Source organism: Parambassis ranga, unplaced genomic scaffold (assembly GCF_900634625.1).
Source record: "Parambassis ranga unplaced genomic scaffold, fParRan2.1 scaffold_27_arrow_ctg1, whole genome shotgun sequence".
NCBI lineage: Eukaryota > Metazoa > Chordata > Actinopteri > Ambassidae > Parambassis > Parambassis ranga.
The window spans coordinates 175,734-247,118 of NW_021144800.1; the positions used below are offsets into that span (position 1 = coordinate 175,734).

The 71,385-nt window shown below is 42.8% G+C and overlaps 1 protein-coding gene and 7 non-coding genes across 8 annotated transcripts; 3 read left to right on the forward strand and 5 right to left on the reverse strand.

Annotated features, from left to right (window-relative positions):
* Nucleotides 1-9,535: 9,535 nt before the first annotated feature.
* trnag-gcc (transfer RNA glycine (anticodon GCC)) lies at nucleotides 9,536-9,606 on the reverse strand. Its single transcript has one exon. It is a non-coding gene; the product is annotated as a tRNA-Gly (tRNA).
* A 556-nt stretch (nucleotides 9,607-10,162) lies between these two features.
* On the reverse strand, nucleotides 10,163-10,234 carry trnad-guc (transfer RNA aspartic acid (anticodon GUC)). Its single transcript has one exon. It is a non-coding gene; the product is annotated as a tRNA-Asp (tRNA).
* A 17,870-nt stretch (nucleotides 10,235-28,104) lies between these two features.
* On the reverse strand, nucleotides 28,105-35,649 carry LOC114430727 (protein NLRC3-like). The gene is made up of 7 exons (XM_028398692.1): nucleotides 35,603-35,649; nucleotides 34,595-34,919; nucleotides 31,539-33,336; nucleotides 31,275-31,448; nucleotides 30,976-31,155; nucleotides 30,681-30,727; nucleotides 28,105-28,634 (listed from the first exon to the last, which is right to left on the reverse strand). The coding sequence occupies exons 2-7, from the start codon at nucleotides 34,908-34,910 to the stop codon at nucleotides 28,105-28,107; spliced, it is 3,045 nt and encodes a 1,014-aa protein (XP_028254493.1). The 5' UTR covers nucleotides 34,911-34,919; nucleotides 35,603-35,649.
* A 2,659-nt stretch (nucleotides 35,650-38,308) lies between these two features.
* trnag-gcc (transfer RNA glycine (anticodon GCC)) lies at nucleotides 38,309-38,379 on the forward strand. Its single transcript has one exon. It is a non-coding gene; the product is annotated as a tRNA-Gly (tRNA).
* A 9,993-nt stretch (nucleotides 38,380-48,372) lies between these two features.
* trnap-cgg (transfer RNA proline (anticodon CGG)) lies at nucleotides 48,373-48,444 on the reverse strand. The gene has a single exon. It is a non-coding gene; the product is annotated as a tRNA-Pro (tRNA).
* Nucleotides 48,445-54,599: 6,155 nt separating this feature from the next.
* On the forward strand, nucleotides 54,600-54,672 carry trnaa-agc (transfer RNA alanine (anticodon AGC)). Its single transcript has one exon. It is a non-coding gene; the product is annotated as a tRNA-Ala (tRNA).
* Nucleotides 54,673-55,889: 1,217 nt separating this feature from the next.
* Nucleotides 55,890-55,961, reverse strand: trnap-agg (transfer RNA proline (anticodon AGG)). Its single transcript has one exon. It is a non-coding gene; the product is annotated as a tRNA-Pro (tRNA).
* A 621-nt stretch (nucleotides 55,962-56,582) lies between these two features.
* On the forward strand, nucleotides 56,583-56,654 carry trnad-guc (transfer RNA aspartic acid (anticodon GUC)). Its single transcript has one exon. It is a non-coding gene; the product is annotated as a tRNA-Asp (tRNA).
* The last annotated feature ends 14,731 nt before the right edge of the window (nucleotides 56,655-71,385 follow it).

Here is a 71,385-nt window from a genome sequence, read left to right on the forward strand (position 1 = left end):
ATGAAGGATGAAGGCTGACCACACACACACACACACACACACACACACACACACACACACACACACACACACAAGGGTTTTTATGGTTTAGATGGACAATTTCTCGAAACAGGCCTGAAGGTGGTTTAGATGGGCTACCCTTTCCATGGTCCTAGAGCTATGGGAGTTGGCTTAGGTTACTCTAAAAAAGTTGAAAAAAATTTGGGTCACTTCAGAGTTCAGATACACGCAACAGAACTCTATACACATGACCCTGCTCCAACTGTGGTTTGAGCAGACATTTCACTTTTTGATAAAACTGTGGTTTATGAGAACAAGAAAATGCATTATCTGGACTATGACGTCACTTTTAAATTAACATGGATTAACATAAATACACACCTGACAACACAGGATTAAATGGACAGGTTGTTTAATTAGTTTGGTTGCCTAGCAACCAAACTTATTGTTATTCTACGTGCTATTGCACAAATCCAAAACTAAAAATAATAAACATATAAACAAAAAGAGGTGCATAAAAATGAATGCACTTACATGTTCCTTGTTGCTAATATATTTTAACAGGAACATTCTACAAAATAAATATGGGAGGTTTCAATATAAAGATAACTTAACTAACACAACCGTGTGCTCTTCTTTGCACAGAATTTAAATTAAATTTGATTATAAGTGCATTTACATTAATCAAATGTAAAAAAAAGCATGTCACACATGCATACAAAACAAACTTTTTAACTCTAATAACTTTATATTAAATCTGTTACTACAACGTAGTTACCAGTGTTAATTTTGGCAGCAATTTCTGATTTAGTTTATTTTAGTCTTGTGACTAAAATGTCATTTCATTTTAGTCACATTTTAGTCATCAACATTTTTTAACTTTTAGTCTAGTTTTAGTCGACTAAATATCAAAGAATTTTTTGTCGACTAAAATTCTATGATATATATTTTTTATGAAATAATTAAGGTTTGAAGTTCAATAAAACAGGCACAGCTTTAACATTATTTGAAACAAACACCTCTTTATTTAATTGCTATTATCTTTTCACAAAAGAACAGTGAACAGTGAGCTGCTCTCCCTGAATACACTGTTCAGTCATGACCTTCTTCATGAATACTCCATAACTACAGCAAAACACTTCAGTGACAACTTAGAAACAGGTCGCATGCTGTAAAACCATCAGCAGCGGTGTCTTCATTTATAGATTTTGTCACGTGTATGAACGGAAGTTAAGATGACTCGTCTGCTTCTCGTCGCTTCAGGTTTGTTGTGTTTTTACCGCTGATAGTCGCTCCACACGGTTTGCAAACCGTCTTGTTTGTCTTGACATCAAACGTGTCCGTGTGTCTGTTCTTCTCCTGTGTTGTGTTACCATGCATGAGTACGCCTTCTTCCAGCATCGCGGGGTAACGTCCTTACGGAGAGAGATCACTTCTGATTGGCTCTCTGCCGCCGTCTCCTGATTCATTCCTCCCTTCCACAAACAAAATTTGCTCTGATTGGATCTCGTCTCCATCAATAATTTCGTCTCGTTTTTATTCGTTGACGAAAGTGTCAGTACATTTTGTCTTTGTTTTTGGCACTGTGCATTTTATTTAGTTATCGTCTCATTTTTATCAGCAAAAAAGGTCGTTAACGAAAACTATGACGAAAATGATTCGTCAACAAAATTAACACTGGTAGTTACTCTCCCATATTAGTAACTGATTGCTTTTAGAAACTTAGTTTCTATGTGCAAATCTGTGGATTTACATACATTACATTACATTTCCTTCTGTGACTGTCTTTTTGCAGTTACTCCTCGGTTTCTAACAAAGTCCCTGATATTTTGCACTGTTCTCTGTGCTAAAACAGACCCTTCAGCCATCTTGCAGTGAGTGCATTCAGTTTTGGTTGCCAGTTGTCCTTTAGATATGTGATCTTTAAAATGTCGCATTACTGCGTTGACCTCAGCCTTGGACCATGGTTTCTTTGGTGCTCTTCTTACTTCATTATCTGGACAAGCATCTTGTAGAAAAACAGAAGACACAGACAAACAAGTGTGTTAATACATTTACCTATTGCCACAGATTCCTGTTTACTTATTCCTAGGATTAAATCATCAGATGATTGTTGTTGATGTTGTTGTTGTTGTTGTTGTTGTTGCAGCTGTTGTTGTTGCAGCTGTTGATGATCCACCAAGTGGATCATCAACAGCTGAGTCCACTTGGTTCACCAGAAGTGCACATGGGAACCTGCACAGAAAACAAAGAGACACACATAACAGACATACACACACAACAAACGAGTACCAGCACGTAACAATCAGTTAAATTCTGCTTCATGTTCATGTTGAAGATCTGTTGGATTTTCCTTCTTTCTTCTTGAGTTCATGACATGTTTTGTACCTCCAGTCTGTCAGGTTGTCTGATCACACAGGAGGGCTGTGCTTCTCTGGCCTCGGCTCTGACCTCCAACCCCTCCTATCTGAGAGAGCTGGACCTGAGCTACAATCATCCAGGAGACTCAGGAGTGAAGCTGCTGTCTGCTTTACTCAACAGTCCAGATTGTAGTCTGAAGACTCTCAGGTACACAGAGACCACAGAGCATGAGTCCTCCTCAGTCTGTCAGTTTAGCTCATATATCCACAGCTGTTGATGGATGGACTGAAACTGCAGAGAAGAAATAATCACTGATCCCTGATGTTCATCTTCCTCCATCATTAAGTGTCCATCATGTTAACTTCACTTTTCTTTATACACGTTCTTCATGTCAAAATACATACAGACTGATTTTCAGTCACACTTAGTGCAGATCAAATACTAAATGATGCCCTACTTATTAATGTCCTCAGCTGTAAGAACCACTGAATTATTTCCACAAACAAATGTTCCTGAAACAATCCATATGTGAAGCTTCAGAGGAGACAACAACACAATGGTAGAAGGAGGAGTTCCTTCAGTCAGAGACAGAGAGCAGGGAGACACTACAATATTATCACTGTAAAAACTACACACAGACATGAGTGAATGTATTTATTTGAAGTGTGTCAGAAACTCTTCCATCCATGACACATGTGAACCAGGCTTGTGTTTGCATATAGAGTGAAAGGAACAAACAGCCAGAGACAGTGTGGCTTGTTTGCTGCTTTGGATAAATGCACAATGCTGAGATCAAACCTACACTGTTGCTGCATGAAGAGGATTTTACAGTAAAGCACTGACAGAGAGCAATATTTCACAGAATGGAGGACATGAATAAACACAGAGCAGATCAGGAGAGACTCTTCTGGAGTCGACACAGATGAGTTTCAGTCTGTTTGTGTGTCTCTGACAAACTGAGGAACTCTGCTTCATGTTGATCAGCAGTTTGGACTCATGTTGGTTAGAAAATCATTCTGACTGTGTTTCTTCCTGCAGGGTGGAGCATGGTGGAGAGCAGAGGTTAAAACCTGGGCTGAGGAAGTGTAAGTTTGACTCAGTCTTTCCTCATGTTATTGTGCATGAGTCAGTGTTCTATCAGTCCATCAGAGCTGTTGTAGCGCAGCCTCGGCGGTTGGATTTCTTTGGTGTTTACTGGAGTTTATTACTCCCCAGCAGGAGTTTTAGGTTCCAGCTTTGTCATTGGTTTTCCTTTTTTCTCTTGTTAGGGAGCTTTAGTGTGTTGTAGTGTCTCTGTGTTTGTTTGGGCACTGCTCAGCTCTGAGTTCATGAACTGCAGCCTAACACTGAAACCAGCCTGTGTAGCTGCCGATCTGAGAGTGGGGACGAGTGGGGAGGTGCAGACATGCTGTGTGTGGGTTTCCCCTCAGCCTGGGACATAACAGAGACAACCAAAGCAGACAAAAGACAAAATCCAATAAGAGACCACAAAGGGTTGAAAAGGTCCAAACACAGGAAGAAACAGCTCCACAGTCCAAAAGCAGGCAGGACTCAGACACAAAGAATCTCATCCAAAGGGTCAGACTGGACTGATGGACTGAAGAGTGAAGACACTGAGACACTGAGCTGTGAGCAGCATTATTAGGGTTAGGGTTAGGGCGAGAAACGCCACTGTTTAAGAAAACGAGTTACCACCAAAATAAGTTTCACACGGGGTCTCTGTTTAAAGTTTGTAATCAATTAGTAACAAAACACGTTATCCGCCATGTTTTCCTGCACCGCTTCTTCCCTTTTTTCCCAATCTGCTGCAAACGCCCTGATTTTCAGCACAATGCAGCATTTCCATTCAACCAATCACGGGGCAGCTTTCCAACTGTCATGGCGGAGGGTTTATATGAAAACTAGAAGTTTCATATAAACCCTTTTTGGAAAGAAAACACTTTTTTTCTGGATTTATAGCGTTTTGGAAGCAATCTCTTCATTTGTTAGGCGGGACAGCAGAAACCAGTTAAACAAGCTTTTACTGACAGCTCTGAACAGACCACATTAACTTATCATTCATTTTAGTGCAGCCGCCACAACTTTCATTTCACAAACCATTTTTTAATCTTCATTTATTATATTTCCTTTTATGTTGCTTTGTGCTTTGGTTTCATTCTGTAACACTGGACTTATTTTTATGAAGGTTTGAACTCTGACAGTGTTTGAACAGGAGAGAAAGGAGTATAAAGTGTGTAGTGAGGGGTTCACAGCCTTAAAGCATCTAGAATAACTGTAAAAAATAAAGCCCATCACTTCACGGATTTCACCTTTTGCGGGTTATTTTTGGAACGTAACCCCGCGATTAACGAGGGACCTCTGATGAGAAGGAAGAGACTGGGCTCTCAGCTGCAGTAAAGGGGGCAGGTCTGGCTCCAACACAGGTTTCAATGTGCAAGATGTCTTGCCCTCACATTCTTCTTCCATTTCCACTTGTCCTGAAACTTCGGCCTTCGCTGTCAACCTTCCTTTTCTTACTCACACTTGCCATTTTAGAAATGGGCAATAAAAAAACACAGATCACTGGCAAAACAGGGTGGTGAGAGTTTGACCATGTTTGCTGCCATCTTGTGGTGAAATGTTAAATATATATAAATAATAATCATTTTTAAAGGTGTGATTTCATCCTGTGGACAACAGTACTGGTGGCATATTATGACATTATTGATTTTATGACAGAGGCTTCGGCCCAGTGAACATATGAACTGGACTTTTGGTCTGTTCTACAGGAAGAACCCTCAATGATAATGCACCAACAATCCCAACCAAAGAAAGGAACATAAGGACAGAAGAACCAAACAGGAAAGAAAATAGAAATAACTATTGTATATATAACCTAGAAAATTTCACAAGAAATTTTGAGTGGGCCAATGCGCGCTCACCCACACTCTGCTGCCGGTCCGCCCCATTATATACCACCAAACCTCATTCCTGATCACCGGCAGATGTGAAAGATGCCACTGATGACATTTCATGCTTTTACAGTGTTTCTGATTGGTTTTATATAAGGTTTAATAGGCCCCAAGCTTCTCCATTCATTCTGGATGGAGGAATCCTAAAGATGTGGATGTGACTTTGGCTGCTATTTTATGAAGTTTGGTAAAAGACATGAACATGAGGACTCAGTATGATAAAGTCCAACTCCTTATGAGCAGTTTGCAGTTGAAATGAATATTCCGTGTAGAGGCATGCCAGACTGATAGGCTTCCAAAGTTAGCTGGGTTTTGTCAGGGATCTCACCAGTTTCCCATTATTTCCTATGAGGGGGGTTAGGTCATCTTAAGTGGCTTGCCTGTCAAAACAAAAAGTGGCACAGACATGGGGACTCAATATGTCAGAGGTCTAATGTTTATCTACATTTTACATTTTGAATGAAGGTTCTGTGTGAAAGCATGCCCAAACGCCATGCCTTCAAAGTTTGACAGTGATTTGATGCCTGTGGGGAGGGTCCATCGCAGTTTTTCTGGATTTTTTCAAACACCGATTATCCGATCGCTACCAAACCTCAGAGGGTAGTAGTCCTGACCGAGCCGGTCGATTTGATGTATAATTTGTAGGGGTGGCTAGCGCTAGTTAGCTGTGTAATGAATTAGAGGCTTTTATTTTGAAAATCAGTGTGTGTCTGTGTAAGTGTGTGTGTGTGTGTGTGGGGGGGGGGGGTTGGGGACACTCCCTAATGCATGTTAAAACATGTTTAAGTGTTTTATTTTGAAAATCTACACGTCAGCATATCCTGTTATTGTGCAGGGTCTTTTATTTTGAAAATCCATGTTTGTGTGTCTGTGTGTTGTCAGGTGTGTATAGTGTGTGTCTGCATATTTCTGGGTGGCTTGTGTGTAGTTTACCAGGCCTAGTAAGGTCTGTAATGATTTGGAGGCTTTTATTTTGAAAATCAGTGTGTGTGTGTGTGTGTGTGTGTGTGTGTTTGTGTGTCTGTGTGTGTGTGTGTGTGTCTGTGAGTGTAGTTGTGTATGTTCCTGTATGGAGCTTTTGGATGATGCTCTTTATCCAATGATACAGTTGATGCTGCTGTTACGGTTACCATGGAAACAGCTCCCTCAGTTTTCGGCTTCCTGGTTTTGTGACTTTTGCCTTTTTCTCTCTCTCTCCCCATTCACCGTCTATGTCGTTCGCCCACTGGTTTTTTGCGATTTACGTGAAAAAACCGTACGTCGGAACGGAAAGAAAAGTCACAGCACAGGTGTCCCGGTACAGCCGGACGTCCTGTAACAGTTTCAGGTCGCTCACATTAAAGCTGTGGGACTAGTTCCGCTGAAAATGTGTCCAGAAGAAGGAGAATAATACAGAAGCGGAATAAGTATTTACAATAGTAACAGTGGAACAATATCAGGATAGATCAGGAGGTCTGAGTCTGGTCTTTCAGTCCAGATCCTCCTCCAGACTCTGATGAAGGAGCTTTTGGATGATGCTCTTTATCCAATGATACAGTTGATGCTGCTGTTCTTCTCATGTTCTAAATGTGTCGTCTGTCTTTACTCACATTGCTGCAAATATCCAGTTTGTGTTTGAACACAAAGCTGATAGTTGTGTGTTTGTTCATTCAAACATTAGTGACAAAAAGTCTGATGATAAACTTTGTATGAATGAACAACACATCAGTCAGTAAAGACAGAATGAAGCCATCAGATGTGTCAGATGATAAACTGCAGCTGTGTCTTTTTCTCTCCATCAGATTTCTGTCAACTTGAAGTCGACACAAACTCAGTGCACACAAAGCTCAAACTGTCTGACAACAACAGGAAGGTGACACATGTGGAGGAGGAGGAGGAGGAGCAGCCATATCCTGATCATCCAGACAGATTTGAGGTGTGGCCTCAGCTGCTGTGTAGAAATGTTCTGACTGGTCGCTGTTACTGGGAGGTCGAGTGGAGAGGATGGGTTAATATATCAGTGAGTTACAGAAGAATCAGAAGGAAAGGACACAGTGCTGACTGCAGGTTTGGAAGAAACAATCAGTCCTGGAGTCTGATCTGCTCTGATCATGGTTACTCTGTCGGTCACAATAACAGAGGAACATCCATCTCCTCCTCCTCTGGCTCTGACAGAGTAGCAGTGTATGTGGACTGTCCTGCTGGCACTCTGTCCTTCTACAGAGTCTCCTCTGACACACTGATCCACCTCCACACCTTCAGCACCACATTCACTCAGCCTCTACATGCTGGGTTTGGGTTCTGGTTGTTTCCTGGTTCCTCAGTGAGTCTGTGCTGTGTGTAGAAGCAGAGTGTGTGGAAGTGACAGCAGCTTCAACTTTGTGCTTTAAATGTTGATGATGTTTCACTTTCATTTGAATCACTGACTGTGATTTCAGGTCAGAACATGTTTTTGTCTTAGAAGCAGTGAAATGAAGAATGTGAAGCTGAATTTATGATCATGAACTTTGACATGTCCTCACAAATGAAACCCTTACATTAAGAAATGCATGATTCCATGTTGTTATGGCTCTGATATTAAAATGTAGTATTATAATAGGAGTTAATGGACCTAAGTGGAAAACACCATTTAAAACTGCTGCAATACAAACACTAATAACTCCAACTATTCTGATCAATCTTATTTTGATAAGATTGATTTAAACATGTGGTAAAAGCATAAATTATTAGTAAAACACTGCTTCAAACTAAAGCTGTGGAATCCAAACCTGTTCAGGGACATTAGTGACAGATGTAGCCAGGTATAAAAAGACCATAAGACCATAAGTGTTATTGAAACACTGCTCACATGAACAGTAGTGAATGTTTGAGCACTTTAATGCCAAGTTCTCAGAAATGATATACTTAGATGTACTGAATGTTGTACAACTGAAAGTTAGATTTGAGATTTGAATAGAGATTAAGATTAATGTCAGAGTTACATGGAAAGACTTATGTTTCTGACATTTGATGTCCTGAATGATGCATCTGAGAATTAATGGTGTTGAATGTCATTTTCTGACCTGGTCTGTAGGTCAGGGTTTTTTTGAGGACGGATGTTGTCCAGGACCAACATCTGTGCTGAAGATAGTGGTAAAGATCTGTGGTAAAGATATGAACAAAGATTTCTGGTTAGGAATATAAAGCCACTGCATTGAAGTTCATGGCTCATGTTGTGTGTTTGTGTTTTTCAACCCTATAGGAGGGCAGCTTACATGTTCTGAAGACAGGAGCCCAGCGATGTGGGGGTTTCATCCAACTTAATTTGGTATATTGAAATGCAAAGGTTTATGTCCTGGAGGAATGTTATGCACCTTACTGTTTCTATTTCTGCTGCATTTATTGGATGGAAAATTCAATTTAATTGAGTTCATCCAATGAGTATAGGTTAAACAAATGAGTGTTATTTAATCACAATAAATATACAGCAACGCAGTGATTAATGTGACGGCACTAGTTCAAACGTTTGAGTTCAAAGAACAGATGACCTACCAGTGGATGTCATGGTCATGGTTTTCTGCAGAAAGTCTCGTTCGTTTTCTAACATGGCAACCTTCTCCTTTAGAGTTTTCTGTCAACAGGCTCTTGTTCTGACTTTTGCAACCCTCACCTCTCATTAAAGCTGGTTTCCAATGATGTGTGTCTGGGTGCGTACACACTGCCCATAGTTACTGACGGAGCCACTGCGTCACACCCCAGCTGATACATGACCGCACCAGGTGACTGCTGCTATGACCTATGTTGGTTGTCAGCATTCCTTCCATTCCATTACAGCAGCATGAAAACAAGGTCCTGAGCAGCAACAATAGATAAAGTAGAAATAAAGACTATGTACAGAGCAACCATAAGATATGCAGATATACAGATGAGAAATGTACAGAGATGTATTATGTCCTGTTATGATATCATGAAAAACTCTGAGTATTACACTGTAGGTGAGGATGTTATTGTCAACTATGCCTGTTGATATCAGACAAAAACTGAAAGAAAACTAGAAAGTGGTAAGTGCTCTTGTTTCAAATGTGATGTGCACTGTACCACTGAAGCTCGTCTGTGAAGTGTAGAGCCTCTGTGTGTATGTCACAGTGATGTTAACAGAAGTCAGGTAGGTCTGTTAACACATATAAAAACAACTTACTGAACAACAGCATAGATGTGAAGGTGAATATATGTCCCCTCACATGTTCCTCAGTTAAAAGGGTCATTGCATTGGCCGGGAATCGAACCCGGGCCTCCCGCGTGGCAGGCGAGAATTCTACCACTGAACCACCAATGCTGTGAAAAGCTGACATCTAGTGGTGCCATCGCAGGTTGCAGCCTCCTCATTCCAAAATCAATCCCTCCTCCACATAAAGTCAAAAGTTATAAATTCACTTCATTACATGAGCGGTTGTGTGTAATGACGCGGCTCACCAGCAGAGGGCGTGTGACGGAGCAACAAGCAGGAAACTACAGGGGAGAAGAGACACAAGCATCCACAGATCAGAACAGACACTCAGCTCTTCTCTCTGAGACCATGATGATACCGTCACATATCATCACTGCACATGTTTTTGGCTGCACGTCTGGAAATGAGAGGAGACAGAACATTATCATACATGTTGCATAAGTAAAGTCACATGACATGCACCACTGTAAACAAAGGAAACCACATATTTTTAAGACACTTAGAGCACAGAGCCCAAGAAATAATATAATCTAAAGCTCACAAGACACAAGACGAACAGAACAGAACAGAACAAATACTTTATTTATCCCAAACTGGGAAATGTTTTCTATTGCAGCAGCAATGTACAGGGTCAGTATCATCCTATCTGGTGGTAAAAGTCTTTCTCCCCGTCGGGGAATCGAACCCCGGTCTTCCGCGTGACAGGCGGAGATACTATCCACTATACTAACGAGGAATGCTGACAACCACCATCTGTCATAGCAGCAGCCACCTGGTGCGGTCATGTGTCAGCTGGGGTGTGACGGAGTGGCTACGTCAGTAACTGTGGGCAGACTGCAGGTGTGTGTGCACCCAGACACACACAGGTCCCAGCTGAGAGCAGCCGGACCTTCCTGTCCTCCTGTCCATCGCTGTCCAAGGTGAACCGACACCACCAGACCACAGGGCCATTATTTATTTAGCAGGAAAGAAGAAGATGCTCTGCAGCATTCAGGTGTGTTAACACAGTGCAGAGAGAGGAAGACATGAACAATGGTGTCAGAGCAGCAGCTGTTGCTGCATCAACCTGGAAAGCAAACTGTTTATATATATGCACAAACTGTACGTTCATAAGTCACATGACATGCACACTGTAAATAAAAAGGAAAGCACATATTTTTAAGACTCTTAGAACACAGAGCTGAAGGATGGATGTAAGACAGCAGTTTGTTGATATCTGACTTTTCTGCCAACAACAGTGAACATGGTCTGGACCAGGGTCCCTTTAGCCACCAGGCTCTCGATGGCCTCCACATCGTATCCTCCGGCAGCCAGAGCCTTCTGGAGGGCGGCTGCAGACACGCCGCTCCGCTCCTTGGAAGCGGCCACAGCTTTCACGATGAGCTCACTGACGCTGGGGCCGGACTTGTTCGGCTTGGAGACCTTCTTCTTCTGCGCTTCGGCCGGAGCGGCGGCTGGAGCTGGAGCTTCTTGTGCCATGTTCAGTTCGTAGCTGCAACACAAGCACAGTCAGAGTGTAGTTATGATCAGCTGAGAGCGGGAGGCGGTCCTTGAACACACCATGAGAACCGCGGAGACTCAATCCAAGGCAGCTCCTCTGCAGGCTGAATGTTCCGCTCGTGTTTTCTGTGTGTGGATGAAAGAGTCCAGATGAGTGTGGGAGCAGCGCTGCAGGCCGACAGTGAAGGAGCTGCTAGCGGACTGTGTCTCTTCATGTTCAGCTCATGTGGAGCTCTGATGATCTCTGCACTTTGCTGCTGGAGAGAGTCCGCGCGCTGCGCAGCGGCTTCTCCCTCTTCTTCCTCTCAGAGATGAAGTCAGACTATCAGAGCTCCATCAGAAGCTGTTTTCCAGCTGAGCCGCATGTTGCTTCAGAGACTCAGAGGACAACCCGACATCTGCTGACGTCACTTCGTCCCAGAGTCCGGCTGTTGCAGCAGCATCAGACCCTGATGATGGTGCAGACAGACTTCTATCAGAGCTGCTCGCTGCTTCTCTCGCTGAGCAGGTTGAATAAAGTCCATCACTGTTCTGTTTGTGTCACAGCTGTTATCATGTAAACAGACACAGACAGAGCTGCTGTAAAAATCAGCTTCATGTTTCCATTGTGAGGGCGCCCCCTGCTGGAGACACACTGCATCAGAAACATCACTGACTGCAGCTTTATGCTCTTCATAAAGAAGGTGTTCCACAGCAGGTTATTGATCACATCCAGGTTTGATTGGTTAAAACAGACATGGCTGATGTAGCAAATATCTGACTGAGCTCTGTTTATTAATGAGGTCAAATGTGTTCAGCAGTGAACTTCAGCAGAGAGAAAGACATGGATGTATATTGTATGTATGTGATGTGTTTCTGTGTTCACTCAGCTGCTGAAAGGCTCCGTGTGCTTTGTTGTGTCACGTGTCCTGGTTTGAAGGCGTGGCTTCTGTGGACTTACTTTCGTTTTGAGCTCCTGTCAGACAGACTGCAGCAGAACCAGCAGCTCCACACACGAAGGTGGAAACTTCTGGAAGTCAGGACTGATTCAGCAGGTGAGTCTGTCGATATCTGATCAATCATCAGTGTGATCAGCTCATTGATCTTTGCTGCCTGTAACTGATGGATCTTTATTGTAGTAAGTCCCTGAAACGCGGAACCAACAACAAGCGTCTCTGTTGATCGTTCTCTCTGTAAAGTTCAGCAGCTTCATTTGCTCTGAAACTCAGATCGACTCGTTCAATACAGCATCTTTGATCAAAGCTAAAGTTTTTGGTTCATGTCAGCAAACTGGACAGAAAGCTGCACGCTGCAGGAGACAGAAAGGACAGAGCAGCCGGACTGATGGGGGCCAGAGTCCGAGGATGAAGCCAACTGCTGCCTCACGTCGCTCTGCTTCCCTCTGGTGGTCATATGTTGAAATTGCAATAATTCATCACTGATACAGGGTCTGGTATTGCAACACAAACATGTTTAAATGTGACTAAATATCCTGTAGGTGTGAATTTGAGTGTGAATGGTTGTTTGTCATATAATTAGTGCTCTGTGCTCCCCCACACATCATAAGCTGTGATTTATTTGCATGCTTTAAAGAAGAATTTAGTAGTTTCAGAGTTTGTGGAGCCTGAGAGTTTGATGTTATATTTGATCTTATCTGTCTTGTTAGTGTTTATTTCCCATTGAAGCTGCGTGAAACCCACTGTTTGCTATCAGACATCATTCAAATCAGACTATAGAAGACAGAGGGGGACACTTCCAGCGATGCTGCAGGCAGAGTGAGAGTTTGGTGCACATCACATGAGCTCAGAGCAAATGTGTGGATGTGTTCAGTGGCCCTTTGGCATTTGGGCAAACCTTAAACTGAAGATTTCTTCAGCATGGTTACCGAGCAAGACCAACGAGCAAGTCTCCATTTCTAACTGTTCAACACAGTTTCTCAGCTTCACTGGGCTAGGGAGCAAAATACAGACATTTATCAGACACAGCAGCCTCAGAAATCCTCCAACCAAAAGCCTACCAGCATGACAGACTGCAGCACTTGTAAGCATTTCCCTTTCACAAAGTGTTTTGTAGACATGAAGTTACAAGTATCTGTACTACAGACATCTGGCGAAACAGCTTTAAGGCTCACTTTTTGGCATGATCACTTTTTGGCACAACACTGGCAAAGGTTCACAAAACTACATCTGAACAAGCCACAAGACTTGAAACAATGTCCTATACACAGGTCAGACCAAGCTATGTCTGCTAAGAACCAATCAGATATACAAGCATGATTTTATTTTGATCTGCAGAAACACATGACTTTGAATTAGATAAGCATATACAGTTCAACAATCTCTCCTCAGTGGTTTTGGATATGGGGTTTTTGGGGTCTGGCTGCTCAAATTTAATTAAAAAATAATTCTAGCTGTAAAGTATTTTATATGGAAGTCTATCAGGACAGAAACTATTTTGGACCAGCTACCAAGTGGCCATGTAAGGAACTGCAGATTTGCTGTATTATGTTGTTACCTGGTAAAGACTACAGTGTTTATTGATTTTTGTTTGTTTGTTTTTAGCTTTACATAGATACTTTCTACCACTGACAGTTTAACATGACCATGGGACTGAATTTTGGTCATTTGAGGGACGGCAGTTCTTGATTAGCCTGAGAACCATTTGCATGAATAATTATCTATAGACATGAATTTTTGTTTATTTCTGCTGTTGACATTTGAACATAAACACCTGTGGGATTTAATTTTGGTGCCACCCCCAAGTGGCCACAGGATCAACTGCAGTTTTAGGCACTGTCACAGCGTGTGTAGGAAAATGGATCCTAGTGTATGTGTTTCCTTATAAGACACTTATAACAGCGTGTTTTGTGATTTAATCAGTATACATGCTTTCCTATACATTATTGATGGCAGATACATATTGATATGCTACAGTTTTGCCTAGCAGACTTCACTCCCATTCAAATTTTAAAACTCTAACGATGGGCCGTCAACTAGTCCTGCACAGGGCCCAGACACACTTTCTGGGAGATCTTAGTCATGGTAGCTCCTGCAAGATCCACCCACAGAGGTCCTGAACACATAAAACTCAGATTCCAACCAGAGCAGTAGCAGAACTGAAGAAGCCACTCGGGGGAGTGGGAAACATCTTCAAAAACAGTCCTGGAGTCCAGCTGCCTCCATTGAAACTCTTGGAAATGACTCTGACCTGATGAATGAGAGCATCCACAGATATACTTCTGTGATTGATAGATATGCACTCAGAAACCTGACAGTGCCAGAAAAGCTATTTTGTGATAACTGCACGGACACTTATATTAATGATATCTAGAATAAACACCAAGCATTCAAATGGAGCGACGTATCACACATGCCACAAAGATTCAATGTAGAGTTTGTTATTTGAGGTGCTTGCAGTCTGTCCTCAGTTCATTTTGTGCTCTCTGTAATTATTTTGTTCTTTTTAATACAGTGTGATAGTATCACTCAGCTGCCTCTGCACACAATAGGTTCAAATAATACAAGAGGGGGTACATTTTAATGGGGACCTGACACAGTAAGACAAACAGTCAATAATGGAGAATATATTTTTTCAATGAATAAATTAAATTCATACAAATTAAAAATCTATTTTGTAATCATATATTCATAGCTCATTTAGATTCAATTCAGAATTCTGACTTTAAATTCTGACAATTTAGACAATTTCTTTCCCCAAAATCCTTAATCTAAACTCAGATTTCTGATTTTTGAGATTTATCCTGCTCCTGCAAAGTCTGAGGGAGAAATCCAATAAATATGCTGTTTAAAGTTCAACAAATGAGGCACATAAATAGGACTCCTGCTCTACTGAATCACCTCCATCTCTACCACTTCTTCAGCCTGTCTCCTCTGACTGGATGCAGAAAAGAGGAGATAACTGATTTGTGGATTCCTGGCGTTGAAGAAAGGATTGATACACGAGGGAATTCTGATTATCAGAGGCAGCACCATGGAGTTGGTCACGCTGCAGAGGGCTTCTCTCTTCAGCGTCATGGTAAAGATGATATGAAATATGATTGATGACAGCTGGAGCAACAACAGTGAGAGGTAGAGTCCTATGGTGCATCTGGCTCGGTGGTTGCTGGACTTCAACATTGTGTTCACGCTGAGTGCAGCCCGATACACACACACATAGCAGTAGCAGATGGCCAGCATGCAAAGACACATTATTACAGACAGGGGTCCAAACAGCAGCAGGTCCTCCTTTGTGGCGAGTGGGAGGCGGCCTCACACACGAGACCACTGGTTGCTGCTGGGAGTCAAACTTCATCTGGCTGAGCACCAAGCCAGACCATAAGCGCTCATGGTCCCGCTCAGCAGCCAAGTCTCACTGATGCTCATGTAGATGTTGTGAGCGTTGACCAATCTGAGGTAGTGAATGTGTAACGGGTACCGTAGCAACGGCACCGGGCTGCCAGATAAACTCCTGAAATTCAGGAAAGAAATGATGAGGCAGGGCGACAGCGTGTCAGTTCACAGTGCGTTCTCTGCAGTCATTTATTTGGACATTTCCTTCAGAAAATACTTATAACAATAACTCTTATTGTTCAGACTCATTATGTCCAATGTATGTGCAATATTGAATGTCCGTTCAACATGAATCAATCATAAATCAACATCAATACATTTCAGTCCATCCCAAAATAACATACATTTCCAAAAATGTCTTTTCTTACTCTTTATACTCAAAATGTATGGACTATTGTAATATTAAGCTATTCAAAATGTTTTTACAAACTTCTACTAACAGTCTTTAATATAAACTGTCCTTCGATGAGCATAACTCATTCACTGTAATCACCATACTGCAAAGACCCATCAAACCAAGGTTAACAACTCTTTACTTAACTCTGTCTTACTCATATTCAATCCTAAACATTTTATTCACAACTCATTTGGCGAAACAACTCATAACCAAGTGGGAGCAAACTTATACGGAGCTCACTTGCACACACTGCGCGGAGGGATATGTGTGTGCCAAGCTAACAAAGTATCTCAGGCTCAGCCTGCTCGTCACGGAGCACAGCAACTAATTAAACCCATGTTTCTACAGAGCTATTTGGCCAACATAACTCACTCAACTCTTAAACACATTTTCACATCGTGTTATCCTTATTCTGTGTCATTTTACACATCACTAACCTGAAATTCAGGAAAGAAATGATGAGGCAGGGCGACAGCGCGTCAGTTCACAGTGCGCTCTCTGCAGTAATGAGGAAAATCCACCTGTAGCGCAGAGAAACCCAGCCCTCGACGCTGCCCCCTGCTGTTCTGGAGTGGTTATTACAGACCCATTTTTTTAAAGGAAAACCCTTACAAAACACACACTTTACGTTTCTCAAGTATATACCTATTCCAAAAACAAACAATACATTACAAACGTGTTATTCCCAAAACACAAATGTGACACTTTTGTGGCCGTCACAAATGCCATGGCAGATAAAATCACAGTCATTTACTTTTTGTAGGACCGTGTAAGGGCCAGTGTAACAAGCCTGCAGAACTGACCCTGGATACATGCTTGTACATAAAGTCTGCACTATATGCTTGAAAGGGAGTGGAAGGAAGTAGAACAGATCTGACTCCACCCGTCTCCATCATTCATAGAACATAACCTGTAGCTGCTTCCTGTCATACTGTAAGCACATACATAACAACAGCACAGGATGAATCTATGCATAGAAACAGAGAATCACACAATATACTATAATCATCCATAATTTAATATAACTGATTATTAGTATTAACCCTTTGACTCCACATACAGACACACAGACTCTTCCTGGTGCTTCTCACCATCAGGACTTTAAAGTTGCCATAACCTCTCAGACTGTTAGACTTCTCTCTCAGAGTGAAGAGTTTCTGGATGGTACCAGGTAAGAAGTTATTATATGCTTTAAACAGGATCTGTGCTGTGCAGAATGTAGCAAGAAGGACCTAATACTGACCCCTGGTGGACAGCACAAGCAATGCTAAGACACCTAGAAGCAAACTGCCATCTGCACATATTGTACTCTATCAGTTAAACCACTTTGACCCAGTTCCAGGCAGATTTCTTTATTGTGCAGCTCATTTGAGATTTCTTCTGCTGCATCAGTTGTTGCCATTGAGGTTGATCTTTTCAGTCTAAATCCATGTTGGCTTTCATTTAATAACTGATGTTCTTCAATAAATGTTTCTAAGCGATCATTAAACAGTGTTTCAAGGACTTTAGAGAAGTGAGGCAGCAGTGAGGCTGGTCTGTAGTGTGTGAAGTTGTTAGGAATAAAACCCAAAATATCAGCTGTTCATCACTCAAGTGCTTTTATTCCTGCAGGAAGGAGCAGGTCCTGTTTTTATCTGATGTCTTGATGTGTGGCTCACCTGAACATCTGATAAGAGACTAAAACTATCAGGAGGACGCTGCCAAACCACCACAGACAGTCAGTCCTGCAACAACAAGTGTTTGTCCTCACAAGTGTGTGAACTGCAGGAGAAGCACGCTCGTGATAAGCACTGCAAAACATGCCCCATGATCTGCATGAGCCTCTGACTTCTGTGACCGGGCCAGTGGTTTGCACTTTTGTCCACTAGGTGGAGCCACATGCTCAGACAGGCTCAGCTCTGCCTCCTTTCCCATCCACACAGCATGCTTTAAAAACATATGTATGTGTATAAATATGTATGAGTAGTAGTTTATAACACAACATGTGTGGGTGTGTGATGACACAGTTTTCAGTCTGGTTAGTAAAAAGTCATTAATAAGTCCAATTAGTCCAAACCCTCATCTCTCCTGTTCTCCAGCCTTCCTCACCACCACACACACACACACAACAAACTGTGGTGACAGGATGATACCAGATATCATGGCACTATTGAACTCTTCATAAGAATTCTTTTCTTTTCTATTAGCAGTGATCAGTCTCATCTGAAGCTGTGGTTACAAACCACAGCACTCAGCAGTCTTATCTGAGGGCAGCAGGGGCTGATGGGAGTTTTGAGCAGCTCGTCCTCGTTTGGCCTCAGCTGCATCAGAGCGTCACTTCTCTGTGAGTTCACCAGAGGAAACATGCTTCTCCTGCCGGCTGCTGCTCTCTGCTGGCTGTGTTCAGGTGAGTGTTTCCAGCCAATCAGGCGCCGACGAGCCGCACCTGTAACAAACACTGACCTCCACCTGTCTCTGCAGCGCTGGTTTCCATGGCAGCAGATCTGACCCAGGACGATGCCTCGCTGACCAGGAGAGTCGGTGGACATGTGTCCTTCAGCTGTGGAGGGCTTCAACAGTGTAGTGACAGCTTTGTATTCTGGTACCAGAAGAAAGACCAGGACACATTCAGACTGATTCTCTATATTGATAATGATAATGGTGACATCTATGGAGGTTACAGTCATCCTCAGAAAGATGATTTCTCAGCTGTACAAGCACAGAAGGGCTGGAGCTGGAGCTCAAGACAGTTAAAGAGGATCATTCAGCCACCTACTGCTCCTGTTGGTGGAGTGGAAGGTCCCACAGTGAGAGATTATGGGAGCAGCCTGAACAAAAACCAGCAGAGAACAGAAAACCACATCAGCTTCATGTTTCACCTCCATCTCAGACTCAAACACACTCAAAGAGCTCTGAAGCATCGAAAGCTGCACAAATGCATGTTTGATCCCAACAAAGGAAGGAATGAGTCCATGTGACCAGAGGGGGCGCTGACTGGGAGTCTTCCAGTCGGAGCTTCACATGTTAACAGAGGACGTTTAGAACCAGCAGGAAAAAGCTATGATGAGGACGCTGTGGTGCTTTTTACAAACATGGAGATTTTCAGTGTCTCTGTTTTACACAGACGTTCCTGCAACATGGAATTCTGACAGAATCCTGCCTCCTGATTGGATGCTTCACTCAGCAGGTTTTTGTATGAGCCTGTTTCACTGTGTGAGGATCTTTGGTCCTGGAACTAAACTGATAGTAACAGGTAAGAACTAACATTTTTTTTTACTGTTGGAATGTTGAAGCTGTTTAAAGTCACTTTCTTCATGAACTGTTTCTACTGAATCACATTTTTATTATTTTTATACAGTTTAATCTATTGTTTCTGCAGAATTATTTAGTGTTTCATCATTTCAGTATTTTTAATCAGTAATACTTAAATTAATATGTAAAATAAAGAAACCTGATGTGGTGCTACAATAAGAGGAAATAATTTGAACATATAAAAGATAAAAGATGGTAAAACATTCATATGTTTTACATGTTAACACAGGTTTCATATTCATCAAAATTATACAATATATAAAATACATATTTTGGTTTTAAAGTAAATGATGGTAAATAGACATCAATATGTAATAATTATAATATATAATAACTCATCATAATGTGTTAAATGTGATGTGGTAAATATTTTATCTAGCATGTCCATCAATAATATTTCATGAACAGAAATGTATAATATTTGACATATCCACACATACTGCCCGTGTCTGTTAAATCAATATTTTTGTTATCATGACTATTATAGTAAAATATTGAGACATAACTTCAAATATGTAATATGAGGACTTGAATCATATTTCATACATAAATCTGACAAATTAAAACAGATTAAAACAGAAGTGATTAAATAACATGAATTATATGTGACAGATTCATTATAAAGCAGTTTGGTTATTTGTTACATGTGTGTAAACTTTATATATAACCTCATATTATAACAGTGTATTTTTCATAATAACCAGTTGTAGGTCAGCTACAGTTTATAGTTAAATGTCAGAAGCTCTGTCATAAATTGATGTTTTATTTGCTTTTAGCTTCCTTAAAGTTCAGAATGTTTTATGTGCTTGTTCTTATATTTAGTCATCAGATGCGTCATGTGACATGTCCTCCAACATTCCAAGACGTGCATGTTAGGTTCATTGTCTTTGTCTTTCTGTGGCAGCCCTGTGATAGACTGGCCACCCATCAAGGCCTGTCTCCCACTGACAACTACTATAGACTCCAGCCAGAGGTGAGAAACCATTTTGAAACCAAACATGTGGCAAATGTTTTAGTCAAAATAACGATTTAACTGTTCACATCAGAACCCATACAGGTGAGAAGCCTTTATCTAGCACAATATGAGGGAACTGTTTCAGTTATTTTTAAAATTGAATGCTATTTGTCACATGAAGGATGCATAGATAAGAAGCCATGTTTGCCAAAGAGGAAAATGTTCTGAAACATCTGTGTGGAAAAGTTCCTTTGGGGAGTTTTGCTTGAGTCAATGATGTTATATCCAAATGTTTCTGAAACGGGTGAAAGGACAAAGCGACTAAACTGGACAGAGTAGCAAAGTTCAGTCTGCACACAGCTGACAAGAGAAAAACACTCTACAAGCGATCTCAGGAACAGGTGCAGTTTTGTGAGGAGTGTGAAAAGCGATGTCTGCAACCTAAGATGAGGTGGGAGATTGCTATGCATAAACGGGGATCTGCTCGTGCAGTTGATGGCTGTATGCACAGTTTTTGAACAAAATGTACTAATGACGTATTCCCTTAAAGCTTAATGAATTATTTTCAGGGTGTCTTCTATGTAATAAATATATATAAAAAGTTACAATGCTATGCGTATCCATAACGTTTTAATTAGGGATGTCCCGATCAGGTTTTTTGCCTCCGAGTCATTTGAATTTTGAGTATCTGCCGATACAGAGTGAGTGTGTGTGTCCAGAGTGCCACGCTAGGAGATTGCACACACGCAGCAGCTCATCAAGGTCTCGAACCAGGATCTCTCGAGCCAAAAGCAGCTGTCATACCCCTACACTACAGGACACAGAGCCACCCTGCACAGAAGGAATTCACTTTGAGAGTCCTAATAAATATATTCGAGTCCTGATCGGGAGGTAATGTCCGATTCCGATCGAGTCTGAAATCACGTAATCGGTCTCAATTTCCAATCACGTGATCGGATCGGGACATCCCTAGTTTTAATAGATCGCTCACTCTCTGTCCTCCTGTTTAAGGAACACTTAAGCCTCTTAAAAGTCCTCCTCTCTACTCTTAACCTTAGGACCTCTAAGGGCTTGTGAATCACTTTGATCTTAACTAGGAGTTAGGCTTAAATATAAGAGGACATTCTTAGAAACTCTAGAATTATAAGAATGTTCTTAGAATTTCACCACTAAGGGAAACTAATAATCTTTGTGAAGACGGATCCTGTCACACTCTAATCAATGCTGCTTATATATTAGGAATGTATTCTCATGTTTTTCTGTCTAGCAACCACATCTTCTTAAAAAATGTGTCACACTTAGCAACGAGGTCAAACACGCCTCCTCACTAAGATCAAAGTTTTAGTCTGCTCCTTTCTCAGAGTCGCTCTGCAAGTGTTCTTAAATCATGTAAGCTAGGAGTTCATTCTAAGATTTTTTAGGCTAAGATAAGAGGGAATTCTAGGAATCTTTGTGAATACGGCTGAGCCACTCGGGAAAGACCTTGAGTATTCCTTTAGAGACTTCTATCTCTTCCAACCTAAATATGTACTTTCATGTAAGCAGTTTCCCCCTGGGATTCATAAAGTATTTCTGACTCAAAGGCTACAGCCATTAAGACAGATTTGACTAATTTTCACTCCCTCCCTCTGAGGAGGAGACAGGTCCTGAAGTTATAAAACCTGTGGTCCACTCGACCAGCACATGCTGAGGTTGAAGTTGCACAACCTGTAAAAATAACACCTAAAAGTTCATATAAGCTTTTCCAAAGACAATATGCCATAAGGCCAGAAGCAGCTGAGGGCATTAGACCATAAAAGCCGTCCTAGTATCAGCTGTTATAGAGCGTGTGCTTATTCACCTCTATTTCCTGTTAAAACGGCTGCTCCATCTACAGAATGGAGAATGGTTCACAAGGTCCTCAGAGTCAGATATTGTTGTATGTACACTGTGAAGTGTAATAAGTTGACATTACTTAAAAAAGTTTGGTAACCGATTGCCTCAAAATGTCTAGTAAAGTATGTCATTAATTTTCAGTCAGTAAAGCTGAAAAAGCTGCGTTTAGACTACTCATGCCATGACAGTAAACTCAGTATGGTGAAGTCAAAATAATTAGTTTGGTGTACTATAAAATATCAGTTCAGATGACATAAAAAGTATGAGTTATGTTAAGTAAGCACTACTCAAGTCTGAGGAAACTGATGCCTCAGTCCCTGAATGGAGGATTTGCACCATGAGTGAAGGTGGTTGGGGGAGCAGTGAAATGTCTACAGATCAAAAAATAAAAACTATGTTTTAAGGTAGCCGTTATCATCCAAGATATTGTTGTGAAATGTATTTGTGTGTGTGTGTGTGTGTGTAGAATGTAAAACTACAACACAAGGGCCACATCAGGTGAGGATGGGGGTTTACACACGCACCCAGACCGTGCTTTGTTCTGATGTTAACACGTACACATGTGTACCCTAACAGCCCCCTCACTGATGGTACAAATCAATGTTTCAGCTATTCACTGCACTGTAAAATGTAACAGCTGACACTACGTCCCTGAATGGAGGGACCATGAGTGAAGGTGGTTGGGAGAGTAAAGATACGTCTACAGACAAACAAAACTATAAATAACAACAAGACTAAACAAGACTATAATTACCTTTAATTTAATATTGTCTTGAACACACTACACAGATCAATTCAACTTTATGACCACACTTTTATAGTGTCACTCAACAATGCTTAAAGTGTCTTTTTTATTTTTATTTACCAACACCTGTGTGTCAGTAGTAGGCAGTCTTGCATACTACAGCATGCAAGACTCCAAGACTTAGAGCTCCACCTCAGTCTGCATAGCCACATAGGTGGGGAGGGGGCCTTAGATAAACCAGCCAGACCTTCACCTGCCTTACTATTAGCAAATACACATATAAACAACAGCCCTCCTCACTGATGGTGCAAATCATGACGTGTGTCTTGTGGATCGTTCTTCATCACTCACAGTTTTTCAGTTAAGGTTACTCGAGGCTGATGAGTTTAATACTTTCTACATTAGAACGTTTTATTAACTAAATGTATCTTAGTGGAGTCAACAAAGTAAGTACATATGAGTTAAGACCACTTGATATTTTTAAGTACTGTTACAATGACATTTTACAGTGTAGCTGATATTCTTATATATATCAGACCTCATCAGACATGAAGTTTCAAGCTGATGTGTTGATGAAGCATATTAAAGAGAACATGATTTGCATTAGTAATATAATTAACGTGAATCATTGTCATTTTATTGATCGTTGTTTTCATTACTTCATATAACAGGAGGGAGTGTGTGAACAAACCCTATCTGTGTTTTTGAACAGTTGTCCTGGAGACTCCCAAAAATGTGATGTGTTGAGCTTGTGTTCTTAGTTAAAACACGGTCAGTGAAGATGTAGCATGTATCCTCCCCATATGTGTTATATGGGACATGTATCCTCCCCATATGTGTTATATGGGACATGTACCCTCCCCATATGTGTTATATGGGACATGTATCCTCCCCATATGTGTTATATGGGACATGTATCCTCCTTGCAAGAATAAAAGTAGTTGAGTAAATAACAGTTGTTATATTGGGTTTTATTCCTAACACAGAGATACAAAAAGTAGCAGGTGTGTATAATGTTGAGAATGAAATGAGCTACATGGAGGGTGTTATTGATGTGTGACTAAAGTCAGCCTTCCTCCACCTTTCATTGAAAGAGGCTGCTTTGTCTAAATGTTGTCATGATCCCTGGTCTCATGTTTTACTTCCTGGTGTTTTCCCTCCTTTGTGATTGCTCTCCCCGCCCTAATGTTTCTCACCTGGTCTATTTAAGTCCTGTGTGTCCTTTAGTCCTTGTCAGTTTGTCTTTTTGCTCTTTGTTGTGATCATATTAGGAAGCAGAGGACAGAGCTGGGAAGCAGTGAGGGGCAGATACCTCTGTACATGTGTGGCATCCAAGCGGCAACCTTCGGGGCTCAAAGTTGAAGCCCATGCGGAAGTGTTAAAACTTGTAATTCACGCCGCAACTACTGGGGGTTGGCTCCAAAAGCGAGTAATTTCCCATAGACTCCCATGTTAAAATGGCCGACTTCACAGCAGAAAAAAACATATGTTTACAGCCTGGTACAAAAAACCACTCTGGTCTCAGATGATAGGTTCTCTTCTAGTGTCAATTGTAGGGGGGGGGTGAATTTTTTTACAACTCACTCGTTTCAATGATATTCTGACTTAAAATTATACATAATTATGGGCGTTGCCGCTTGAGTGACAGACAGTTGATGTATCACAACGTGAGTTTCCTGCTTCTACGATCGCCCACCCCCCTAAACCCCGCTCGTGCCCCCCCTTTTTGTCCATATTTGGAGTTTTGGCGGACGTGACGCTGCCAACATGGCGGCGGTCATCAACGTCCCGGAACCTCCCACTGAGACTCAAAACGGCTCTTCAGAAACAAACGGGTGACGTCACGGAAGCTCTGTCCATAGTTTTTACTGTCAATGGTTAGAGCACATGAGGAGCATGAGGTCAAAGGTCAAACTGACTCTGACTGTCTGTGGGACCCTTTGTATTTTTCATCAACAGAAAAATGACCCAACCAATTATTGTTTTAAACTGAGACTCACTGGCCCTGGCTCATTTACTGTGATGAACATATATCTGAACACATTTTCATTGACCCACACACACACATTTCTATTATATACAGGATGTTTGGGTCTACTGGACCCATAATGAAAAACATTTTTTTGGCCCTGTAATTATTACTTCAATTATATATTTAATTTTACAAAGAAATAAGAATGTATTGCTTTTACTTTAAAAAAACAGTTTTTGATGTGTTGATTTACTTGTGATTGTTTGTAATTATGTGTTCTCAGTTTTGTATGTAAATTTAATACTTCATTCCAAGTAATATTCACTAAACAAGTTCTTTGGTTTAGTTACTAGATGTTTCTAAGTAAAGTGTAATTGGGTGAACTGAGTGAACCTGGCAACCTTCCCTGCACTTGGAGCATGACGTCAGAGCCCCTCCCCACATTTGAATCTTTCCGTCAAACAGTCCAGAGAAGCTACAGTTGAACGAGGGCGGCGGACTCATTGAATACATTTGAGATATAGAATCATAGAGGTGAGTTTTAAGCAAAGCGAATTTTGTACTTTCCTGTGGCTCATTGTTTCTGCACTGAGAGCAGCGGCGCTAGCTAATAGCATGTATTTTCCTGCTAGCTAACTTTGCCAGCAGAGGCACGTCCTTTTGTCCGGAGAGGCCCCGTTAACATGAGGTTGTGGTTTTTATCAACGCTGGATATGTTCATGAGGCTGCTGGCTAGAAGGAGTGACTTGCATATGGTATATAATGTGACATGATAAGCGTTTTAGAGAACAGCTGTGCGGCTTGCACCGCTGCTGTAGGGTGAAAGAATTGATTCTGCACGGTGTTAACATGCAGTGTGTTCAGATATATAAGTATTCATGTTTATATGTGTTTATCACTTAATAATGTGATTTTCATAAGTGTTTATATGTTAGGAAGTTTTATAGAAAATCAAAGTAATTCGAGGATACTGAATGTATTAAGAAGTAATTTCATAGTATGTCATATAACTTTGTTTTCTGCAGTTCAGGCTGTGGCAGATGAGATCAGTTGTTTTTCTGCTCTCTGGAGCTCCGGTTGGTACGAGATGGTCATAAATTCAGAGTAAGGACAGCAGCACCTTTGACCTGATAAAAGCCAGATTCTAAAGGAATGTGTTTTTCTCCTGGGTGCCCATGTTATGGTCATCCCTACATCAGACTCACAACCTATGAGATTTAAGGAATTGGAGCTTTACCTTATTAGGGAATAAGCACTAATAGTCTATTCGCTGTATGACCCAGGGTCTGCAGGGGGGGCAGTAGATACCCCTGTGGGCCGGCAGGCAGGAACGCCCATGGGGTATATCAATGTGTGAATTCCATGTCCAGTTGTTGTTGCGTTGTTCGTTGTTGCTGTGTGGTTGTTTGTTCTTGTTGGTTGTCCTGTTCTTGTGTTGTTCTTGTTTGGTTCTTTGTGTGCAACAACCCAGAGCTCTGTGACTCAGAATCTGCCTCATTGTTCAATAAATTGTAATCTTGAGACCAGAATTTATCCACTCCTTCCTCATAAACCAACTCGGGAGGTGATCAAAAGAAACAAGGGGAATTTTAACCCTAACACTGCCTCCCCTCCCTTCATGCGCCACACCTGCGGTACAAGTCGCTCTAATGCCGCGTTGCCTCTCACATCGTTAACAATTCCACGTTGAGTCCGCACTTCACATAACATTAGAATACAGTTGTAGGCTTACATTCCCCATATAGCGTTCTGTTTACATGTGTTGTTGTCTGCAATAAATGTTCTTCTTGTGTTTAACAGCGTCCGGTTGAAGGCAGAAGAGAAATAATTATCCGTTGCTTGGTGGAGTATCTTGGAGGGAGTGGAGAGGAGCTGATAAAAAGCTAACAGGTATTTCATGATCTTCTGGCAACTAGTAATTGTCTTGTGCTAATATAAAATAAAAATCTAATTGTGGATTATGTGTTTTCACAGGATGTCAGCCAAGAAGCAGTGACAGAGGACTGCAGGAATCACATCATGAAGATCACTGTCATCCGTCCCATCATGGCACAGAAAACCAACAATACAGGTGTTATTATTGGACAGTTGATTTGGTGTTTTTACTGTTCAGAAATTTAGAATTAAGAAGAAAGCAATAAGATAACCACGTTTTTATGTTTGTGGTTATAATATGTAAATATTCTGTCTTTCAAACATCCCCTTGGCAGCAAATGTTTTGGTAAATATTACATTAAGTAGTGTATTACTTAATAATTACATAGAATATAACAAAGAAAAGATTAGTAAAACAACACAGAAACACCAGCAGTCTTTACTTGGGTTTTGTAATTAGATACAATAGTAATCTGAGTAAAAGTTACAAACTATTGGTGAGTATTGCCAGAGAAATTTACTTGAGTATTTTTTGTAAAAATAATTGGTAATAGTAAGTAAATATTACAAACATTTTTTGAGTGCAATAAACTTGCCACAGTTTTTTTTTTTAGCTTTTTTTTTACTTCATCAGTCATCCTGGAAAAATACACCGTGAACAAACATACCGCTGCAGAACCTGCTCACCGGCTGAGATATGAGCTCATTTAGCGACTTCACCATCAAATTTGATCGGCTTTTTGTCTTTCAATATCTAAAGACAAAAAGTGATAACTTTTGTGAGGCTTAGTCTTAAGATGACCGCTGAAGATTTAGTTTTACTTTAAACAAAAATCCAAAATCTGGTTAGGCAGAAAATGGGTGCGTTGGAATTGGCTTGATCCAAGGATTCCAACAGTACCATTAACACATCTCTCCACTTCTTCCATGTAGAGGTTGGCACCCTCAGTGGGTGGGTCTGGGTAAAACTTGAAAAACAATAGCACTAAATGTTTCCATACTCAGACATCCTCTTTCTACCACATACAATGCAGTGATTCCATCCATTCCCAGGAAGTTTGCACATACTCACAGCAAGAACAAAGGGCTGTCAACCAGTCCCCCTCCGGCAGTTTCATAGTCGTTAGCCAGTCGTTAGACACACCTGGCACAGGCAGCCAGATCATCACAGGTAACTATGGAAACATTTAGTGCTATTGTTTGTAAGTTTTACCCAGACCCACCCTGTCTTTGTTCTCGACTCAGTACAAAGTCCAAGAGTTAGGGCCATGATCTAATGATCACATGAACCAGAAATAGATTCACAACACATAACTTGATTAGCATGTAGCCAAATGAAAGCCCAAAGAAAACTGCACTTCTTGTTCTGGATGATCCTGGACAGATGAAGTCCAGCTTTTCTCTTCTCCTGTTCCTGATTGGTGGAAGCAGCAGAATGAGCGAATTCACACATTCTAAGACAAACTACTTAAGCTGAGGGCGGGTTAACAAGAAGATCCATCAGTGCAGTTTTTACAGGAGTTCAGTGGTTAGGAGCTCATTTCACTGCTTTTAAGACAAAAACATGTTCTGACCTGAAATCACAGTCAGTGATTCAAATGAAAGTGAAACATCATCAACATTTAAAGCACAAAGTTGAAGCTGCTGTCACTTCCACACACTCTGCTTCTACACACAGCACAGACTCACTGAGGAACCAGAACCCAAACAGAACCCAGCATGTAGAGGCTGAGTGAATGTGGTGCTGAAGGTGTGGAGGTGGATCAGTGTGTCAGAGGAGACTCTGTAGAAGGACAGAGTGCCAGCAGGACAGTCCACATACACTGCTGCTCTGTCAGAGACAGAGGAGGAGGAGATGGATGTGTCTCTGTTATTGTGACGGACATAGTAACCGACATCAGAGCAGATCAGACTCCAGGACTGATTGTTTGCTCCAAACACGCAGTCATCACTGACTCCTTTCCCTCTGATTCTTCTGTAACTCACTGATATATAAACCTCTCCTCTCCTCTCGACCTCCCAGTAACAGCGACCAGTCAGAACATTTCTACACAGCAGCTGAGGACACCAGTCAAATCTGTCTGGATGATCAGGATATGGCTGCTCCTCCTCCCACACATGTGTCACCTTCCTGTTGTTGTCAGACAGTTTGAGCTTTGTGTTCACTGAGTTTGTGTCGACTTCAAGTTGACAGAAATCTGATGGAGAGAAAAAGACACAGCTGCAGTTTATCATCTGACACATCTGATGGCTTCATTCTGTCTTTACTGACTGATGTGTTGTTCATTCATACAAAGTTTATCATCAGACTTTTTGTCACTAATGTTTGAATGAACAAACACACAACTATCAGCTTTGTGTTCAAACACAAACTGGATATTTGCAGCAATGTGAGTAAAGACAGACGACACATTTAGAACATGAGAAGAACAGCAGCATCAACTGTATCATTGGATAAAGAGCATCATCCAAAAGCTCCTTCATCAGAGTCTGGAGGAGGATCTGGACTGAAAGAACAGACTCAGACTGCTACATGTGTACACCTTCTGATCTCTGTCCCTTGCTGCTGCCTCCCCCCTCTCCCCCCTGTAAGCCTCAGCTTCTGATAGGGGGTCCACGGGGTCTTAGAAAGTCTTAAAAGTTGATCAATGAATCGTGGGAAAATGAAGGCCCTTAAAAAGTATTGAAAAGTCTTAATCTGCATTTCACAAGGTGTTAAATGTTATTGTTATTCAAGCTGTGACTCCAAAAAGTATCCATGAATATTTATTTTCCTCCTTGCAGCTATTAAAACCATGTGATGGCGGCGTGCTTGTTGCCTCGGGGCCGTGTGTGGATGTTTTGGTGTTTTCTTGCACACTTTGCAAGGAAACAATACGCATGGCATCGATGGGCTTCACTGCAACACTGGCTGACAAACCACGTCTTTTGTTCCAGAGACAAACAGCATTGGGTCAATGTTGAGGAGTCAGATGTGGAGCCAGGTGAAAACCCAGAGCCCGGACACTTACAGAGCACAACTGTTGTATGTATATACAGATATAAATGTATATATGTCATGTGTATAAAGACACAGATCTTTGACATGTAAGCAGCAGTCCTGTCCACCTCACCTTTATATGTCCCTCTGGTTCTTTTCTGACCTTTTCTATCTATTCCTGTTAAGCACACTCAGAGTAATGTGTCACTGTGCTTCATCACACAGTCATCACCTGTGTGTGATGTATTTATGTTTGTGCCTCGCCAGTACCTGTAGCTCATGTGTGATGTATCATGGAAGTTGTTGTGCCTGTACTGAAGTGAACAACATGTTAACGCTGTCTGTTCAGAGCTGTCAAAGCTTGTTTAACAAGCTCGGCTGTCCCGCCTAACAAATATTACGCTGTGTATATATGGCAATATATACATGCTGCTCACAGCTCAGTGTCTCAGTGTCTTCACTCTTCAGTCCATCAGTCCAGTCTGACCCTTTGGATGAGTCCTGCCTGCTTTTTGACTGTGGAGCTGTTTATTCCTGTGTTTGGACCTTTTCAACCATTTGTGGTCTCTTATTGGATTTTGTCTTTTGTCTGCTTTGGTTGTCTCTGTTATGTCCCAGGCTGAGGGGAAACCCACACACAGCATGTCTGCACCTGGTTTAAGTGTTTGGCTGCAGTTCATGGACTCAGAGGGGAGCAGTGCCCCAAACAACAAACACAAAGACACTAAAACACACTAAAGTTTCCTAAAAAAGAAAAACAAATGACAAAGCTGGAACCTAAAACTCCTGCCCCAAAAAGGAGAACATGGAAACAAAGAAAAAGGGCGTCTCCCTCCTACAAGCTGCAGCTACATATGACAATATAAACAGAGCTATTTACAAATGACTGATCCAAAACCAAGATGGACTCCAGCTACACAAACACATCAACACAACAGGTACTCAGACACAGACTAAAGACACACAAATCATCTGGCTCATGTGAGAGTGGAAGTGAGGAGGACATGAGACTAAAAAGACACCTGGGACATGCTAGCAGGTCACAGTCCATATTCACTCCAATGACATCACATCCAGACGTTTGATGGACAAAAGCCTTTTTCTTGTTGCATATGTGGGTCAGAACAATAAGGATCCAGTAAGTGTGCAATGACACTGTGACTGAATACAAGAGACAAATGTCCATTAAAGACAGGACTTCTGATGGACTGATAGAACACTGACTCATGCACAATAACATGAGGAAAGACTGAGTCAAACTTACACTTCCTCAGCCCCGGTTTTAACCTCTGCTCTCCACCATGCTCCACCCTGCAGGAAGAAACACAGTCAGAATGATTTTCTAACCAACATGAGTCCAAACTGCTGATCAACATGAAGCAGAGTTCCTCAGTTTGTCAGAGACACAAAATGAGTGGATCCACCAGGTTCAGTAGGTTTTGTGTCATTTACATGTGTGAAATCTTAATTTTATAGCTTCATGATGGAGGAAGATTAAAGATCAGTGGAGATGATTGATTTTTCCTGTAAACATATTATACACTTGTATTTGTGCATACCTGAGAGTGTTCAGTCTATAGTTTGGACTATCCTGAATGTCACACAGCAGCTTCACTCCTGAGTCTCCTGGACCCATTAGATTGTAGCTCAGGTCCAGCTCTCTCAGGTGGGAGGGGTTGGACTTTAGAGCAGAGGCCAGAGAAGCACAGCCCTCCTGTGTGATCAGACAGCTCGACAACCTAGAGTTACAAACCAAATGTGAAAACAAAAAGCATAAAGGAAGTGTTATAAATGCTGTTTATTTTAAACATGGATCTGGGTCAGAATTTAAGTGTTTAACAACCAGTTGTATCCTGACCTGAGAGTTTCCACTCTACATTGTGGCCGCTCCAACCCAGTAGACAAGTGCTTTACTCCTGAGTCCCACAGATTGTTGTCACTCAGGTCCAGCTCTCTCAGACTAGAGGACTGGGAGGTGAGAACTGAGGACAGAGCTTCACAGCTTCTCTCTGAGAGGTTACAGCTGCTCAGTCTGAGAAAAAACAAGAATGAACACAAAGTCAATGTTTTATTGTTCATATAAAAATCAACCTTGTTTGAAATGGTTCATAAATCCACCTACAGAACTTTGTTGGAGGCTTTGACCACTGGCAGCAGCCTCAGAAGAGCCTCCTCTGAAGCAGAGTATTTCTTCAGGTCAAACACCTCCAGATCTTCTTCTGATGACAGTAAGATGAAGCCCAGAGCTGACCACTGAGCAGGAGACAGTTCATCTGTGGAGAGACGTCCTGATCTCAGGGCCTGTTGGATCTCCTCCACTAGAGAACGATCATTCAGTTCATTCAGACAGTGGAACAGATTGATGCTTCTCTCTGCAGACACATTCTCACTGATCTTCTCCTTGATGTACTGGACTGTTTCCTGATTGGTCTGTGAGCTACTTCCTGTCTGTGTCAGCAGGCCCCGTAGAAGAGTCTGATTGGTCTCCAGTGAAAGGCCCAGGAGGAAGCGGAGGAACAAGTCCAGGTGTCCATTTGGACTCTGTAAGGACTTGTCCACAGCACTCTGGTGGAGATGTCTTAGTTCAGGTTTGTCTCTGAAGCGTTTAGACCACAGAGGTGTTCTTTTTTGTTTTTCAAGCAGGTTGACAGCAGAGCTGCTGAAGGTCAGATGGACATGAAGAGCAGCCAGAAACTCCTGAACACTCAAATGGATGAAGCAGAACACCTTGTCCTGGTACAGGCCGCTCTCCTCTTTAAAGACCTGTGTGAACACTCCTGAGTACACTGAGGCTGCTCTGATATCGATGCCACACTCTGTCAGGTCTGACTCATAGAAGATCAGGTTTCCTTTCTGCAGCTGATCAAAAGCCAGTTTTCCCAGAGACTGGATCATCTCCCTGCTCTCTGGACTCCACTGTGAATCTGCCTCAGCTCCTCCATCATATTTGACCTTCAATTTGGTCTGAACCACCAGGAAGTGGATGTACATCTCAGTCAGGGTCTTGGGCAGCTCTGCTCCCTCTCTGGTTTTCAACACCACCTCCAGAACTGTAGCAGTGATCCAGCAGAAGACTGGGATGTGGCACATGATGCGGAGGCTTCGTGATGTCTTGATGTGGGAGATGATCCTGCTGGCCTGCCCCTCCTCTCTGAACCTCTTCATGAAGTACTTCTCCTTCTGTGGGTCAGTAAACCCTCTGACCTCTGTCACCACGTCCACACAGTCAGGAGGGATCTGATTGGCTGCTGCAGGTCGTGTGGTTATCCAGAGGCGAGCAGAGGGAAGCAGCTTCCCCCTGATGAGGTTTGTCAGCAGCACATCCACTGAGGTGGACTCTGTGACATCAGTCAGGATCTCAGTGTTGTGGAAGTCCAGAGGAAGTCGACACTCATCCAGACCATCAAAGATGAAGACCACCTGGAGGCGCTGAAAGCTGCAGATTCCTGCTTCTTTGGTTTCAGTGAAGAAGTGATGAACAAGCTCCACCAAGCTGAACTTTCTCTCTCTCAGCACATTCAGCTCTCTGAAAGTGAATGGAAATGTGAACTGGATGTCCTGGTTGGCTTTGTCTTCAGCCCAGTCCAGAGTGAACTTCTGTGTTAGGACTGTTTTCCCGATGCCAGCCACTCCCTTTGTCATCACTGTTCTGATTGGTTCCTGTCTTCCAGGTGAGCCTTTAAAGATGCCTTCTGGTCTGATGCTTGTTTCTGGTCTGTGTGCTTTCCTGGATGCTGCTTCAATCTGTCTGACCTCATGTTCCTCATTGACCTCTGCAGTCCCTCCCTCTGTGATGTAGAGCTCTGTGTAGATCTGGTTCAGAAAGGTTTTTTTTCCTGCTTTAGCGATCCCCTCAAACAAACACTGGAACTTCTTCCTCAGGTTAGACTTCATCTTTTGCTGACAGCCAGTGAGGATCTCTGAAGAAACAGCAGACTGTGTTACACACGTGTCACTCTGTGAAGAGACATTCTCATCTATGAACAGTTCTCTGACTTTGAGGTTGTTCACCAGATCATTCTGACCGATCTTCACTAAGATCTTTTTTCTTCTGTAAGTTCTGTAAATTCCTCAAAATGATTTTATGTATTTTAGTTTTTAGCAGGGCTGAAGTTGTTTAAGAGATTTATGCAGAAAAAAACAGTTTTTTAGAAGTGGACATTTTTGTCCCTAATGACACAAACAGATAATACATTATTATGCACCAACACAGACAAAATGGTGGCCAGGTAAAGAAGCACAAAAAAGTCCACCTTAATCACTTACTTATTAATTACTGGTCTAAAATGTGTATTGTTTTAACTTACAGGAAAATATTCAGTATGTGACCTTTTGTGGACAGGAGGACAAAATTCTGATTACTGGTTATGATTCAGATGAATTTTTAACCCTGATTAAAGATGAGGTGCAGGTTATATATTTTTTGTACATTTATCATGAGTAGAGATGTCCCGATCAGATTTTGTATTTTTTTCGCCCCTGAGTCTGATCTGACAAGTCACTGTATTTTTATATTAAAACAAGTCCTGGTATTTGAAAGTGGTTACCCTGACCTATTCCACGGTCATGAGAATTGTAGATACATTGTACATTTTTGTTTCACATCTTTGCACAATGTACAAAGACAAAAAACATTTCCACATTAGTAATATGTGTAGTACAGTAGGGATGGGGGATGTTAATATCAAGTAGTATCATGATTACTTGAGGCTTTTTCCTCAATTACAACTAACGAACTGTCAATAATGGGGGGTGGGGGGGTGCATGTTAAGTTTAGTTTGAATTTGTCCCCATTGCGGGACAAATAAAGGGTTTCTCAATCTTAAGATTGTTTTTGGACCAACCCAAAATATGACAGTTGAATTAATAATACAATTCGCAACACGACAAGCAACACGATCTGTGTTGCTTGTTAATCTCAGATCATGACTGACAGGGAGGAGCAGCCAACAGTATCTGACGGCCCAGTGGGATCCAGAGAGAGTAATAATGTGGCCCTTGATGCTTCACAAGGACCTTGTGGATAAGACCTAACCATTTAACTCTTGGAATTCTGTAGACACTTGCTGTACTGTACTGTGCTATGCTGTATGTACATCATGTAGCCTTATGTGTAGCTTTTATTACTTCTGTTTTGAAGGCACTTTGTAGGGATCTCAGAGAATACAGCAGTCTCACCTTCAGCATGAGGAAGAGGAGAACAAGTCTGAGTTGAAGGTCCAGTGTTAGTGTTCCTGATGCCATCCAGCTTCTGCTGCAGGTCCTTCCTGTAGATCTTCCCTAAAATGTTCCAGGTGACCTGCACTGCATTAGGAATTTCATATGTCTGCTCCATCACAGTCACAGTTTCCAGCCTGTGTTCCTTTTGCAGGCGGCATGTTTTGATGGGTGCGTGGCCCTCTAGGCAGCCGGGCCGCTGCAGAAACCAGTTGAACCTTTTGAACTCTTTATCTGTCAGATCGTCCAGAATGTTCAGAAGGTCCTCTGACGTCATCACAGCTTCCTGGAAAAGTCAGAGAACCTCAGCAGAAGCAGTATGTATAAGATGAAGTGACACCATGTCAGATTAGCTTGCAGTGGGAAAACATTCAACAAGAGGCTGTCATTGCACAAAGAGATCTTCAACATGTCAACACAGTGACAGTGGCATAGATGAAGAGGGGGGGGCAGGGACAGTTCAGGCTGCTCTGGCTTGTCAGTTAGCTAGTTAGCTACTGTCTGCTAGCATAAGTCCATCCATTAATGATGGTCTGATAAACATTAAACCAAAGTAAGAATATGGTGCTGGCTGTCAGTTTTATGTGTTAAAATACACTGAAAGCAGTCACAGCAAATGAAAACAATGAACTTCACAAAATGTAAACAATTCCATACACAACTGACGTTCAATAACAATAAATATCTTTCAGTTACACAGCAGTAAAGATACATGAGGTGATCAAACTGATGATTGATCAGATGTTCTACAGTCTGCTGACTCGAACAGAAAAACACGTCTGCTGACTTGAACAGAAAAACACTACAAGTAACAACTTGTTCTAAAACAGCTGTTCATCTGCTATAAAAGTCATCAAAGACCAAGAGAAAGCAGCCAATCAGCAGCAGAAACATCTGTACTGTACCATCAGTCAGTGATGCAGCACAGTGTGATCAGACATGGAGAGATTTCTCTGGAAGGACTCTCACCTGCTGGATCAGTTCAGATGGACTTACAGACACTTTCCAGCTTCCTGTGTGGAGAAGAAGCTGCTCCTGGTCCTCCTCAGTCCTGCTGTCTGACACAATCTGATCTGAGGACGCCGTCACTTCCTCACAGCCTCACAGTCTGAACACGTCAGTGACGGTGAAACCGGTCCGACAAGTGTCTGAAAGACATTTCCTGATTCACTTCTACTGTCTGTCCACTAGATGGAGCTCAGCAATCAATGAGCTACAGATCAGCACAGCTCTGTGTTACTACTCTGCTGCTCATTAAAGCTGTGTGCACTCTGACGGCCTGTGCACTCCATGGACCTGCTTCTGCACTGATGTGGGCCCTGCACCTGCTGCTGCTACAGTGTGCTGCACACATATCTGTGGTTTTGGCACTAAGCAGCCACTTGTAGGCTTTTGAGCCTTTTCTCTCTGCTTCATCAACATTTTTATACTTTACCTGTGACCTTATGATGTCACCTTTATAATAGAACATGATAACATAAAGCCATTGATTCCTACTCATCTATCCAGCTAATGTCCACATTAAAACTCTGCACTCAACATGTTGGAAGCATTTTCTCATTATTCCTTCACAGTGAGTGAGTCTTACCTGTGCTGTTGGTTTCTGTGACGAAGCAAACACAAACACATGAGCAGCTACTGTCTGAGCTCTGAGGACTGACACACTTCTCCTCATGGCAAATATTAGATTCACATATTTATGAAGCCTTGAAGAGAAAATGTTTCTTCTGATGAGTTTCAATCATCGATATGAATTCATGAAAAATAAAACATGACAAATTGATGCATTTATAAATGTTTTAGTTTTAGTAATAAGAATCATCTGAACTCAATTCAACCAGATGCACCTGAACGCACCATGAACTTTAAACCAACCAAACTTACGTAACGTGGCGCGCGGCTGTTGCGCAGCACAGGCGCGTCAAACCGGAAACAGACTGATCTGATAAAGTCAGAATAAAGCGACCTTTTCTCCGCTTGAAGCTTTGAACGAGTCGATCTGAGTTTCAGAGCAAATGAAGCTGCTGAACTTTACAGAGAGAACGATCAACAGAGACGCTTGTTGTTGGTTCCGCGTTTCAGGGACTTACTACAATAAAGATCCATCAGTTACAGGCAGCAAAGATCAATGAGGTGATCACACTGATGATTGATCAGATATCGACAGACTCACCTGCTGAATCAGTCCTGACTTCCAGAAGTTTCCACCTTCGTGTGTGGAGCTGCTGGTTCTGCTGCAGTCTGTCTGACAGGAGCTCAAAAACGAAAGTAAGTCCACAGAAGCCACGCCTTTAAACCAGGACACGTCTCCAGCAGGGGGCGCCCTCACACTGGAAACATGAAGCTGATTTTTACAGCAGCCTCCCTGTTGTTGCTCTGTCTGTGTCTGTTTACATGATAACAGCTGTGACACAAACAGAACAGTGATGGACTTTATTCAACCTGCTCAGCGAGAGAAGCAGCGAGCAGCTCTGATAGAAGTCTGTCTGCACCATCATCAGGGTCTGATGCTGCTGCAACAGCCGGACTCTGGGACAAAGTGACGTCAGCAGATGTCGGGTTGTCCTCTGAGTCTCTGAAGCAACATGCGGCTCAGCTGGAAAACAGCTTCTGATGGAGCTCTGATAGTCTGACTTCATCTCTGAGAGGAAGAAGAGGGAGAAGCCGCTGCGCAGCGCGCGGACTCTCTCCAGCAGCAAAGTGCAGAGATCATCAGAGCTCCACATGAGCTGAACATGAAGAGACACAGTCCGCTAGCAGCTCCTTCACTGTCGGCCTGCAGCGCTGCTCCCACACTCATCTGGACTCTTTCATCCACACACAGAAAACACGAGCGGAACATTCAGCCTGCAGAGGAGCTGCCTTGGATTGAGTCTCCGCGGTTCTCATGGTGTGTTCAAGGACCGCCTCCCGCTCTCAGCTGATCATAACTACACTCTGACTGTGCTTGTGTTGCAGCTACGAACTGAACATGGCAGAAGAAGCTCCAGCTCCAGCCGCCGCTCCGGCCGAAGCGCAGAAGAAGAAGGTCTCCAAGCCGAACAAGTCCGGCCCCAGCGTCAGTGAGCTCATCGTGAAAGCTGTGGCCGCTTCCAAGGAGCGGAGCGGCGTGTCTGCAGCCGCCCTCCAGAAGGCTCTGGCTGCCGGAGGATATGATGTGGAGGCCATCGAGAGCCTGGTGGCTAAAGGGACCCTGGTCCAGACCATGTTCACTGTTGTTGGCAGAAAAGTCAGATAGCAACAAACTGCTGTCTTACATCCATCCTTCAGATCTGTGTTCTAAGAGTCTGAGAATATGTGGTTTCCTTTATTTACAGTGGTGCATGTCATGTGACTTTACTTATGCAACATGTATGATAATGTTCTGTCTCCTCTCATTTCCAGACGTGCAGCCAAAAACATGTGCAGTGATGATATGTGACGGTATCATCATGGTCTCAGAGAGAAGAGCTGAGTGTGTCTGTTCTGATCTGTGGATGCTTGTGTCTCTTCTCCCCTGTAGTTTCCTGCTTGTTGCTCCGTCACACGCCCTCTGCTGGTGAGCCGCGTCATTACACACAACCGCTCATGTAATGAGGCGAATTTATAACTTTTGACTTTATGTGGAGGAGGGATTGATTTTGGAATGAGGAGGCTGCAACCTGCGATGGCACCACTAGATGTCAGCTTTTCACAGCATTGGTGGTTCAGTGGTAGAATTCTCGCCTGCCACGCGGGAGGCCCGGGTTCGATTCCCGGCCAATGCAATGACACTTTTAACTGAGGAACATGTGAGGGGACATATATTCACCTTCACATCTATGCTGTTGTTCAGTAAGTTGTTTTTATATGTGTTAACAGACCTATCTGACTTCTGTTAACATCACTGTGACACACACACAGAGGCTCTACACTTCACAGACGAGCTTCAGTGGTACAGTGCACATCACATTTGAAACAAGAGCACTTACCACTTTCTAGTTTTCTTTCAGTTTTTGTCTGATGTCAACAGGCATAGTTGACAATAACATCCTCACCTACAGTGTAATACTCAGAGTTTTTCATGATATCATAACAGGACATAATACATCTCTGTACATTTCTCATCTGTATATCTGCATGTCTTATGGTTGCTCTGTACATAGTCTTTATTTCTACTTTATCGATTGTTATGCTGCTCAGGACCTTGTTTTCATGCTGCTGTAATGGAATGGAAGGAACGCTGACAACCAACATGGGTCATAGCAGCAGTCACCTGGTGCGGTCATGTATCAGCTGGGGTGTGACGCAGTGGCTCCGTCAGTAACTATGGGCAGTGTGTACGCACCCAGACACACATCATTGGAAGCCAGCTTTAATGAGAGGTGAGGGTTGCAAAAGTCCGAACAAGAGCCTGTTGACAGAAAACTCTAAAGGAGAAGGTTGCCATGTTAGAAAACGAACGAGACTTTCTGCAGAAAACCATGACCATGACATCCACTGGTAGGTCATCTGTTCTTTGAACTCAAACGTTTGAACTAGTGCCGTCACATGATTACAATTTTAATCACATTAATCACTGTTGCTGTATATTTATTGTGATTAAATATCACTCATTTGTTTAACCTATACTCACTGGATGAACTCAATTAAATTGAGTTTTCCATCCAATAAATGCAGCAGAAATAGAAACAGTAAGGTGCATAACATTCCTCCAGGACATAAACCTTTGCATTTCAATATACCAAATTAAGTTGGATGAAACTCCCACATCGCTGGGCTCCTGTCTTCAGAGTTTGAGCAGAAGCTGTCTGCTCAAACTCTTAGAAGCAATCATTCTAGAACTGCACTGCACTGAGGACCAATGTCCAGGGAGAGCTGAGGAAGAAGTACAGGGAGTGAAAGTAGAGGCTGCACGTAGACATTTTAAGCCAGTGATCCCCTCGGCAATAATAAGGAATGTCAACTCAGCTGGGCCATGAACTTCAATGCAGCGGCTTTGTGGTGATCTGCAAGAAGTCATCATTCACCTTGAAAACAGTAGTAGTACAAAACAGTATTGTTAGTTGTAGTTACTCTCACACCGACTTGAATAGCTATAAAGAAATGTGAGTTTTCATTTTACATTCATTAATTAATTACCAATTAATTAATTACTGTTGACAAGTAAAAATGTGATTTAGTCAGTGGCGTAGGAAGCATTAAAAATGTGGCGGGGGGGACCTTCTGTGGGTGGGTGGTGAAAAAAAGTTCATCAGTATTAGGCTTGTGCAAAATCGTATTGTGTGCTATTAATCATCAGAAAATCGATTAATATTTGCCACTTATCGATTACGGCGATTAGTGCCTCGTCATGATGACGCATTTTTGTGTGCGGCGTAGTCTCACCATCACCCGCGCACATGTGAGTCCACAATAACAATAATGGTGGAAGGCAGTGGTGTTCAGTTAAATAATGCGGAGCAGCACGTTTCTAACATAAGTTCAACGTCTGTCACCATAAGCCCGAGCACGAAGAAAGCCGAAGAAAGCGCAACGAGGACACAACACTACACTACAGCTGTATATAGTGCCGCGACATGCATTAGGTGAAGCGTGGAGCGTTGGTTGTTGCTATAGTAACTGAATTTTTGCTCGTATCAAATGAATAAACTCCGATCTTTATTTACGAACTCCACAGCAAGATAGGAAACATTACAACAGCGAAGTCTCCTCCAGCAGATATTGGAAAGAATTCCACTCAGCCGAGAATCCGCGGTACGTTTAGTCATTGTGCTCCTTACGACCAAACGAAGCGCTGGAAGAACGCAACGTAGGTTGATTTGCACAGACACACATTTAAATGTGAAATTGTCCGGTTTGTTTATTTGTTTGTTTTTTCTGCTGCTGTTCTACAGTCTGAGTGAAAACATGCTCTAGTCTGTGACATATTCCAGTCACAGGTTCATTTGCGCAGACACATGTTTTAACTTGAAATAATCACTGATGTGACTTTTCTGAACTTTGTTTGTCTATTTGTCTGTTTAATTTTAATGTTGACATGCTTTGTGACCTTAAGATAAAAACATTTGAAGGACAAAGTTACTTTAAATGTTTGCTTCATTATTATTTTGAAGCAGTTTGTGCCTCAATATTATCAATACATATTTCCATGGCTGGTTGGTGCCTAATCACCAGCTTAGCCTGTTGTGAATGAAGTAGTTAACTTGACTGATGATTTGTCGGTATCATGCTAGAACACTGTGCCAATTTAGAGTCAAAAACATGTAAGTGCAACTGTCATCAATTAATCGTCAAATTAATCGTTATCGGCTAAATGCCACAATTAATCGTGATTAATTTTTTTGCCAATATCGCCCAACCCTAATCAGTATATATAGTAATAATATGAAGTAGTTGAGATTTCCTGTGGATTTTAACAGGTTGTTAAACTATTTTACCTACAGAAGTAAACACTTCATGACTATTTCAGAGACAGATTCAACAAAAACTCGGTGACAAACTAATTCCAAGTGAAACAACAGTTTTGTCAAACATACTGGTGCTACTACACTAACAGCCTCCATATCTGAGGCCTTCTCTCATTTACAGAGACAAAAAACTGGCAAATCCCATAGAAAAATGAACCAAACTGCTTAATGCAGATAATACTGAAACACTAAAAATACTAACTTACAAAAAGATGCATGTCTTTATCTTTATTTGCTTATAAAACTGCTGAATTCACAACAAACCTTGTGGATGTGTTTATAATGATGCGCTGCCTCATCTGCTGCATCAGTGTGTCCCTGTTCATATAATGCCCCACTGTGTCCTGACGGTCCATCACATGTGTTTTATTCTTGCTGATAAGAATAGGAGCAGGTGGCTGTGTGCACTGGCTCGGCGAGGCTGAAGCTAGCAGGCTAACAGGAGCTAACCTGGCCTTATTACAATATGGGTTAATGCTGAAAACAACTCTAACTCTCCGTGTCTTTGTTGGGAATCTCCTCATGTCCATTGTGTGTGGGGAGGGAGCAGAAAAGGCAACAACATGTCGTCAGACAAATAAAACCGTCTACTGTAACTGAAAGTAAACAGCAGCTTCCTCCCAACTTTTCTAAGTTGATTTAACATCAACCTAACGTCACCTGGGGCCATGTGACAAACAGTCAGGCTTCAGCATGAGCTGGACTTTGTGGGATGACACTGACGTTACCTCCTCCAGCGTCGACCAGCACTGACGGTTCTCTTTACGGTGTTTTACGCTCGCTCGAAGAAACCACTGGCTTTGTTAGGTCCGTTACTATAGTAACGGTATTGCAGCGCTGTGGTAACCAGGAAAACATGGAGTGGATTTCAGCGGTGAGGTTATTCTCTTACGAACTTTTTCACGAGCAATCGAGACAGCATTAGGTGGAGTTTCCTACTCACTAAATGTGGGGGGGGTCCAAACGGGCCGTTTTAAAATGTGGGGGGGACACGTCCCCCTCTGATATAATGGTAGCGACGCCTATGGATTTAGTAGTAGCCTAATCCATGTATTAAAGTACATCTGCATGCAGGTGGTCCCCTTACAATAGAACACGTTTATACCTTTTCCTTTTACTAAACAAAGTCATTTCAGCACGTTTACAGGTCTCCCCTGCTGTCTGTCATGTACGGCGCAGTTCCAGCCCGATGCACACCCAGCAGCACAGACACACACGCAGGGGAGCAGGCACCCACCAGCAGACAAAAAATATATAAAAATAAAATATATTGCGAAAATATGCCGACTGCTTCACTTCAATAAATCCCTGCACAACTGTATTGTTTCACATTAACTACACTTAAGCACTGGCTGTACCCCTGCATACAAGTGCTGCTTAGGCTAACACAGAGCGTTAGCTCTGGGCTAACGTTAGCCTGCCAGCTACACTACAAAAGTAAAGCAAAGCACTTTTGGATTGTGTTAGCTGGTGGCGAGCTGCGCTCTCAGTGTGTTAAGGATGAATTCAACGTGCCTGTGTAGAAACCTCCAAGTACTAACCGTGTTCACCACTTACCTCTGACAGCTATATGACGCGACCATAGACGTTAGCTACAACGAATGCTAACTAATCTTAGCTGCTTGTAGCCTGTCTACCCTACGACGGCGTATTAGGGCCAATGTAAGAAAAAAAAATACTGACCCGGAAGAGGAGGGGGGGGCAATATTCTGAGATTTAAAGTCGTAAATTTACGAGATTTAAAGTCGTAGATTTACGAGAAAAAAAGTCGTAGATTTACGAGATTTAAAGTCGTAAATTTACGAGATTTAAAGTCGTAGATTTACGAGAAACAAAGTCGTAAATTTACGAGAAAAAAAGTCGTAAATTTGCATCGGTTGTTCTTGGTCAACGGCTCACGGCGCGTTTCGATGACGTCATCTTGGTCACACGAATACATTTTATGACTATGAACGTAGAGAGAAGGTGCAGAGGACCCATGGACCATGGCGCCAGGTGAGTTTGGCTACAGGCTGACCTACTAATTTCATTTACAGCCAAATGAAATTACTAAGTCTTAGATAACCTGCTGTCATATCTTGCTCGCTAGATATTCAACTTTGCACAGTCAAAATAACTACTCGGAAAAGCGTAGCCTAAAGTTGCTAGCCTCCTGTCATTTCTTTAGGTTAGTTTGTTTTTAGCAAAGTCTGTAGTAAATGCTAACATTTCTGTTGACTCTCGGCCAAACGAACGCTACATTATGCACAATTGGCCATTGAATCAGGTTTTAATACTATAGTTTGTGCAGCCGAGTTAGCGATTTACATAGCTGTGAGTCACGAGTGAACTTTGCTAGCCTCTGCAGATGTTAAAGAAATGTAAAGGTGCTGGGCCAAAGTAGGCTATTAAAGCAAACCAGAAATGAAAACGCATAAAATCATTGCCAATGCAGATAATAAGAATATTGTGTAGTATTCCTTTAGTCTATTCTCCCAAATCAGCTGGATCCAGCTGGGCCTCTCAACATCATACCAGACAAAGTTTATATGAAATGTAAACTGGATAAAATGCAACTGTTTCAGGGCTTATGTTTTTATCACGGTGTTATCTTCTTCACAGCATTGCCACAAGTCATCACAGTGTCAGATTTCTTACGACAACGCAGAGTTGCTGAAGACGTAATAAGCCGCCTGGAGGAGGATAAGGTACTACTATGGCTAAGATAAAAGCTGCATTCACTTGTGACTTCTACAACCTAAGGTCATTAACAGTAAAAATGCAACATCAGAAAATTGGTGTGTATATTATAACCTAACAATGAAAAGCCATTAAGGGCTGTCATCATTTTATGTCAACATATTTGATTAATATTTGTCTTCATAATAAGTAACTAATATTTGTTTATTTAACAGATTGACAAAGATGTCATCACTCTTATGGAGGATGGGGATCTGGCCAAATACATTTCCTCATATGGGGATCGGCTGGCATTGATGAATTTCTGCAAAAACCAAACACCACTCCATAAACAGAAGATGGGCCTTTTTGAAAAGCTCCGGGCAAAGCTCCAGTTGAGAAAAGAAGCAGAAAAGCGTAAACCTGAAGATGAGACAGACATTACATCCCTACTTACGTCAAAAAAGAGAGCGAGAGCTACTCATCGCAAAATTGAAATAGGGTGGTTGCATGGTGAGAATGAACAAGTAAAGCAAGTGAGAGCAAAACAAGGAGGGGGCACAAGGACAGTACTTCTTGATGTGGAATGTAGTATGGATACTGTCCTAGAAAAAGGAAAGAATTTCTTCTTTCCAAAAGGAACATCAACAAAAGGCCATGCAACACATTTCATGTTATTGATTGCTGGAGGGAGGTGATACAGCCAAATATCACCCTTAACCATCATGAGCTTGCCGAGATGTGTAGCAGCCTTAAACCAACTCCAAAGAAAGTCCAGGGACTCCTGCAGTTCCCTGCGATGATGACGCCACGGCAAAGGGAGGTACAGAACCACCTTAAAAGGTATCTCAGAGAGTTGGATGAAGACAAACTTGGCAAGTTTCTACGCTTTGCCACAGGAAGTGATGTGATGACATGTGACAGAATTGAGATTATGTTTTCAGCAATGTCAAAATTCACAAGAAGGCCTGTTGCACACACATGTGGATGCGTCCTAGAGCTGGCTGACTCTTATGACAACTTCCCAGACTTCCGTTCTGAGTTCAATGCAGTGTTTGACAGCAACATCTGGATTATGGACATAGTGTAGCCCTTGCTTAACTATGTTGTCTTCTGTCATGTACCACAGTGCTACAAGGCTGTGGAAGAGTTGACAATTTTTCTTTCAGCCAAACAAAAAGTTAAATGTTTCACAAAATGAAGTTGGTTTTACTATGGAAACATTTGGCAGAGCTGTTATTTCCAAGGAGTTACCCTCTGAAATATTGTATGCTATACAGTTATGTGCTGTAACATAACATGTAACAAAAACATTTTACCAGAGTTCCATCCCCATCAAGTTAGAGATATTTTAGTCAACTAAAAAAAGCAGTTGGAGCTTTTGAGGTCCAGTGTTTTGGATGTATTGATGGCAAATGCAAGTGTTTTGTGAGTTATGTTCTTTAATGTTTAAAGATGTAAAATTTGCATTGCAAATACTGTATTCAGAAATTAAGAATGTTTTTATTAACAGTTCTGACATTGGTACATACATAAGCTGGCCCTGATGTAATGCTGTGGGCACATGCTTTTTCAAGCTGTGCTATTTATATTTTATATATTTTTTTCATGAGGGCCAAGGGTGATGGTAGAATGCACAGTTAGACGTGTAGCTATATTACCATGTTTTCTATCCATGTTCAAAAATATTTACTCTTATTCCATTATTATAAAATGAATGTGCAACACACAAGTTTTGTTTACACGTTATGTTTAATAAATCTTTGCAGAGACTGTGTTGAAAATTGTATTCTATCAACCAAAAATTTTGAAAAAGTAGTTTATCCACATCTTAATGACATTGTGTAAAATTAGTAAGCGATATCTAACTTTTCAAGAAAAAAATAGGTTGTAGTGGTGGAGGTGGAGTCAGGAGGGGGAAAGGGAAACAAGTATTAGCTATTGATAACTAACCTACATAGTTTATATAGTATTGTATAAGCTACTCACAGCTTGGTGTGACCTTGTTACATACATAACCACAGCACACACTTTCATTAATTATCAGTTATGTACTCCAAAACTAATGTCCCAATGTCTCTGCTATATACAACTATAACATTTTGAGGAGTTAATGTCCATTGTTATTGAATTGCCCCTTTGAATATATTTAGACTTAGAACAAATAATACAATAATAATACAGTAATAATACAATAGTAAATCAGCAACATGACAAGACATGTACAAAGTAGCTTAAAACTGAGGGAGTAATAAGCTATTTTAGATATTTTGAAGTATCTCTGTTCTGAGTGAAGTGTATAGTTCTGCAGCTTCAAAAGCATCGGTAGGAGCATCCCATCCGTTCTCCTGCATAAGTAGTACACAGAGCTCAAACACAGTCTCATCACATGGGAAGGGACCCTTGGGTGTGCACTCATCCTTGCATACGGCCACTTCCTCAGAGTCCACAGTTTTTAGTTTGTCATCGGCACCATACAGCTGTGGGACTGTGTACATGAGAGCTGGACGACCTCCATGCACATCTTGGCCTGGCCTGGGTCGGATCTTGTGAATATTCCATGTTTGCACCACTTCATCCAGTTCTTTCTGCAACAGAAAATACAAATCAGAACCATTATTATATGTGAGATGGTATGAAGTATTGGGTGTTGTATTACAGTGACTCAAGTATGGATGCTGAAGGTGCTGTAGCACCACCTAGCGGTAAAGGGTTATATGCAGGTTACACAATGTGAATTAATAATAATTATTATGTTCTTTCTCACGATGGACGTGTTGTGTTGGATAGTTGTTGTTTATATTGTTTTTCTTGTTTAATAGGTACACTGTTCCTGTAACCTCGAGGTAATGCAGGTGGAGATAAATTGCTATGATTAAATGTGGCATATAGAACTAAAAAAAAACAAATTACAATGCATAAATTCTACCTATTTTATTGCTAGGTATTGAGTAGGTTTTAAACTATTATTATTAAAGGCTTGATATGATAGCGCTGTGTTACCTGAACGAGATCAAGGAAGCAGAACTGCATTAAGGTCTTGTCCAAAAAGTCTCCAGAGAAGTGACCATTGTCTTGGAGGGTTTTGAACAGGTTCATCCAGAATTGAATGCTTTGTTTTCTTAGTATTCCCCACCAGGATTCAATGCGTTGATTCCCCGTACTGCGTCCATAAATAAAACTGTTCTCTCTGGCAAAAGTGTCGGTGTCGTTTCTCCTTAAAAACACCTGCATGTTGGCAACATGTCCATTTTCAGTGCCTTTGTCCGCACGCATCCTTTCCGGACTCCCTCCCAAACGCATTACGCATCGGATGTAGTAGTCTGCCACAACCTTGGGGTCGCTATTTGTAGTGTAAGCTTCCATCCATAAAACGAAACGGCTGAAGCCATCAATGCATCCATTAATCCCTATACCGTAGGGTTTTAATTTGTCGTATGAGTCCATGTGCCAAAGAGCATTTGGTCCTTTGGTGTTGTACTGCCGGCGCCTGAGCCGCTGTGCTTTCCGAAGGTTCACCCCTTGCGGATCAATTAATTTTATAATTTGTCGTATGGTGTCTTGCTGCACCACGTAGCCCATCTGTATTGCCCGCTGATGTAGCCATCGATAGCCCTGCATCTGTCCAGTCTGTTGCAGCTCCTGGTGAACAAATGCTATGACTTCATCCAAACTGGTATGATTTTTTCTCCTGAACAATCCCAGTTTCTTGCAGTGTCTTTTTAAAGTCCGGATGCTGAGGATGACATGATGAATCTGGGCTAAGCTTATAAGTATCTCCTCATTGCTGAACCCAGCTTTAAAATAAAACTTGATGAGGTTTTCCACATCGACCATGACTGCAATAACGTCTAGCCTATATGAGGATTTCTCGTACATTCCTAAATTGTTTTCTAGCAAATCTGTGACTTTTTTTCTCGTAAATTTACGACTTTGTTTCTCGTAAATCTACGACTTTAAATCTCGTAAATTTACGACTTTTTTTCTCGTAAATCTACGACTTTAAATCTCGTAAATTTACGACTTTGTTTCTCGTAAATCTACGACTTTAAATCTCGTAAATTTACGACTTTAAATCTCAGAATATTGCCCCCCCCTCCTCTTCCGGGTCAGTATTTTTTTTTCTTACATTGGCCCTAATACGCCGTCGTACTACCCCAACATGAACAATGACTGACATTTCTTCTTAAGCTCAAGGTCCATTTATCTTAAGGCATGCACATTGTTTCACATAAAGATAATAAACTTATTGAATAGAAGACAGAAAACTTACCAACAGTAGTTTCAAGCAGAGGCAGATGACGGGTAGGACAGAGGCTGATCTCCTGATCTCCTTATTCAGTAGTGAGTTGACATTCCTAATTATTGCAGAGGGGATCGCTGGCTTAAAATGTCTACGTGCAGCCTCTACTTTCACTCCTGCCTTACAGCCCCTGTACTTCTTCCTCAGCTCTCCCTGGACGTTGTGCTGCATTCTGACTTTAGTCCTCAGTGCAAAGACTTCTTCTCTTGAATAAACAATATCAGTTGTAGATTGCTTCTAGGAGTTTGAGCAGACTGCTGTTTACAGGGTCTAAGTTGGAATATGAACTTGTTTGGGTTAAAGATTATTGCTGTAAGACAGACATTCAATCTACTGAAGTTGAAAGAAGAGGGCTCATCCGGGAATTGAACCCGGGACTGCTCGCACCCGAAGCGAGAATCATACCCCTAGACCAACGAGCCACGTGTGACCTCTTTTTTTTCATGTTTCAGTCAGTGCAAGAACAACACAAAGCACATGTTTTTCTTAGTTTGACATTGGTAAAGATATGTACAAAGATTTCTGGTTAGGAATATATAGTGTTGCTCCTGAACAGGGACTTGAATCCTGGGCCCTCAGATTAAAAGTCTGAGTTCCTGCAAGATCCACCCACAGAGATCCTGAACACATAAAACTCAGATTCCCAACCAGAATAGTAGCAGAACTGAAGACACCACTTGGAGGAGTGTCTTCAAAAACCAATCCTTGAGTCCAATGTACCAACCAGCACACAGTAAGTGAAACAGGCATGTCCACGCTTCAACAATGAAAACACAGATTGGCCGTATGGGGATCGAGCTAATCGGTCGAGCCCTATTGATTAAATGACGTTATGATGTTATTCGGGAATTCTGCCTATCATTCCGGAATACTGATGTCTATACTGGAATGCTACCGCTTATTCTGGACTTCTGCATTTCATTCCAAAATTTTGACTTTCATTATGGACTGCTTTTCATTCTGGGATGGTGTCTTTCATCCTGCAAATCTGCTTTTCATTCTGTTATGCTGTCTTTTGTCCTGGAATGTTGCCTTCCATTTTGGAACACACGCTTCCATGACATCACAGGCCACTGTCAGGTTAGGGGTTTAATCCCAGAATTTTGTCTACCATTCCAGGATCCTGCCTATCATTCTGGAGTGGGTGGATGGATGTCTATTCCAGGATGCTCTCATTCTAGATTTCTGCCTTTCATTTGGGAATGCTTTCTTCCATTCTGGGATGCTTTTCATTCCAGAATGATGTCCTGCTGACTTCTGTTCCACTATACAGAGTGTTATTCGGGAATTCTGCCTATCATTCCGGAATACTGATGTCTATTCTGGAATGCTGCCACTTATTCTGGATTTCTGCCTTTCATTCTGGAATTTTGAATTTCATTCTGAAATGCTTTTCATTCTGCAAGTCTGCTTGCCAGATCATCACAGGTAACTACGGAAACATTTAGTGCTATTGTTTGTGAGTTTTACCCAGACCACCCACTGAGGTCCTCCACCACATATAAACCATGTTTCCCACCAACAGTTAGAACTGATGAAGCTGCTTGGAGGAGCAGAGAAATGTCTTCAAGAAAACTCTACAAGTCCAGACGCCTTGCTTCAGTGGTCTCTATGAATATGACCTGGATGACATGTAAACATACAGTGTGCTCTTTGTAATCTGTATTCTGGCTCTAAAACAAGTGCCCCTTGTGAACTGATATGGGACCAGGTCTGAGAGTGACCAATCTAAAGAAGGATAAGCACCCTCTCCCCGTCCCCCACACCCCTTGGTCCCGCCCCCAAACAGTCAAAAGTGTTTTTCTCTGCGCGAGCATAGCTTCACCTCACGAGCAGAGTGAGAGAGAGCAAGAGCGCAGGTGGAGTCCTGCTCTCTGTTGATCATATTGCGTGCGAAAGAGTGTGATTGCACACGCGAAGTTAATATCTACGCTTGCGAGTGTGCAACAGCGCCCCCTGGAGTTATGACTTAAATGTAATGCCATACTGACTCGCCTTTTGTCATCGGCCATGACCGGTAAGGCAAACTTTCCATGAATGTATTTATAGCCTTTGCTCTGTTGTAAACACTGTAAAAGGTTTATGTGTACAGAGCAGAGGTGAAATAATAAATAGGCCTACACAGATAAATTGGTAAGTGTTTAGCTGTTTGTTACCTTTTTATCTGAATTTAGATGAGTATAATAATATCATGCTCATTTGGGCTGCTTTTATACACATCACTGGTGTCACTGCCAAATATCCAAGATTACTGGAGGGAGAATACAGTCACGTCAGTGCCGATACCAGCTACTGTGATGCCTAGGGACAGATTCAGGGCTCTGGTTTTAATTAAAAAATGAATTAAGAAACCTTACTAGTCCCACAATGGGGAAATTGCTCAAGGTAGCCTGGCAAAGAGTGCCATACGCCAGTGAGTACACTGGAGGCTATGCAGGTAAAGTGTCTTGCCCAAGGACACACAACAGTGACCAGGGAGGAGTTGGGATCAAACCACCAACCTTACGGTTATTGGACAACCCTGCTATACCACTGAGCCACTGCTGCCCACGTTTGGAACATCCACCCCAGTGAACCCAGAGGAGGACCAAAAAAAAATGACAAGAAGAAGGAAACACCAGCATATGACAAGTTGCTCAGAATCAAGCCTCTCATGGATCATTATCACCCAAGGAAAGAACTGGCTGTTGATGAGAGAATGGTGGCCACCAAGGCAAAAACTGGCATGACCCAGTATATGATGTTTCTTCCAGAGGTACAAGTTTTAATCACGGTGTTCCACAGGGTTCTGTGCTCGGACCGCTCTTGTTCACCCTCTACATGCTCCCTCTAGGAAACATAGTCCAGAAGCACGGCATAAACTTTTATTGTTATGCTGATGATACCCAGCTGTATTTATCCATGAAGCCTGAAGAAACGGAGCCGCTTGTCAGACTACAGGTGTGTCTAAAGGACATAAAGGACCGGATGTTAGTCAATTCGTAGTAGCACTCGGCCTCGTGATTGGCTGTAGGAGGAGGTGGCTTGCTCGACACACGGGCGCCAACCGGACTTAAAAAACTGGGAAATATGGTCTTCTTTTTTTTTTTTTTTAAACAAAGATCTACAGCTGGGGTCTCAAACTCAACTTACCCGGGGGGGTCGAGGCTGGGTGAGGCTCAAACAGGCTGGTTTGTTTGTATGTGATTTTGTGTTTAAAGACGCAGAGCTAGCTAATTTTAAAAATCTACTTGCTAAATGTAAGATTTGACCAGTCAAGGATTCTAATGACTACATAACACATCCTTTATTACATAAACGTGTTGTAAACACATGTATTGAACAAATGCACTTCAGATAAAAAATCAAATCAGATAAAAATCATTGTGACATATATGTCACATCGGCCCTTTAGCCAAAAAAATCGGTGAAAAAATGATGTGACATTATGATGAAACTCTCGAGGGTTAAAAGTCACTCCTTCTACTTCTCTACGTAAGATTAAAAGCTAAACATTGTTACTAAATAAAAACTGCATGTCATATTCCTTAATGAGTGATTTGCTGTACCATTGGGGATACAGTACAGACAATGACATTTATGTATGCTAGATAAGTATGCTTTTGTTTTCCGATGAAATGACAGGTGTGTTAAACTTTGCCAGGGCTGGTTAGCTCAGTTAGTTAGAATGTGGTGCTAATAACACCAAGGTTCAATCCCTGTACGGGCCATACAGAGAGTTATGCTGAGAAACAGTGTGACTTTAGTACAAACACACCCTACTCACACTGGAAGGGTGTGGCAGAGACAGTGCAGGACAGTGAGAAGCATTCCATTACCATTAGCTTTTGGAAGAGACCAAAGGGAAAGGGGATCATCAGCAACATGTTGAATTTGTGGATCGGCGTTCTCAACAATGAACAATGACAGCACACAGCACAGGGCAGATCCAGCTTTGTGTTGTGTATCCTCCTCCTCACCATGTCATTTGAAAAAGGTACAACTTTCAGTTTATTAGCTGCCTCTGTGCCAAGCAAAAGCTCACACCAGTCACATCTCTGTCCACCTGTACAGTCACAAAACCGGGGGCAGCGACGCTGTTTTCCGAGATGTCTGAGTGCAGTCCTTTTTTCTAGCTCTCAGGACGGGAGCTGCTGCAACAGGTATCCTCCCTGAAGGACGGTGCCACAGGAAGTTAAAAGGCACTTTGACTCTGGTGGGACCCAAACCCACAACCTTTGAATCACTTCTCCTGTGTTTAACTAGAAGTCCAATGCACTATCCATTGTGCCACAGAGCCACAAAGCTGTGAATTTTTTGTCCTACAGTGGAGATGAAACAAAACTACAGGAATGAGGTGCACCTTCTGGCCGAGTGGTGCAGAGACCACAACCTCTCCCTGAATGTGGAGAAGACAAAGGAGATGGTTGTGGACTACAGGAGAGCACACAGTCGGCACACCCCTCTGACCATCGACGGTGCTGCTGTGGAGCAGGTGAGCAGCACCAAGTTCCTGGGTGTGCACATCACTGAGGACCTCTCCTGGACTAACAACACTGCATCACTGACCAAGAAGGCACAGCAGCGCCTCTACTTCCTCCGCAAGCTCAAAAGAGCCAGAGCCCCTCCCTCCATCCTGTGCACCTTCTACAGAGGGGCTGTTGAGAGCATCCTGTCCAGCTGCATCACTGTGGTACGGAGCCTGCACCGCCACCTGCAGGAAGACGCTTCATCGCATAGTGAGAGCAGCTGAGAGGATCATCGGCGTCCCTCTCCCCTCCCTCCAAGACCTCTACGACAGCTGTCTCACCCGAAAGGCCCTCCGCATCACAGGAGACCCCACCCACCCTTTACACCGCTTCTTTAGTCTGCTGCCATCAGGAAAGAGACTGCGCAGCCTCCGGGCCAGGACCAGCAGACTGAGGGACAGCTTCATCCACCAGGCTGTCAGGAAGCTGAACTCTCTCCCTGCTGTGCCCCACTTTCTCCCCCTTTCCTCTACAAAAAAACCCTGACCCTGACACCCAAGCCCTCCCCAAGATAGGAACTCTTTGTACCGGCCACTTTACCAAAAAGGAACTCTGTGCACCAGCCACTTTACCCTGTGCATTCTCTTGCACCCTAGTCATATCATACCAGTCTCATATAAGCTGCTATAACTTAAACCATTCCTGGACTGTTTACATTCTGCCAACTGCACTGTCTTGCACTATACATCTTTGGCACACTCACTGCATTGTGCCTTCATTTTGTGCCTTGTATTTTGTGTGTGCCTTTTTACACTTTATATTTATCTTGAGTTTTTAGTTATATGTTATATGTTGCGGAGTGAAGAGTAACGCAATTTTCGATTCTCTGTATGTCCAGCACATATAGAAATTTGACAATAAAGCTGACTTTGACTTTTGACTTTGATTGCGTGGAATGATCAAAGGCAGAGTGGGTGATGTCATCACTCAGAGTGGAGGGAGGCTAAGAAGATGCCTAAAAAATCTCTCTAACCTGTACTCAGGCCTACACCGTCCATCTAACTGGGATAATTTGTATATCGGCTCGAAGGAACACTCGTTAGCTTTCTGATGGTGTCACTCTTAAAACTGAACACCAAACCGTTTTGCCTGTAGATCCAGTTATTTGGGAAGAGTGCCGGTCATTCTTCCATTAAGACATCATGTAAAACCAAAAACAGAGAAGCAGAGCAGCCATATTGTGTAACTCGCCACCATCTCCACATCTTTGACATCATACACATAAACATTATACTGTGTGTAGAGCAACTTCTTGTGATTCTGACGGTGTTCTTATTTTTGGTATGAAGGCTTCGGTTTGGACAAAAAGAGAAGTTGTTCGGAGGGTGCAACCCCCATTAAAATACATGGGATCTGCCCTGACAGGAGTGAAAGGAGAATCACACAGGTGTCTTAATTAGGGTACTCATTACTCATACTCATAAAATAGCTTTGTTTCTATGGTGACCCCACAGGCTGCAACAAAACACCACTACAGGTGCTGGTCATATAATTAGAATATCATTAGAAGGTTGATTTATTTCAGTAATTCCATTCAAAAGGTGAAAGCTGTATAATGCAAACATTCATTCCACACAGACTGAAATATTTCAAGTGTTTATTTCTTTTAATTTTGATGGTTATAACGGACAACCAATGAAAACCCACATTCAGTATGTCAGGAAATGAGAATATGTGAAAAGGTTCAACATTGAAGACACCTGGAGCCACTCTAACCAGATAATGAACTCAAAACACCTGCTAAGGCCTTTAAATGGTCTCAGTCTAGTTCTGTAGGCTGCACAACCACAGGAAGACTGCTGACTTGACAGTTGCCAAAAGGACGACCATTGACACCTTGCACAAGGAGGGCAAGACACAAAGAGGCTGGCTGTTCACAGAGCTCTTTCCAAGCACATTAACAGAGAGGGAAGGGGAGTACAAGCAAGAGGGAGTACAAAGTGTTCTGCCCAAACAGGGACTTGAACCCTGGACCCTCAGATTAAAAGTCTGATGCTTCCAATACTTCACTAGTACACTTCATGTAGTGCAGTGAGTCCTGATTGACTTGCAATTGACCCTTTGTACAAGGGGGATTAGCTCAAATGGTAGAGCGCTCGCTTAGCATGCGAGAGGTAGCGGGATCGATGCCCGCATCCTCCAGCCTGCATTTTAAGAGGGATGGTGTAGCTGGATGGATGAGGATGGATGGATAATGTAGTGGACTCCCACCCAGCAGATCAAGTCCCAGAGGTTACAGCATCATTTATTAGCTGAGTTCCCCCTCAGGGAAGCTGCTGTTTACAAGCCGTTTACAGAGAGAAGCAAGAAAACAACAGTCAGCATCATCTTCCATAAAAACACATGACAATAACATGTGAGACAGAGAGTTTATGATCAGTGCTCCCTCTGCTGGTTAGGACATATGATGACATTTTTAAATGGACATTCTTCCAAGCAGCCAGCTTTTGCTTTGATGACAGCTTTGCACACTCTTTGCATTCTCTCAATCTGAACTGAGCCACCAATGCTGTGCAATGCTGACATCTAGTGGTGGAATCCCAGGCTGCAGCTTCCTCATTCCAAAATCAATCCCTCCTCCACATAAAGTCAGAAGTTCTAAATGTGAGTCATTAAATGAGAGGTTCCAGCAGAAACGTCCAAACATCTGAAGAGAAGCTGAGAAGCCTGAGATACAGGGGCTGCAAGCTGAGCTTCAACTGTTCCTGTTTAGACAATAAGAACAGATCATCACTGTCTTTTAAAATGTTCTGATCAAATCACATTAGTTTGTATATTTATATTACACACAGAGCTGTTGTTTCAGTCACATTCATTTGTTATGTGTACAGTGGGTGCAGAAAGTATTCAGACCCCCTTAAATGTTTCACTTTGTTATATTGCAGCCATTTGCTAAAATCATTGAAGTTCATTTTTCCTCATTAATGTCCACACAGCTCCCCATACTGACAGAAACACACAGAGCTGTTGACATGTTTGCAGATGTATTAAAAAGACAAAGTGAAATATGACATGGTCCTAAGTATCAGAGCCTTTGCTGTGACTCATATATTGAACTCAGGTGCGTCCATTTCTTCTGATCGTCCTTCAGATGGTTCTACACCTTCATCTGAGTCCAGCTGTCTTTGATGATACTGATTGGACTTGATGAGGACAGACACACACCTGTCTGTATAAGACCTTACAGCTCACAGTGCAGGTCACATACTGGGTGATGACATCCTCCTGCAGGTGTTACTGTGGAACAACTGCTCTGGATTGGGATGAGTCTGAATAGAACTTTGTTAGCTTTGTAAAGCTGTGTGGTAGTTAGAGAGGAACTGAAAAGTGTCAACAACAAGGAATACAGTTAAACATCAGGGCTCGTCCGGGATTTGAACCCGGGACCTCTCGCACCCTAAGCGAGAATCATACCCCTAGACCAACGAGCCATGTGTGCCTGCTTATTTTTCATGTGTCAGTCGGTGGAAGAACAACACAAAGCACATGTTGTTCTTAGTTTGACATTGGTAAAGATATGAACAAAGATTTCTTCTAATTGTGTCAACAAAGACTGGACACTTTGCATATCACTGTCCTCCATGAGGAGACTGTCCTCCATGAGGAGACTGTCCTCCATGTCTAGGTAAGGCTTGCTGTCTAGCAGCTGGAGAAATGTCTTTTTGTGGCTGTGGCATTAGCTCAACATTGAATCATAAAGTTTATTTGTTGCATAACAGGAAGTGGTCTTGTATTAGGGTGTGACCCTCCTGAGAAGCAGAAACTCTCCTTTATAGGGGCTGTCTTGATAACACCTGAATGCTGCAGAGCATCTTCTTCTTTCCTGCTAAATAAATAATGGCCCTGTGGTCTGGTGGTGTCGGTTCACCTTGGACAGCGATGGACAGGAGGACAGGAAGGTCCGGCTGCTCTCAGCTGGGACCTGTGTGTGTCTGGGTGCACACACACCTGCAGTCTGCCCACAGTTACTGACGTAGCCACTCCGTCACACCCCAGCTGACACATGACCGCACCAGGTGGCTGCTGCTATGACAGATGGTGGTTGTCAGCATTCCTCGTTAGTATAGTGGATAGTATCTCCGCCTGTCACGCGGAAGACCGGGGTTCGATTCCCCGACGGGGAGAAAGACTTTTACCACAGATAGGATGATACTGACCCTGTACATTGCTGCTGCAATAGAAAACATTTCCCAGTTTGGGATAAATAAAGTATTTGTTCTGTTCTGTTCTGTTCGTCTTGTGTCTTGTGAGCTTTAGATTATATTATTTCTTGGGCTCTGTGCTCTAAGTGTCTTAAAAATATGTGGTTTCCTTTATTTACAGTGTGCATGTCATGTGACTTTACTTATGCAACATGTATGATAATGTTCTGTCTCCTCTCATTTCCAGACGTGCAGCCAAAAACATGTGCAGTGATGATATGTGACGGTATCATCATGGTCTCAGAGAGAAGAGCTGAGTGTGTCTGTTCTGATCTTTGTTGTGTCTCTTCTCCTCTGTAGTTTCTGCTTGTTGCTCCTTCACACGCCCTCTGCTGGTGAGCTGCGTCATTACACACAACCTCTGCTGCTGTCAGACTGTATAATAACCACTTCTGATAGGTGCAATATTCACACACCACAGTGTACAACACATTATTTATTTATATTTGGATGGGACAATAACTGTTCTGAACTTGTAATCAGAGGTATGTAATGAAAACATTCAGGAACTGTGGCAAGAACCCTTTTTGTCCCTTTTTTCTGCAGCAGGCGGTATAGCCAACAGAAAGCTCCTCTGACTCCACACACTTGACATTGTTCTTAATCACATTGTCCTGTCTGTATGCTGTCCAAACAGATGTGAATGGATCCTCAATCCGGTCCAATACTGCCAACGCTTCCTTTTCAAGTTCACTTCCCTGATGTTGAAATACAGTTTGTAGCTGACTCCTCAGACTAGTCACCAACAGAGCTTGATATTGCTGCATTGCTGCCAAGACATCATTCACACCTCTGCAGAACAGACAAGAAATAAGAGCAAATTAAATACAAGCAGTCACAAGTTTTTAATTTATTAGCATGCAATCTCTATTACAAAGTGTTTTATATTAACATCCACACAATGATGCTATTTAACTCATTATTAAGGCATTCAAAGTACATTCAAATCCTAATTAGATAGCAGAGAGCAAATACAAGGAATTATTAAACATCACATCTCATAGAGAATTAAAGCTGCAAGCAGCATTGCGGGCCCTCGCGCACCTTGCGATCCGTGGGGTCATCGCAGTCTTCTCTCCTATGCTCGCGTCTCCTATACTCTCCTGTGCTATGCTCTCCTCCTCTCATTTCCACAGATATACAACAAACACATGTTTACAACCAAACTTTCCTGCTGCCAGTAGGTGGCGCTATGACCGTATCATCCTATTAGCATATATGTCTGTTCAGACTCGGGTCCATAGCAGTACTGTAAGATTTTGTCCACATTGCATAAAGTATATGGGTAGTACTGCATAAAACACAGCGAGTTCCTTTGTAATGGCGAACGGTCAACTTTGAGGCCACTCCCCCGCCACACGGTAATACTTTTGAAAGAGTTTTGGAATGCATCTATTCCCTATGGTGTCCTGAGTAGACACAGTGAATTTCAGCTCAATTGCATGAAGTATGTGAGGCGTGAAAAGTTTTGAAGCAGGGTCAAAAATAGGCAAACAATTGCCACAAAAGTCAAAATGGCGGACTTCCTGTTGGGTTTGGAGGCGGGGTCCAAGAGACTTTTTTGTGCGTCTTGGGGTGATACATATGTGTGCTAATTTTCATGAACCTGTGTCAAACTGGCCAGCGGGGCTACGCATTAGGGCAATAAATACAGTGACTTCCTTTGTAATGGCGAATGGTCAACTTTGAGGCCACGCCCCCGCCACACCGTCAGACTTTTGTAAGAGTTTTGGAATGCGTCTATTCCCTATGGTGTCCTGAGTGGACACAGTGAGTTTTAGCTCATTTGGATGAAGTATGCGAGGCGTGAAAAGTTTTGCAGCAGGGTCACAAATCGCCAAAAATTAACAGAAATTTCAAAATGGCGGACTTCCTGTTGGGTTTGGAGGGGGGGTCCAAGAGACTTTTTTGTGCATCTTGGGGTGATACACATGTGTGCCAATTTTCGTGACCCTACTCTAAACAGGCCACAGGGGCAGGCAGAAAAACCTATGAAAACACAACATTTTGTGTAGCCAGTAGGTGGCGCTCTGTCAAAGCCTCAATATTGTTGTATAGATGTGTTTAGGGTCAGACTCTGATCATACATGTGACATTTCGTACAGATCGGACAGAAAACGAAGAAGTTATAGAGACTTTCTGTGTCCTCAGAAATGGTCAAACTTTGAGGCCACGCCCCGGCCACACCGTCAGACTTTTGTAAGAGTTTTGGAATGCGTCTATTCCCTATGGTGTCCTGAGTGGACACGGCGAATTTCAGCTCAATCCGTTGAAGTATGCGAGGCGTGAAAAGTTTGGCAGCAGGGTCACACATCGCCAAAAATGGCCACAAACCTTCAAATGGCGGACTTCCTGTTGGGTTTGGAGGGGGGGTCCAAGAGACTTTTTTGTGCGTCTTGAGGTGATACATATGTGTGCCAATTTTCATAATCCTGTGTCAAACCGGCCAGAGGGGCTACGCGTTGGGGGCGCTATAGAGCCATTTTTATATGTGCATTTCAAAAGTCAGCAAATTTCAAAATTTTTCGGGCGAATGAATTTTTCTACCAAGTTTGGTGAGTTTTTGGCCATGTTAAGGGCTCCAAAAATGCGATCTCGGAGGGGGAAAAAAAAAAATAATAATCCTAAGGGTTTCAATAGGGCTCTTGCACCATTCGGTGCTCGGGCCCTAAAAATGAAAAATTAAAGCTGCAAGCAGCATTGCGGGCCCTCGCGCACCTTGCGATCCGCGGGGTCATCGCAGTCTTCTCTCCTATGCTCTTGTCTCCTATACTCTCCTGTCCTATGCTCTCCTCTTATTTCCACAGAGATACAACGAACACATGTTTACAACCAAACTTTCCTGCTACCAGTAGGTGGCGCTATGACCGTATCATCCTATTAGCATATATATCTGTTCAGACTCGGGTCCATAGCAGTACTGTAAGATTTTGTCCACATTGCATAAAGTATATGGGTAGTACTGCATAAAACACAGCGAGTTCCTTTGTAATGGCAAACGGTCAACTTTGAGGCCACTCCCCCGCCACACGGTAATACTTTTGAAAGAGTTTTGGAATGCATCTATTCCCTATGGTGTCCTGAGTAGACACAATGAATTTCAGCTCAATTGCATGAAGTATGTGAGGCGTGAAAAGTTTTGAAGCAGGGTCAAAAATAGGCAAAAAATTGCCACAAAAGTCAAAATGGCGGACTTCCTGTTGGGTTTGGAGGCGGGGTCCAAGAGACTTTTTTGTGCGTCTTGGGGTGATACACATGTGTTCTAATTTTCATGAACCTGTGTCAAACTGGCCAGCGGGGCTACACATTAGGGCAAAAAATACAGGGAGATCCTTTGTAATGGCGAATGGTCAAATTTGAGGCCACGCCCCCACCACACCGTAAGACTTTTGTAAGAGTTTTGGAATGCGTCTATTCCCTGAGGTGTCCTGAGTGGACACAGTGAATTTCAGCTCAATTGCATGAAGTATGTGAGGCGTGAAAAGTTTTGAAGCAGGGGCAAAAATAGGCAAAAAATGGCCACAAAAGTCAAAATGGCGGACTTCCTGTTGGGTTTGGAGGGGGGGTCCAAGAGACTTTTTTGTGTGTCTTGAGGGGATACACATGTGTGCCAATTTTCATGACCCTACTCAAAACAGGCCACAGGGGCAGGCAGAAAAACCTATGAAAACACAACATTTTGTGTAGCCAGTAGGTGGCGCTCTGTCAAAGCCTCAATATTGTTGTATAGATGTGTTTAGGGTCAGACTCTGATCATACATGTGACATTTCGTACAGATCGGACAGAAAACGAACAAGTTATAGAGACTTTCTGTGTCCTCAGAAATGGTCAAACTTTGAGGCCACGCCCCGGCCACACCGTCAGACTTTTGTAAGAGTTTTGGAATGCGTCTATTCCCTATGGTGTCCTGAGTGGACACGGCAAATTTCAGCTCAATCCGATGACGTATGCGAGGCGTGAAAAGTTTGGCAGCAGGGTCACACATCGCCAAAAATGGCCACAAACCTTCAAATGGCGGACTTCCTGTTGGGTTTGGAGGGGGGGTCCAAGAGACTTTTTTGTGCGTCTTGAGGTGATACATATGTGTGCCAATTTTCATAATCCTGTGTCAAACCGGCCAGAGGGGCTACGCGTTGGGGGCGCTATAGAGCCATTTTTATATGTGCATTTCAAAAGTCAGCAAATTTCAAAATTTTTCGGGCGAATGAATTTTTCTACCAAGTTTGGTGAGTTTTTGGGCATGTTAAGGCCTCCAAAAATGCGATCTCGGAGGGGGAAAAAAAAAAATTAAAGCTGCAAGCAGCATTGCGGGCCCTCGCGCACCTTGCGATCCGCGGGGTCATCGCAGTCTTCTCTCCTATGCTCTTGTCTCCTATACTCTCCTGTCCTATGCTCTCCTCTTATTTCCACAGAGATACAACGAACACATGTTTACAACCAAACTTTCCTGCTACCAGTAGGTGGCGCTATGACCGTATCATCCTATTAGCATATATATCTGTTTAGACTCGGCTCCATGGCAGTACTGTAAGATTTTGTCCACATTGCATAAAGTATATGGGTAGTACTGCATAAAACACAGCGAGTTCCTTTGTAATGGCGAATGGTCAACTTTGAGGCCACTCCCCCACCACACGGTAATACTTTTGAAAGAGTTTTGGAATGCGTCTATTCTCTATGGTGTCCTGAGTGGACACAGTGAATTTCAGCTCAATTGCATGAAGTATGCGAGGTATGAAAAGTTTTATAGTAGGGTCAGAAAACGGTAAAAATTACAAAAAAAATCAAAATGGCGGACTTCCTGTTGGGTTTGGAGGGGGGGTCCAAGAGACTTTTTTGTGCGTCTTGGGGTGATACACATGTGTGCTAATTCTCATGATCCTGTGTCAAACTGGCCAGCGGGGCTACGCATTAGGGCAATAAATACAGTGAGTTCCTTTGTAATGGCGAATGGTCAACTTTGAGGCCACTCCCCCGCCACACGGTAATACTTTTGAAAGAGTTTTGGAATGCGTCTATTCCCTATGGTGTCCTGAGTAGACACAGTGAATTTCAGCTCAATTGCATGAAGTATGCGAGGCGTGAAAAGTTTTGAAGCAGGGTCACAAATAGGCAAAAAATGGCCACAAAAGTCAAAATGGCGGACTTCCTGTTGGGTTTGGAGGGGGGGTCCAAGAGACTTTTTTGTGCGTCTTGGGGTGATACACATGTGTGCTAATTCTCATGATCCTGTGTCAAACTGGCCAGCGGGGCTACGCATTAGGGCAATAAATACAGTGAGTTCCTTTGTAATGGCGAATGGGCAAGTTTGAGGCCACGCCCCCGCCACACCGTCAGACTTTTGTAAGAGTTTTTGAATGCGTCTATTCCCTATGGTGTCCTGAGTGGACACAGTGAGTTTTAGCTCATTTGGAGGAAGTATGCGAGGCGTGAAAAGTTTTGTAGGAGGGTCACAAATCGCCAAAAATTAACAGAAATTTCAAAATTGCGGACTTCCTGTTGGGTTTGGAGGGGGGGTCCAAGAGACTTTTTTGTGCATCTTGGGGTGATACACATGTGTACCAATTTTCATGACCCTACTCAAAACAGGCCAGGGGGGCAGGCAGAAAAACCTATGAAAACACAACATTTTGTGTAGCCAGTAGGTGGCGCTCTGTCAAAGCCTCAATATTGTTGTATAGATGTGTTTAGGGTCAGACTCCGATCATACATGTGACATTTCGTACAGATCGGACAGAAAACGAAGAAGTTATAGAGACTTTCTGTGTCCTCAGAAATGGTCAAACTTTGAGGCCACGCCCCGGCCACACCGTAAGACTTTTGTAAGAGTTTTGGAATGCGTCTATTCCCTATGGTGTCCTGAGTGGACACGGCGAATTTCAGCTCAATCCGTTGAAGTATGCGAGGCGTGAAAAGTTTGGCAGCAGGGTCACACATCGCCAAAAATGGCCACAAACCTTCAAATGGCGGACTTCCTGTTGGGTTTGGAGGGGGGGTCCAAGAGACTTTTTTGTGCGTCTTGAGGTGATACATATGTGTGCCAATTTTCATAATCCTGTGTCAAACCGGCCAGAGGGGCTACGCGTTGGGGGCGCTATAGAGCCATTTTTATATGTGCATTTCAAAAGTCAGCAAATTTCAAAATTTTTCGGGCGAATGAATTTTTCTACCAAGTTTGGTGAGTTTTTGGGCATGTTAAGGCCTCCAAAAATGCGATCTCGGAGGGGGAAAAAAAAAAAAAAAAAAAAAAAAAAAAAAAAAAAATAATTAAAGCTGCAAGCAGCATTGCGGGCCCTCGCGCACCTTGCGATCCGCGGGGTCAGCGCAGTCTTCTCTCCTATGCTCTCGTCTCCTATGCTCTCCTGTCCTATGCTCTCCTCCTCTCATTTCCACAGATATACAACAAACACATGTTTACAACCAAACTTTCCTGCTACCAGTAGGATGGCGCTATGACCGTATCATCCCATTAGCATATATATCTGTTCAGACTCGGGTCCATAGCAGTACTGTAAGATTTTGTCCACATGGCATGAAGTATATGGGTAGTACTGCATAAAACACAGCGAGTTCCTTTGTAATGGCGAATGGTCAACTTTGAGGCCACTCCCCCACCACACGGTAATACTTTTGAAAGAGTTTTGGAATGCGTCTATTCCCTATGGTGTCCTGAGTGGACACAGTGAATTTCAGCTCAATTGCATCAAGTATGTGAGGCGTGAAAAGTTTTGAAGCAGGGTCACAAATAGGCACAAAATGGCCACAAAAGTCAAAATGGCGGACTTCCTGTTGGGTTTAGAGGGGGGGTCCAAGAGACTTTTTTGTGCGTCTTGGGGTGATACACATGTTTGCTAATTTTCATGATCCTGTGTCAAACTGGCCAGAGGGGCTACGCGTTAGGGCAAAAAATACAGGGAGTTCCTTTGTAATGGCGAATGGTCAACTTTGAGGCCACGCCCCCACCACACCGTAAGACTTTTGTAAGAGTTTTGGAATGCTTCTATTCCCTGTGTTGTCCTGAGTGGACACAGTGAATTTCAGCTCAATTGCATGAAGTATGTGAGGCGTGAAAAGTTTTGAAGCAGGGTCAAAAATAGGCAAAAAATGGCCACAAAAGTCAAAATGGCGGACTTCCTGTTGGGTTTGGAGGGGGGGTCCAAGAGACTTTTTTGTGCGTCTTGGGGTGATACACATGTGTGCTAATTCTCATGATCCTGTGTCAAACTGGCCAGCGGGGCTACGCATTAGGGCAGTAAATACAGTGAGTTCCTTTGTAATGGCGAATGGTCAACTTTGAGGCCACGCCCCCACCACACCGTCAGACTTTTGTAAGAGTTTTTGAATGCGTCTATTCCCTATGGTGTCCTGAGTGGACACAGTGAGTTTTAGCTCATTTGGATGAAGTATGCGAGGCATGAAAAGTTTTGTAGGAGGGTCACAAATTGCCAAAAATTAACAGAAATTTCAAAATCGCGGACTTCCTGTTGGGTTTGGAGGGGGGGTCCAAGAGACTTTTTTGTGCATCTTGGGGTGATACACATGTGTACCAATTTTCATGCCCCTACTCAAAACAGGCCAGGGGGGCAGGAAGAAAAACCTATGAAAACACAACATTTTGTGTAGCCAGTAGGTGGCGCTCTGTCAAAGCCTCAATATTGTTGTATAGATGTGTTTAGGGTCAGACTCCGATCATACATGTGACATTTCGTACAGATCGGACAGAAAACGAAGAAGTTATAGAGACTTTCTGTGTCCTCAGAAATGGTCAAACTTTGAGGCCACGCCCCGGCCACACCGTAAGACTTTTGTAAGAGTTTTGGAATGCGTCTATTCCCTATGGTGTCCTGAGTGGACACGGCGAATTTCAGCTCAATCCGTTGAAGTATGCGAGGCGTGAAAAGTTTGGCAGCAGGGTCACACATCGCCAAAAATGGCCACAAACCTTCAAATGGCGGACTTCCTGTTGGGTTTGGAGGGGGGGTCCAAGAGACTTTTTTGTGCGTCTTGAGGTGATACATATGTGTGCCAATTTTCATAATCCTGTGTCAAACCGGCCAGAGGGGCTACGCGTTGGGGGCGCTATAGAGCCATTTTTATATGTGCATTTCAAAAGTCAGCAAATTTCAAAATTTTTCGGGCGAATGAATTTTTCTACCAAGTTTGGTGAGTTTTTGGGCATGTTAAGGCCTCCAAAAATGCGATCTCGGAGGGGGAAAAAAAAAAAAAAAAAAAAAAAAAAAAAAAAAAAAATAATTAAAGCTGCAAGCAGCATTGCGGGCCCTCGCGCACCTTGCGATCCGCGGGGTCAGCGCAGTCTTCTCTCCTATGCTCTCGTCTCCTATGCTCTCCTGTCCTATGCTCTCCTCCTCTCATTTCCACAGATATACAACAAACACATGTTTACAACCAAACTTTCCTGCTACCAGTAGGATGGCGCTATGACCGTATCATCCCATTAGCATATATATCTGTTCAGACTCGGGTCCATAGCAGTACTGTAAGATTTTGTCCACATGGCATGAAGTATATGGGTAGTACTGCATAAAACACAGCGAGTTCCTTTGTAATGGCGAATGGTCAACTTTGAGGCCACTCCCCCACCACACGGTAATACTTTTGAAAGAGTTTTGGAATGCGTCTATTCCCTATGGTGTCCTGAGTGGACACAGTGAATTTCAGCTCAATTGCATCAAGTATGTGAGGCGTGAAAAGTTTTGAAGCAGGGTCACAAATAGGCACAAAATGGCCACAAAAGTCAAAATGGCGGACTTCCTGTTGGGTTTAGAGGGGGGGTCCAAGAGACTTTTTTGTGCGTCTTGGGGTGATACACATGTTTGCTAATTTTCATGATCCTGTGTCAAACTGGCCAGAGGGGCTACGCGTTAGGGCAAAAAATACAGGGAGTTCCTTTGTAATGGCGAATGGTCAACTTTGAGGCCACGCCCCCACCACACCGTAAGACTTTTGTAAGAGTTTTGGAATGCTTCTATTCCCTGTGTTGTCCTGAGTGGACACAGTGAATTTCAGCTCAATTGCATGAAGTATGTGAGGCGTGAAAAGTTTTGAAGCAGGGTCAAAAATAGGCAAAAAATGGCCACAAAAGTCAAAATGGCGGACTTCCTGTTGGGTTTGGAGGGGGGGTCCAAGAGACTTTTTTGTGCGTCTTGGGGTGATACACATGTGTGCTAATTCTCATGATCCTGTGTCAAACTGGCCAGCGGGGCTACGCATTAGGGCAGTAAATACAGTGAGTTCCTTTGTAATGGCGAATGGTCAACTTTGAGGCCACGCCCCCACCACACCGTCAGACTTTTGTAAGAGTTTTTGAATTCGTCTATTCCCTATGGTGTCCTGAGTGGACACAGTGAGTTTTAGCTCATTTGGATGAAGTATGCGAGGCATGAAAAGTTTTGTAGGAGGGTCACAAATTGCCAAAAATTAACAGAAATTTCAAAATCGCGGACTTCCTGTTGGGTTTGGAGGGGGGGTCCAAGAGACTTTTTTGTGCATCTTGGGGTGATACACATGTGTACCAATTTTCATGCCCCTACTCAAAACAGGCCAGGGGGGCAGGAAGAAAAACCTATGAAAACACAACATTTTGTGTAGCCAGTAGGTGGCGCTCTGTCAAAGCCTCAATATTGTTGTATAGATGTGTTTAGGGTCAGACTCTGATCATACATATGACATTTCGTACAGATCGGACAGAAAACGAAGAAGTTATAGAGACTTTCTGTGTCCTCAGAAATGGTCAAACTTTGAGGCCACGCCCCGGCCACACCGTCAGACTTTTGTAAGAGTTTTGGAATGCGTCTATTCCCTATGGTGTCCTGAGTGGACACGGCGAATTTCAGCTCAATCCGTTGAAGTATGCGAGGCGTGAAAAGTTTGGCAGCAGGGTCACACATCGCCAAAAATGGCCACAAACCTTCAAATGGCGGACTTCCTGTTGGGTTTGGAGGGGGGGTCCAAGAGACTTTTTTGTGCGTCTTGAGGTGATACATATGTGTGCCAATTTTTATAATCCTGTGTCAAACCGGCCAGAGGGGCTACGCGTTGGGGGCGCTATAGAGCCATTTTTATATGTGCATTTCAAAAGTCAGCAAATTTCAAAATTTTTCGGGCGAATGAATTTTTCTACCAAGTTTGGTGAGTTTTTGGGCATGTTAAGGCCTCCAAAAATGCGATCTCGGAGGGGAAAAAAAAAAAAAAAAAAAAAAAATTAAAGCTGCAAGCAGCATTGCGGGCCCTCGCGCACCTTGCGATCCGCGGGGGCTATCGCTGTCTTCTCTCCCATGCTCTTGTCTCCCATACTCTCCTGTGCTATGCTCTCCTCTACTGTCATTTGCAGAGGTGTACAACAAACACATATTTACAACCAATCTTTCCTGTTAGCAGTAGGTGGCGCTATGACCATATCATCCTATTAGTATATATAACTGTTCAGACTCGGGTCCATAGCAGTAGTGTAAGATTTTGGCCACATTGCATAAAGTATATGGGTGGTAATGCATAAAACACAGCGAGTTCCTTTGTAATGGCGAATGGTCAACTTTGAGGCAAATCCCCCGCCACACAGTAATACTTTTGAAAGAGTTTTGGAATGCGTCTGTTCCCTATGGTGTCCTAAGTGGAGACAGTGAATTTCAGCTCAATTGCATGAAGTATGTGAGGATTGAAAAGTTTTGAAGCAGGGTCACAAATAGGCAAAAAATGGCCACAAAAGTCAAAATGGCGGACTTCCTGTTGGGTTTGGAGGGGGGGTCCAAGAGACTTTTTTGTGCGTCTTGGGGTGATACACATGTGTGCTAATTTTCATGATCCTGTGTCAAACTGGCCAGCGGGGCTACGCGTTAGGGCAAAAAATACAGGGAGTTCCTTTGTAATGGCAAATGGTCAACTTTGAGGCCACGCCCCCACCACACCGTCAGACTTTTGTAAGAGTTTTGGAATGCGTCTATTCCCTAAGGTGTCCTGAGTTGACACAGTGAGTTTTAGCTCAATTGGATGAAGTATGCGAGGCGTGAAAAGTTTTGTAGCAGGGTCACAAATTGCCAAAAATTAACAGAAATTTCAAAATGGCGGACTTCCTGTTTGGTTTGGAGGGGGGGTCCAAGAGACTTTTTTGTGCATCTTGGGGTGATACACATGTGTGCCAATTTTCATGACCCTACTCAAAACAGGCCAGGGGGGCAGGCAGAAAAACCTATGGAAACACAACATTTTGTGTAGCCAGTAGGTGGCGCTCTGTCAAAGCCTCAATATTGTTGTATAGATGTGTTTAGGGTCAGACTCTGATCATACATGTGACATTTGGTACAGATCGGACAGAAAACAAAGAAGTTATAGCGACTTCCTGTTTCCTCTGAAATGGTGAAACTTTGAGACCACGCCCCGGCCACACCGTCAGACTTTTGTAAGAGTTTTGGAATGCGTCTATTCCCTATGGTGTCCTGAGTGGACACGGTGACTTTCAGCTCAATTCTATGAAGTATGCGAGGCGTGAAAAGTTTGGCAGCAGGGTCACACATCGCCAAAAATGGCCACAAACCTTCAAATGGCGGACTTCCTGTTGGGTTTGGAGGGGGGGTCCAAGAGACTTTTTTGTGCGTCTTGAGGTGATACATATGTGTGCCAATTTTCATAATCCTGTGTCAAACTGGCCAGAGGGGCTACACGTTGGGGGCGCTATAGAGTCATTTTCCTATGTGCGTTTCAAACGTCAGCAAATTTCAAAATTTTTAGGGCGAATGAATTTTTCTACCACGTTTGGTGAGTTTTTGGGCATGTTAAGGCCTCCAAAAATGCGATCTAAGGGGGGGAAAGAAAAAAAAAAAAAAAAAAAAATTAAAGCTGCAAGCAGCATTGCGGGCCCTCGCGCACCTTGCGATCCGCGGGGTCATCGCAGTCTTCTCTCCTATGCTCTCGTCTCTTATACTCTCCTGTCCTATGCTCTCCTCCTCTCATTTCCACGGATATACAACAAACACATGTTTACAACCAAACTTTCCTGCTACCAGTAGGTGGCGCTATGACCGTATCATCCCATTAGCATATATATTTGTTCAGACTCGGGTCCATAGCAGTACTGTAAGATTTTGTCCACATTGCATGAAGTATATGGGTAGTACTACATAGAATAGAGCGAGTTCCTTTGTAATGGCGAACGGTCAACTTTGAGGCCACTCCCCCGCCACACGGTAATACTTTTGAAAGAGTTTTGGAATGCATCTATTCCCTATGGTGTCCTGAGTAGACACAGTGAATTTCAGCTCAATTGCATGAAGTATGTGAGGCGTGAAAAGTTTTGAAGCAGGGTCAAAAATAGGCAAACAATTGCCACAAAAGTCAAAATGGCGGACTTCCTGTTGGGTTTGGAGGCGGGGTCCAAGAGACTTTTTTGTGCGTCTTGGGGTGATACACATGTGTGCTAATTTTCATGAACCTGTGTCAAACTGGCCAGCGGGGCTACACATCAGGGCAAAAAATACAGGGAGTTCCTTTGTAATGGCGAATGGTCAACTTTGAGGCCACGCCCCCACCACACCGTAAGACTTTTGGAATGCATGTATTCCCTATGGTGTCCTGAGTAGACACAGTGAATTTCAGCTCAATTGCATGAAGTATGTGAGGCGTGAAAAGTTTTGAAGCAGGGTCACAAATAGGCACAAAATGGCCACAAAAGTCAAAATGGCGGACTTCCTGTTGGGTTTGGAGGGGGGGTCCAAGAGACTTTTTTGTGCGTCTTGGGGTGATACACATGTGTGCTAATTTTCATGATCCTGTGTCAAACTGGCCAGCGGGGCTACGCGTTAGGGCAAAAAATACAGGGAGTTCCTTTGTAATGGCGAATGGTCAACTTCGAGGCCACGCCCCCGCCACACCGTCAGACTTTTGTAAGAGTTTTGGAATGCGTCTATTCCCTATGGTGTCCTAAGTGGACACAGTGAGTTTTAGCTCATTTGGATGAAGTATGCGAGGCATGAAAAGTTTTGTAGGAGGGTCACAAATCGCCAAAAATTAACAGAAATTTCAAAATTGCGGACTTCCTGTTGGGTTTGGAGGGGGGGTCCAAGAGACTTTTTGTGCATCTTGGGGTGATACACATGTGTACCAATTTTCATGCCCCTACTCAAAACAGGCCAGGGGGGCAGGCAGAAAAACCTATGAAAACACAACATTTTGTGTAGCCAGTAGGTGGCGCTCTGTCAAAGCCTCAATATTGTTGTATAGATGTGTTTAGGGTCAGACTCTGATCATACATGTGACATTTCGTACAGATCGGACAGAAAACGAAGAAGTTATAGAGACTTTCTGTGTCCTCAGAAATGGTCAAACTTTGAGGCCACGCCCCGGCCACACCGTCAGACTTTTGTAAGAGTTTTGGAATGCGTCTATTCCCTATGGTGTCCTGAGTGGACACGGCGAATTTCAGCTCAATCCGTTGAAGTATGCGAGGCGTGAAAAGTTTGGCAGTAGGGTCACACATCGCCAAAAATGGCCACAAACCTTCAAATGGCGGACTTCCTGTTGGGTTTGGAGGGGGGGTCCAAGAGACTTTTTTGTGCGTCTTGAGGTGATACATATGTGTGCCAATTTTCATAATCCTGTGTCAAACCGGCCAGAGGGGCTACGCGTTGGGGGCGCTATAGAGCCATTTTTATATGTGCATTTCAAAAGTTAGCAAATTTCAAAATTTTTCGGGCGAATGAATTTTTCTACCAAGTTTGGTGAGTTTTTGGGCATGTTAAGGCCTCCAAAAATGCGATCTCGGAGGGGGAAAAAAAAAAAAAATTAAAGCTGCAAGCAGCATTGTGGGCCCTCGCGCACCTTGCGATCCGCGGGGCCATCGCAGTTTCCTCTCCTATACTCTCCTGTCCTATGCTCTCCTGTCTTCTCATTTCCAGAAACATAGAACAAAAATATGCGTAAAAGACAAATTTCCTACTGCCAGTAGGTGCCGCTATGACCGTATCATCCTATTAGCATATATATCTGTTCAGACTCGGGTCCATAGCAGTAGTGTAAGATTTTGTCCACATTGCATGAAGTATATGGGTAGTACTACATAGAATAGAGCAAGTTCCTTTGTAATGGCGAATGGTCAAATTTGAGGCCACGCCCCCACCACACGGTAATACTTTTGAAAGAGTTTTGGAATGCGTCTATTCCCTATGGTGTCCTGAGTGGACACAGTGATTTTCAGCTCAATTGCATGAAGTATGTGAGGCGTGAAAAGTTTTGTAGCAGGGTCACAAATCGCCAAAAATTAACAGACATTTCAAAATGGCGGACTTCCTGTTGGGTTTGGAGGGGGGGTCCAAGAGACTTTTTGTGCGTCTTGGGGTGATAAACATGTGTGCCAATTTTCGTGACCCTACTCAAAACAGGCCACAGGGGCAGGCAGAAAAACCTATGAAAACACAACATTTTGTGTAGCCAGTAGGTGGCGCTCTGTCAAAGCCTCAATATTGTTGTATAGATGTGTTTAGGGTCAGACTCTGATCATACATGTGACATTTCGTACAGATCGGACAGAAAACGAAGAAGTTATAGAGACTTTCTGTGTCCTCAGAAATGGTCAATCTTTGAGGCCACGCCCCGGCCACACCGTCAGACTTTTGTAAGAGTTTTGGAATGCGTCTATTCCCT

Excerpts from the sequence above, each read along its gene's own strand:
- LOC114430727 (XM_028398692.1), bottom strand. The coding sequence starts at position 34,910 with ATGACGTCAGAGGACCTTCTGAACATTCTGGACGATCTGACAGATAAA. Across the intron at positions 33,337-34,594 it reads TCCTCTTCCTCATGCTGAAG|AGATCCTCACTGGCTGTCAG; the intron begins GTGAGACTGCTG and ends CTGTTTCTTCAG. Across the intron at positions 31,449-31,538 it reads AAAGCCTCCAACAAAGTTCT|ACTGAGCAGCTGTAACCTCT; the intron begins GTAGGTGGATTT and ends GTTTTTTCTCAG.